Source organism: Cenococcum geophilum (genome assembly GCF_001692895.1).
Source record: "Cenococcum geophilum 1.58 unplaced genomic scaffold K441scaffold_2, whole genome shotgun sequence".
NCBI classification, from domain to species: Eukaryota; Fungi; Ascomycota; class Dothideomycetes; order Gloniales; family Gloniaceae; genus Cenococcum; species Cenococcum geophilum.
This window is the reverse complement of record NW_027137560.1, coordinates 1,005,079-1,066,672: the sequence shown is the minus strand read 5'-3', so window position 1 is coordinate 1,066,672 and position 61,594 is coordinate 1,005,079. Positions and strand designations below refer to the sequence as shown.

General features: G+C 33.6%; 1 protein-coding gene across 1 annotated transcript; it reads right to left on the bottom strand.

The window, feature by feature from the left end:
* Positions 1-19,816: 19,816 nt before the first annotated feature.
* K441DRAFT_692071 (P-loop containing nucleoside triphosphate hydrolase protein) lies at positions 19,817-22,843 on the bottom strand. Its single transcript, XM_067652532.1, has 7 exons — positions 21,671-22,843; positions 21,218-21,602; positions 21,077-21,166; positions 20,871-21,026; positions 20,756-20,821; positions 20,481-20,705; positions 19,817-20,421 (listed from the first exon to the last, which is right to left on the bottom strand). The coding sequence occupies exons 1-7, from the start codon at positions 22,685-22,687 to the stop codon at positions 20,072-20,074; spliced, it is 2,289 nt and encodes a 762-aa protein (XP_067509656.1). The 5' UTR covers positions 22,688-22,843; the 3' UTR covers positions 19,817-20,071.
* Between the last annotated feature and the right edge of the window lie 38,751 nt (positions 22,844-61,594).

The following is a 61,594-nucleotide window of genomic DNA, read 5'->3' as shown; positions in this document are numbered from 1 at the left end:
ATGAGTAAGCTGCTGAAATCGAACGACTCCCATATACTTTTTAATGATATGCTTAGTACCATATGTATTTAAATCCTTCTAGTAGTCCTTAATGCACGATTCTATAGTAATACCTATATATATCTGCACTGTAAAGTACGCGTAGAGTTTCTGCTTATATGTTGGCTGCTATATGCGTGCTTAATCTATATCTAACGGATAGAGCTCCGCGTACTTATTTATCCACTCTGCAAGCTTATCCATAATCTTATCTATAAAGAAGAGACTAAATAGCTTAAAGGGATCGTGTGTATTAACGTTAGAAGGTAGATTTAATAAGCTATGGTCGTCCCAATTATTAATATAGATAGGTTCGAATTTGGGGAGTGGCTAAGGCTTTAGGGGGGGTGTTTTCGCCATCTTATTTGGAGGAACATTATACTAAGTCTTCTGAATAAGATCTTCATCAATTCTGGCATAATTAGAAGGCATAGTGGTGGTGTATTTGATGGTTAAATTCTATATAGACATACGCGTAGTTCTAATTCTGGTGTTCGCGCACGGGCCTTCTCCTCTACTCGCCCTAACGGGTTAAGGGATACCCTAGATCTAGGCGCTATATAGCATTACTAGCCTTACTACTACTATATATAGTAGTTGTATGCGTTTAAATAAGAGTCTCTAGGTTAAGGCTATAATTTATAATACCGCTATAAAGGCCGCTACTCCTCTATAAGTTGCTTATATAATATACGCGTTCTAGTTTAGTTTAGCGTCTACTTAGACCCCTAGGACCTTAAGGGTAGTTTCTAGTTTTACTTTACGGCTCTAGATACTCACTATTAATACTAGGTTATTATTTACCCTTCTTTTTCTTATAAAGTAGATAAGCTAGTATTTATCTATTATAAATTTAATGCTATATTATTTTACTAATATAATACACCTATTATATACCTAGTTTAGCCTAGCGTAGCTTTCTACTGCTATATCCCCCTATATAATTAGGGATATATTATCTATAAATCTTAAGGCTACTATTTCTTAGTTACTATTAAATATCTCTAAAGATGATAATTAACTAAAGCCGCTACAGTAGTAGAATACGCCCACCACTTACTTAATAAAGAAATAACCACTCCTAATTAAATCTACGGTATAGTATGCCCTAGAACTAATGTATATAGTATAGCCGGAAAGCCTATATAATATAGGAGGGTTATAGTAAACTTAAAGGTAAGTCAATATATAGAAAAACGCGATACTATAATTAACCCAATAGGGGGCGACCTAACTACAATAACTAAAGGATAACGGCTAGAAATGGCAGAAACTTATAAACATTTTAAAAGATATTAAGGAAAATTTAGGGAAGGAAGAGAATAAATATTTATGTATAGAGGTAGCGCGTACGGCCTAATAGGCGGGGCAAATCGCTTAGGAACTTTAGATAAGGTATAATAGGAACTAAAACGCCGTAGAGAATAGGCTTAGGCGTATTAAAGATACTATAAAATTATAGGGAATACTAATAACATATATAGTAAAGCCCTTATATATAACGGAACCTTATAGCAAGAACTACAATAGGCTTATTATTAGGCTAGGTGTATAGGTAATATAAATTAAAGTTAATAATGTAATAATAACTAGTAGAGTAGTTGGCTAACAGATTAACTCTAATTATATTCTAAGAATTACTATAAAGAAGGAACTATCTAAGTAGGGACTAAGGGTCCTTAAATATATAACCGTACTTCTATAAAATCCTTCTTATATATAATATACGTCTTATACATAAGGTACGTAAGTTCCTCTTATTCCTCTTATTTAATATATAGCATATTATATAACCTCGCTTACTATTCCTCGTTATATAGTTCTACCGGCTTTATTTTAAACCGTACCTAAATTAATTAACTAGCTTCCTTCGACTTTTCTCCTAGTAGTTATAACATTATACTTAAAGCATCCGTAACACTATCTCCCTCCTTTTTATCTTTGTCCTTAAAGATTTTAAATATCTCTAAGTTGTTTACTAGAGGTATAATATCCGTCTAATTAATTTAGTTAATACTATTGCTTATTATACCTAAAGCAATTTCTTCTTTATACGCCCAACGTCGTGCTCGCACTATTACTGTAATATTATCTTTAGATAAGATTATACCGTCTCCGTATTCTTATTATTTAAAAGAGGGGTTAGTCTGTATTACGTTGGCGAACCCATCTTTATAATAACCGTCCTTTTACTTAAAGTATACTAAAGCGAATATTTATTTATCCTATGACGTTCGCTCTACTTCTAATGCTAAATATACGCGACTTATTACTTTTAATAATCATCTAGTTCCCTAATTAATTTATCTTAGGGTTTTATATTTAATCTACTGCTATACGGCTAGATAGTAAACTATTTTAAGCCCTTATTAAGTTAAAACGTTCTTAAAATGCGGAATAGAAGGCCCTAAATGCTTATATTACAGCGTCTACTTATTTACTCTGTCTTAAAAAGGTTTATAAGAAGGTTTATTTTAAGGAGTAAAAACTTATAAAATAGGGTTTATAAAAACTTAGTAATAAAAGAATGGATTCTCTTCTAATAGAGAAGGAAATAGATTTAAGTAGTTCGGTAACTACTCTTCCTAGGTCCCCCTTAGGTAACTTATTCTTTTATAATTCTTTTTTTTTAATACTACCTAACCTAATCTCTTCCGATACTCCTATACCTTTTTTATAGTGTTCTTTAAATTTTCTAGTAGCTTCTAGGTAGTCTTAGTATAGCCTATTTACTTAACCTTATACTATATTTTATTATTAATATCCTTATAACTAATAATCTTTAAAACTTACTATTTATCTTCTTCTTATCCTCTATATATATCTACTTCGTAAACTAGTAGCTTAATATTTCCATATACTAGCTCTAGTATTATAATATACTATATAAGGTAGATCTTTATCTTAGCTAGTAGGTTTAACTTAAATATAACCAGTAAAATCCTTTATATAATTTTAAAAGGTTCTAGTCTAACGTAATCTAACTTCTTACTTAATTATTAACTCTTAAAATTTTTATATAGTAGCTATACTTTATCTCCCTCCTTAAGATCTAGTCCCTTAGATCTCTTAGCATTATANTACNTTTTTATTCTCTCTTATACNTTNTTTNCTAATTCTATAANGTCTATATAAAGATTTATTAACATCTTTATTCTTTCTTTAGCTATACTACTTATTTTCTTTACTTACTATAGTAATAATAATGTTTTTGGCTTATATCTGTAATTTACCTTAAATAGTAATATACCTATTCCTTCTTAAGGTATTATATTGTATATAAACTATATAACTAATAGTAAAGATACCTAATTATTCTGTGTGTGATTAATATAGTATCTTAGATACTATTCTAGTGTCTAATTTAATCTTTCCATTTAACCGTCTGTCTGTAGATAATATATAGTAAAAGTTACTGCTCTAACTCCTTACTCCACTAAGAATACTTCCTAAAATACTGCTACAAATCTTAGATCTTTGTCCGATATAATTTTACTTAATACTCTATATCTTATAAACACTTCTTTAATATAGATTCTAGCAATATCTTCTACTAATATTTCTTCCGTATATGCTATAAAGTATCCCCACTTTATAAGCTTATCTACTATTACTAAAATCGCGTTATAATCTTATCTAGTAATAGGGTCTCTTAACTTTAATAACTTAATAATAAAGTCCTATAATATAACCTCCTATAGTCTCTCTGGTGTTTTAATAGGTTATAGCCCTCTATACAGCTTATGCCTTATTAGTTTATTTCTTTAGCAATCTAAATATTCCTTTATAACTTTTTACGCTAAGCCCTAGATTCCATTAATAATATACTCCTCTTAGAGTCTTAATACTAGGCCTATAGCTCTATTATACCCTTAAGTTAATCCCTTATAAAACTCTTCCATAAATTACTTCGCTATACTTTTTAGGATATACTTTACCTTATAATTTTTATATATATCCGTTTATAGATCTTTTAGTTATACTTCTAGGATTCTCTATACCTAAAAGCTCCCTAGTAACTTATAAACTTTATCTTATTCCTCTTAAGTTATTATAATTTTTAGATAATTATACCTAATTAATCTATCTATATCCTTTTGCAGTAAAGCCCCTAATGGCTTTTTATTATTCTATAGTTTAGCCTTATAACTTAGAGTATCTGCTCGCATATTATTTATACCCTTAGTATACTAAATCTTAAAATAGTATTTTATAAGCATCTCTACCCATCTAACCTATCTTTAGTTAAGTTCCTTTATTATTAGGAATCCTATTAGGTTTTTATAATCTATCTTAACTATAAATAGTTTCTCTATACCTTATAAGAATACTCTTTATTTCTTTAGTGCTGTAACTATACCTAATAACTCCTTATTATAGATATTATAGTTTAACTCTAGTAGTATTATCTTCCGACTATAGTATGCCACTAGGTGCTATCTATTTTAATATTTCTATATAAAGTATACCCCTAGTATATAGTCTAATATATTTATTTCTATAACCGTTTCTAGTCCTAGTTAATAGATCTTAAAAACTAGCTCCTAGGTAAATAACTCTTTAACTTTTTTAAAGAGTTTTTATTACTCCTTTCCTTATACCTATAGTTCTTCTTTCTTTATTAATTTTATAAATAGTTTAGTATCCTTTAACTATTACGCTATAAACCTTTTATAGTAATTATAAAACCCTAAAAACAATCTTAACTATATAACGTTCTCTAGTTTTTACTAATTCGCTATAGCCTTAATCTTCTTTAAATCTATACTAAGTTGGCCTAGTTTAATAATAAATCTAATAAAATAAGTCTTCCTAGTAAAGAACTTATATTTCTTAATTGCTACTAGTATTTATTCTTCTTATAGTCTCTTTAAAACCTATTTAACGTATTCCCTATATTCTTCCTTAGTTATTAAGTAGATAATAATATTGTTAAGGTATACTATAACAAACTTATCTAAGTATTTTCCTAATATGTTATTAATACGCTTCTAGAACGTCGCTAGTGCGTTTATAAGCCTAAATTATATAACTAATAGTTTATATAGTCCTTCCTTTAACCTAAAGGCTGCCTTCTATTTGTTACCTTCCTTAATTTTAATCTAATAGTACGCCTATCTTAAATCTATCTTTATAAAGATTTGCGCGTTACCTATCCTATTTTAAATTTCGCTAATTAAGGGTAAAGAATACCTATCCTTTCTAGTAATGCTATTTAACTGTCTATAGTTAATATATAGCCTTAGTTTACTATTCTTCTTTAGTATAAATAGTACTAAATAACCCGCTAATAACTATAATAGTCTAATATACCCCTTCCGTAGGTTTTCCTAGACAAACTCTTTTAGAGCTCTACTTTCCTCTTTAGTAAGCTTATAGATTAAAAAGAATTTTAGACTTATTCCTAGCTCTAATTCTATCTTATAGTCCTATGCTATATACTTTAATAGCTTTTTACTTTCTAGTAACTATAGTTTCTTACCGTACTTATGGTATCTTTTTAGTATATAACTTAGTCCTTTTTCTGTTTCTTTATAGGTCGCCCCTACTTAGTACTATACTAACTTAGCTTATTATCGCAACTTACGGCATTAAGTATCCCTAATATCGACCTAACCCGTAATCTAATTAATCTTTAGATTATATTCCTATAACTAAGGCATTCTTAGTACTACCTTATTCCTTCCTAATAGTAGGATATTAAAAGACATCTTAATCCGCCTTCCTTTAATAGTTATTTAAATTAGTCCTGTTTTAAGATTAATAATCCCTCCTCTATAGGCTATTAGATCTCCTAAAATTATAACTAATAGGTAAGGTTGCTCCTTCTGTCTATATAGTAGCCCTATTCTCTTAACTGCTATTAGTAAAATATAGTTCCTTATTACTCTACTATCTATTAATACTTTAAACTGTTAATCTTACTATTTAACTTGTAAATTTAGGTATTATCCTTAAATTCCTTTAAGGGTCTAAGGCTCTACTACTAGCTCCCTTTAGTCCTATAGGCCTCTACTTTTCCTAACTATTAGCTGCTTAATCCTATTTGCACTTAGTCTATCTTTAGCTAATACTTTATTCGCTTTTTATCTTTAATATACTATAGACACATATTCTTTAGGCATTCCTACTACTATTATCTATCTAGGCATTCTTCCGTAAGGAATCTTTTTAGTTAAAGTATTAAGTTACCTAACTAAACTTCTACTGGATGCCAGCCATGCATATACTTAGCGTTTTAATACTTTTATTCTTCTGCTAACTAATATATTCTTATAGGATATTTCTAATACTTATTCTTTAATACTCTATGCATATTATATGTATTATCCACGTATATAATCCACGTTAATATATAATATGCTAAGTGCTTTAGGTTAACTCTTAGCTCGTCTTTATTCTTAAGTTTAAACCTCTCCTATATTAATCTAAACGTCGCGACTTTATTTATAGGTATTAAGATACACTTCTTACTTTTCTAGTCCTCTAAACGCTCCTCTAAATCCTTTAATATTATAATTAAGGCTCCCTTAATATAACTTATCGCTTTTTCTATAATTAGGTAGTCCTAGATAACTTTCTTATCTAACTATATATAGAAATCTTCCTACTTATTATTATGCCTTTACCTATACCACTTTTAGTATAGCTACTAGAGTATATACGGCTTATCCGTAAAGAAGTATCTTCTTATTACTACATTATAATAGCCTTTAGTATGTCGTTCCTTAAACCTAGTTAGAATCCCTAAATCCTTTTCTTATTCCAGTTTAGTAAGCTACTTAGCTCTTAGTATACCTACCCTAGGCCTATTAGTAATTCTTTATACCGGTACTTTATCCCTTATACGTCCTAATATACTAAATCTCTTATCTAGTTTTTGTTCTTGCTATAAGGTAATTCTTACCTTAAATTCCTCTATAGTTTCTTTTTTTTCACGTCTTACGAGTAGATCCTTAAAGTCTTCTTACTTCTTAATCTTAGTATTAACTTTTTAATCTTTAGGCCGAATACTATATTCCCCTAGTAAGTCTTCTAAGTCTATATACCTATCTCCTAGTTTAGTTATTATTTACATTACAGATTCTCTAATCTATAAAGAAGCCTCTTACCTCTTATTTATAGGTGTCCTTATTTATACTCCGAATTCTTAACCCCTTTAAATTTATAATCCTAAGCTTACTTCTATCTTAAGCTTAGCTCCAGCCTTAGTTTAACTAGGCTTATTTAGTATTCTTATCTCGTCTTAAAAGTCTTATATTTATAGAAAACTCTATATAACGGAACCTTATAGCAGGAACTACGATAAGCTCGTTAATAGGCTAGGTGTGTAGGTGATGCAAATTAAAGTTAATAACGTAATAATAACTGGTGGAGTGGTTGCCTAATAGATTAACTCTAATTGTATTTTAAGAATTACTATAAGGAAGGAACTATCTAGGTAGGGATTAAGGGTCCTTAAATATATAACCGTACTTCTTTAAAATCCTTCTTATACGTAATATACGTTTTATATATAAGGTACGTAAATTTCTCTCGTTTCTCTTATTTAATATATAGCATATTATATAACCTTAGTTACTATTCCTTATTATATAGTTCTATTAGTTCTATCCTAGACTATACTTAAATTAACTAACTAGCTTCTTCCGACTCTTCTCTAAGTAGTTATAATATTGTATTTAAAGCGTCCGTAACACTATCTCCCTCCTCTCTATCTTTATCCTTAAAGATTCTAAATATCTCGAAGTTATTTACTAGAGGTGTAATATCTGTCTAATTAATTTGGTTAATATTATTGCTTATTATACCTAAAGCAATTTCTTCTTTATACGCCCAACGTTATGCTCGCACTATTGCTATAATATTATCTCTTAGTGAGATTATGCCGTCTCTATATTCTTACTGTTTAAAAGAGGAGTTAGTTTATATTATATTAGCAAATCCATTTTCGCGATAACCGTTCTCTTACTTAGAGTATACTAAAGCAAATATTTATTTATCCTATAACGTTCGCTTTACTTTTAATACTAAATATATATAACCTATTACTCTTAATAGTCGTCTAGTTCCCTAATTAATTTATCTTAGGGTTTTATATTTAATCTACTGCTATACGGCTAGATAGTAAACTATCTTAAGCCCTTACTAAATTAAAACGTTCTTAGGATGCGGAATAAAAGGCCCTAGATGCTCGCATCGCGGCATCTACTTATCTACTCCGTCTTAAGAAGGTTTATAAGAAGGTCCGTTCTAAGGAGTAAAAATTTATAAAATAGGGTCTATAGGAACTTAGTAATAAAAGAATAGATTCTCTTCTAATAGAGAAGGAAATAAATCTAAGTAGTTTAGCAACTGCTCTTTCTAGGTCCCCCTTAGGTAACTTATTCTTTAGTAATTCTTTTTTTTAATACTACCTAACCTAATTTCTTTTAATACTCCTATACCTTTCCTATAGTATTNTTTAAATTTTCTAGTAGCTCCTAGGTAGTCTTAGTATAGCCTATCTACTTAACCTTATACTATATTTTATTGTTAATGTCCTTATAACTAACAATCTTTAAAACTTACTATTTGTCTTCTTTCTATCCTCTATATATATCTGCTTTATAAACTAGTAGCTTAATATTCTTATATACTAGTTCTAGTATTATAATATACTATATAGGGTAAATCTTTATTTTAGCTAGTAGGTTTAACTTAAATATAACTAGTAAAATCCTCTATATAATTTTAAAAGGTCCTAGTCTAATATAGTCTAACTTCTTACTTAGTCGTTAACTCTTAAAAATTTTGTATAGTAGCCATACTTTATCTCCCTTCTTAAGATCTAGTCCCTTAGATCTCTTAGCATTATAGTACTTTTTTATTCTCTTTTATACTTTCTTTACTAATTCTATAAGGTCTTTATAAAGATTTATTAACATCTTTATCCTTTCTTTAGCTGTGCTACTTATTTTCTTTACTTATTATAGTAATAACGATATTCTTAGCTTATATCCGTAATTTGCCTTAAATAGTAATATGCCTATTCCTTTTTAAGGTGTTATATTATATATAAACTATATAACTAGTAATAGTAATACCTAATTATTTTATACGTAATTAATATAGTGCCTTAGATACTGCTCTAGTATCTAATTTAATCTTTCCATTTAACCGTTTGTCTGTAGATAATATACGGTAAAAGTTACTACTTTAACTCTTTACTCTGCTAAGAATACCTCCTAAAATATTACTATAAATCTTAAATCTCTATCTAATATAATCTTACTTAGTGCTCTATATCTTATAAATACTTCTTTAATATAGATTCTAGCGACATCTTCCGCTAATATTTCTTCCGTATATACTATAAAGTATCCCTACTTTATAAGCTTATCTACTATTACTAAAATTATATTATAATTTTATCCGGTAATAGGATCTTTTAATTTTAGTAACTTAATAATAAAGTCCTATAATATAACCTCCTATAGTCTCTCTAGTGTTTTAATAGGTTATAGCCCTCTATATAGCTTATACCCCATTAGTTTATTCCTTTAGCAATCTAGATATTCTTTTATAACTTTTTACGCTAAGCCCTAGATTCTATTAATAATATACTCCTCCTAGAGTCTTAACACTAAGCCTATAGCTCTATTGTGTCCTTAAGTTAATCCCTTATAAAAGTCTTTTATAAATTATTTTGCTATGCTTCTTAGGATATACTTTACTTCTTAATTTTTATATATATCCATCTATAGATCTTCTAGTTATGCTTTTAGAATTTTCTATACCTAAAAGCTTTTCGGTAACTTATAAGTTCTATTTAGTTTTTCTTAAGTTACTATAATTTTTAGATAATTATACCTAATTAATCCGTCTATATCTTTTTGTAATAAAGCCCCTAATAGCTTCTTATTATTTTATAGTTTAGCCTTATAACTTAGAGTATCTACTTACGTATTATCTGTACCCTTAGTATACTAAATTTTAAAATAGTATTTTATAAGCATCTCTACCTATCTAACTTATCTCTAGTTAAGTTCTTTTATTATTAGGAACTCTATTAAGTTCTTATAATCTGTCTTAACTATAAATAGTTTTTTCGTGCCTTATAAGAATGCTCTTTATTTCTTTAGTGCTATAACTATTCCTAATAACTCCTTATTATAAATATTATAGTTTAACTCTAATAGTATTATCTTTCAACTATAGTATACCACTAGGTGCTATTTATCTTAATATTTTTATATAAAGTATGCCCCTAGTATATAGTCTAATATATCCATTTTTATAACCGTTTCTAATCCTAATTAATAGATCTTAAGAACTGGCTCCTAGGTAAACAACTCCTTAACTTTTTTAAAGAGTTCTTACTATTCCTCTTCCTATACCTATAGTTTTTCTTTCTTTATTAATTACGTAAATAGCTTAATATCTTTTAACTATTATATTATAAACCTTCTACAGTAATTACAAAACCCTAAAAACGATCTTAACTATATAACGTTCTCTAGTTTTTACTAATTTACTATAGCCTTAATCTTTTTTAGATCTATACTAAGTTGGCCTAGTTTAATAATAAATTTAATAAAATTGGTCTTCCTAGTAAAGAACTTGTATTTTTTAATTACTACTAGTATCTGTTCTTTCTATAGTCTCTTTAAGACCCACTTAACGTGTTCCTTGTATTCTTCCTTAGTTATTAAGTAAATAATAATATCGTTAAGGTATACCATAACAAATTTATCTAAGTATTCTCCTAATATATTATTAATACGCTTTTAAAACGTTGCTAGTGCGTTTATAAGCCCAAATTATATAACTAATAGCTTATATAGTCCTTCCTTTAACCTAAAGGCTACCTTTTATTTGTTGCCTTCCTTAATTCTAATTTAATAGTACGCCTATCTTAGATTTATCTTTGTAAAGATTTACGTATTACCTATTCTATTTTAGATTTCGCTAATTAAGGGTAAAGGATATCTATCCTTTCTAGTAATACTGTTTAACTATCTATAGTTAATATATAGCCTTAGTTTGCTATTCTTCTTTAGTATAAATAGTACTAGATAACCTACTAATAACTATAATAGTCTAATATATCCCTTTTATAGGTTTTCCTAGATAAACTCTTTTAATACTCTACCTTCCTTTTTAGTAAGCTTATAGATTAAAAAGAACCTTAGACTTATTCCCGGTTTTAATTCTATTTTATAGTCCTATACTATATACTTTAATAGCTTTTCACTTTCTAGTAACTATAGTTTCTTACTATACTTATAGTATTTCTTTAGTACGTAACTTAATCCTTTTTCTATTTCTTTATAGGTCACTCCTACTTAGTACTATACTAACTTAGCTTATTATTATAACTTACGGCGTTAAGTATCTTTAATATTGACTTAACCTATAACCTAATTAATCTTTAAATTATATTTCTATAACTAAGGCATTCCTAGTACTACCTTATCCCGTCCTAATAGTAGGATATTAAAAGATATCTTAATTTAACTCCCTTTAATAGTTATTTAAATTAGTCCTATTTTAAGATTAATAATCCCTCCTCTATAGGCTATTAGATCTCTTAAAATTGTAACTAATAGGTAAGGGTGCTCCTTTTACCTATATAGTAAACCTATTCTTTTAACTACTACTAGTAAGATATAGTTCCTTATTGCTTTACTATCTATTAGTGCTTTAAACTATTAATCTTACTATTTAACTTATAAATTTAGGTGTTGTCCTTAAATTCCTTTAAGGGTCTAAGGCTCTACTACTAGCTCCCTCTGGTTCCGTAGGCCTCTACTTTTCCTAACTATTAGCTGCTTAATCCTATTTATACTTAGTCTAACTTTAGCTAATACTTAGTTTGCTTTTTGTCTTTAATATACTATAAACATATATTCTCTAGGCATTCCTACCACTATTATCTATCTAGGCATTCTTCCGTAAGGAATCTTTTTAGCTAAAGTATTAAGTTACCTAACTCCTAAACTTCTACTAGATGCCAACTATATATATACTTAGCGTTTTAATACTTTTACTTTTCTGCTAACTAATACATTCTTATAGGATATTTTTAATGCTTATCCTTTAGTGCTTTATATATATTATCTACATATACAATCCACGTTAATGTATAATATACTAGGTGCTTTAGGTTAACTCTTAGCTTATCTTTATCCTTAAGTTTAAACCTCTTTTATATTAATCTAAACGTTATAACTTTATTTATAGGTACTAAGATACGTCTCTTACTTCTCTAGTCCTCTAAACGCTCCTTTAGATCTTTTAATATTATAATTAAGGCTCCCTTAATATAACTTATTACTTTTTCTATAATTAAGTGGTCCTAAATAACTTTTTTATCTAACTATATATAGAAATCTTCCCACTTATTATTATGCCTTTGCCTATACCACTTTTAGTATAGCTACTAAAGTATATACAGCTCGTCCGTAAGGAAGTATCTTTTTATTACTATATTGTAACAGCCTTTTATATATCGTTCTTTAAACCTAATTAGAATCCCTAGATCCTCTTCTTATTCCAGTTTAGTAAGCTACTTAGCTCTTAGTATACCTACCCTAGGCCTATTAGTAATTTTTCGTACTAGTGCTCTATCCCTTATACGTCCCAATATGCTAGATCTTTTATCTAGTTTCTGTTCTTGCTATAAGGTAATTCTTATCCTAAATTTCTCTATAGTTTTTTTCCTTTCGCGTCTTACAAGTAGATCCTTAAAGTCTTCTTACTTCTTAATCTTAGTATTAACTTTTTAATCTTTAGGCCGAACACTATATTCCCCTAGTAAGTCTTCTAGGTTTATATACCTGTCTCCTAGTCTAGTTACTATTTATATTATAGATTCTCTAATTTATAAAAAAGCCTCTTGCCTCTTACTTATAGGTGTCCTTATTTATACTCCAAATTCTTAACCTTTTTAGATTTGTAATCCTAAGCTCGCTTCTTTCTTAAGCTTGGCTTTAGCCTTAGTCCAACTAGGCTTACTTAGTATTCTTATCTCGTCTTAAGAGTCTTAAATCTTACTTATCTTGTCTTAAGAGTCTTATACCTATAGGAAACTCTATCCTAAGCTTATTCGTATATCTTTAAACTAAGCTACTACTCTACTTTATTAGTTATCGTCCGTTATAGGTCTTTAAGCTTACCTTATCTCGTCTTAAGAGTCTTAGTTATCTCTTATCTTGTTTTAAAAGTCTTAAGCCTTTAGCCTTTTGCCTTTATTAAGTGCCAAAGTAGCTCGCTATCCTACTTCTCTTACGTTTTATAAAGCAATAGACATCGTATCTAGTGGGGTCTTAATCCCTACTAATATTCCCTATTCTGTAGTGGAATTATCCTCTACCTCTAGTATAATATTTCTAAGGTTTACGCGCTCCTAGTAAGCCACTTTTATTACCTTATTATTATAAAATATTTCGCCTATATCGAAATTATTATCCTTAATATCCGATCTACGAACTAGTTTATTAGTTCCTTTATATTCCGCTAAATATAGCTCTTATAGCTAATAGCTTGCGCCATACTTAGCGCCTTTATAAATTTGGTATATATTATTATAATAAAACGTAAAACTTTTAATTAAACACTCTTTGGTTCCTTACAGTATATTATTATTCCTCTATATATATATATCGTCTACTAGTAGTTAGGTTCCCTTTATTATATAATAACTCTAACTATCTTTATAATTCTTTATAAAATAACCCTGTTTTCCGCAATTTATATAAGCTCTATTTTTAAACTATTAACTTTATTATAGAGTCCGCCTAAACGTCTTCTGCTATTAAGATCCCTAGTTTAGCCTTTACTCCTTAATCCTATAATTACTAGATCCTTAACCTCTAGGTTTTTATAGTTTTTTACTCTATCTCTTATAGGCTTCTTTAGTACTACTTAGGTCTATTAGCTCTGCGCTATACTATAGTTTCTAACTTAGCTTTAGTCGTTGCGTACTTTACACCTTATATAACTATAAAACTCTATCCTAACCTCTCTTAGTCTATTCCCTTTAGTAGATCCAATTATTAATCTTAATTACTTAATCTATTAGTTCCCTTAGGGTATCCGTATCTTTTATTAGGATAATCACGTCCTAGACTTTAGCCTTAAGTCCTTATTTATACTATACTATAAGCGCCTTATTATTCCACTCTACTTATATTGCTAGCGTTTGGAACTATATTATATACTTAATTGCTAAGGTTTATTATATAATATCTTAGAGTTTCCTTTCCGCTATAGTTATTAATTCTAGGTCTCTAAATATTTATATAAGTTATTCCGTAAACCCTTTTTAGCTTAAGAATATAAACCGCACCTCTTAATTAGTAGTCGTTATTCCGTTTACCTATATTTCCGTAAAGTAAGGCTTAAACTACTTAAGTGCTCTTTCTAATAGAAATAGTCCTGCGTAGGCTATTCGGTCCATAGGTATTAGTAGCTTTACCCCTTCTTATATAACCTTAAAGTATATCTATATAAGGAATCCTTTAAGCTTTAATCTTTCCCCTAAGAATCTCTTAATTAATAGTAGCTTAACCCTTACCGCTCCTATCCCATTAACCCTTTCTTCTAGTGCCGCATTATTAGTTATTAATTAGTTAATTACTTCTTATAACTATCCGACCGTTATAGGTTGCTATAAGTTAGTATCTGCTATACTAGTGTTGTTACCTAACCTTAAAGTAGTTACCGCCGTTAATAGCGTTATAGCTAGTGCTTTTAGTGGCATATTATTTAACTTTCTGTATTTAATACTATAACTAGGTAGTAATTATATAATAAAACCTTATAGCAAGAACTATAATAGGCTTATTAATAGGCTAGGTATATAGGTAATACAAATTAAAGTTAACAACGTAATAATAACTGGTGGAGTAGTTGCCTAATAGATTAACTCTAATTATATTCTAAAAATCACTATAAGGAAGAAACTATCTAGGTAGGGATTAAGGGTCCTTAAATACATAACCGTACTCCTATAAAATCCTTCTTATATATAATATACGTTTTGTATATAAGGTATATAAGTTCCTCTTATTCCTCTTATTTAATATATAGCATGTTATATAACCTTAGTTACTATTCCTTATTATATAGTTCTACTGGTTCTATCCTAAACCGTGCTTAAATTAACCAACTAGCTTCTTCCGACTCTTTTCCAAGTAGTTGTAATATTGTACTTAAAGCGTCCGTAACACTCTATCCTAAGCTTATTTATATATCTTTAAACTAAGCCGCTACTCTACTCTATCGATTATTATCTGTTATAGGTCCTTAAGCTTACCTTATCCCGTCTTAGGAATCTTAGTCGTCTCTTATCTTATCTTAAAAATCTTAAGCCTTTAGCCTTTTGCCTTTACTAAGTACTAAAGTAGTTCGCTATCCTACTTCTCTTACGTCTTACGAAGCAATAGATATTATATCTAGTAGGGTCTTAATCCCTACTAATATTCCCTATTCTATAGTAGAATTATCCTCTACCTCTATTATAATATCTTTAAGGTCTGCGTACTCCTAGTAAGCCGCCTTTATTACCTTATCGTTATATAATATTTCGCCTATATTAAAGTTATTGTCCTTAATATCCGTTCTATAAACTAGTTTATTAGTTTCTTTATATTCCGCTAAATATAGCTCCTATAGCTAATAGCTTACGCTATACTTAGCGTCTTTATAAATTTGGTATACGTTATTATAACAAAACGCAAAACTTTTAATTAAACACTCTTTTATTCCTTGTAGTATATTATCGTCCCTCTATACATATATATTGTCTACTAGTCTTATACCTTTTACTATATAGTAACTCTAACTACTTCTATAGTCTCTAATATAATAACCCTATTTTCCGTAATTTATATAAGCTCCTTCTTTAAACTATTTTTCTTACTATAGAGTCCGCCTAAATGTCTTCTGCTGTTAAGATCCCTAATTCAGCCTCTACTCCTTAGACCTTTAATTACTTAATTCTTATCCTTTAGGTTTTTACGGTTTTTTACTCTATCCCTTATAGGCTTCTCTAGTACTACTTAGGTCTATTAGCTCTACGCCATACTATAGTTTTTAACTTAGCTTTAATTATTACGTACTTTGCGCCTTATATAATTATAAAACTCTATCCTAGCCTCTTTTAGCCTATTCCCTTTAGTAGATCTAATTATTAATCTTAATCGCTTAATTTATTAGTTCCCTTAGGGTATCCGCATCTTCTATTAGGATAATCACGTCCTAGACTTTAGCCTTAAGTCCTTATTTATACTATGCTATAAGCGCCCTATTATTTTACTTAACTTACATTATTAACGTTTGGAACTGCGTTATATACTTAATTACTAAGGTTTATTATATAATGTTTTAGAGTTTCCTTTTTACTATAGTTACTATCTCTAGGTCTCTAAATATCTATATTAGTTATTCCGTAAATTTTTCCTAGCTTATAAATATATACCGTATATTTTAATTAGTAGTTGTTATACTATTCGCTTATATCTCTATAAAGTAAGGCTTAAACTACTTAAGTACCCTTCCTAATAGGAATAGTCCTATATACGCTATTTAATCTATAGGTATTAGTAGCTTAGCTCCTTCTTACGTAACCTTAAAATGCATTTACGTAAGGAATCCTTTAAGCTTTAATCTTTCTCCTAAGTACCTCTTAATTAATAGTAGCTTAATCTTTACTACTTCTATCCTGTTAATCCTATTTTCTAATATTATATTATTTTCTATTAGCTAGTTAACTATTTCTTATAGCTGTCTAACCGTTACAGGTTGCTATAAGTTAGTGTTTATTATACTAGTGTCATTACCTAACCTTAAAGTAGTTACCGCCGTTAATAGCGGTATAGCTAGTGCTTTTAATAGCATATAATTTAACTTTCTATATTTAATACCGTAACTAGGTAGTAATTATATAACGGAACCTTATAGCAAGAACTATAATAGGCTTATTATTGGGCTAGGTATATAGGTAATATAAATTAAAGTTAATAACGTAATAATAACTAGTGGAGTGGTTGCCTAATAGATTAACTCTAATTATATTCTAAGAATCACTATAAGGAAGAAACTATCTAGGTAGAGATTAAGGGTCCTTAAATACATAACCGTACTTCTATAAAATCCTTCTTATACATAATATACGTCTTATATATAAGGTACATAAGTTTCTCTTATTCCTCTTATTTAATACGTAGCATATTATATAACCTCGCTTACCATTTCTCGTTACATAGTTCTACCGGCTCTATTCTAAACTGTGCCTAAATTAACTAACTAGCTTCCTCCAACTCTTCTCCTAGTAGTTATAACATTGTACTTAAAGCGTCTATAACATTATAGGCCAATATCGCCGCTAGCGCTTAACTAGCGCCTCCCTAGCACTTACTTAGCGTAGTACCTATAAGGTTTATAGTTAGGGTTTAAATACTAAAGATAGTAGGAGTAGAGCTAAAATAGATCCTTATATTAATTAGAGTATATATACTAAAAGTAGTAGTAGTAAAGGTCCTATATAGTAGTAATATAGAGGTTATACTCCCTAACTTATAGGTAAAGGACTAGGCTATTACCTATAGAAATACCCTTAAGTATAAGATCCTCTGCTAGAACTACCTAGTAAGAGTAATTAGAGTACCCCTTAATATATAAATAAAAAGTAGGTAAGGCGCTATAAACTTATAACTTATTAAAAAGATTATAAAGGCCACTAAAAAACTAGTCTTAGAAATTATAATATCTAAAGTTATATAGCTTTATAAAGTATGTATAATATATATAGAGGTATTACTAGGGTTCTAAAGGGTTAAAATATATAGTACCCTAATAATTAATCTACTAACTTAGAAGATATAAGCGGTAGTAGCTTATAAAGAAATAGTTATAAATAGCCTCTGGTATAAAGCCTGGCTATACTATTACGTAGTATAAATCTGCTAATACTTTAGATATTAATAATAGGGCTATATCTAGAGCGTATATAGGAGATAGGAAAAGTGTAAATAGTATGCTAATATATATACGATAAAGGACCGCTATAAATATAAAGGAGCTAAATATATAAACTATAGTAAAGAGTATAAAGTATAGTAAAAGATAGTATATAAGGCCTTCTAGGTATACTTAGAATCTACTAGAATCAGATAAGCCTAATTATACTAGCTTATAGCTACGCTATAAGAAAACGTATATAAGGAGAAGGAGTTAAGTATAATAAGTAATAGCGGCTGGATAGTAGTATAGAGAAAGAGATTTAGGGTACTTACCCTATGTAAGGCAGTATTGCCAGAGTGTACGGTAGGGAGCAGGCAAGCCAAGCATAAGTCACATAGGGAGTCGATAGAAGAGGACGATATGGTAATGAGGGTAGGCAATAGCCTAGTACAGAGAGACGAACCGATAGGGGAGGAAGGAGGCTGTAAGCCCGAGGTGCTTATAAGGAGGTGCCAAGGGCTAGCCAAAGGCTAGCCTTGGCGACCCCTAAGTGCCCCTAGGCGATGCAGCCGAGTAAGGGCTAAAATAACCCTTACACCCTAATGGGGGTACTTTTTACCTAATTAGTAGTAAAGTAGAGTGTAGAACGTTTATTAGGCGGTACTAACGCCGCTAGAGACTTATCTAGTAAAGAATCCTAATTATAATAGTACTAGACAAGACGCCTTAGAGGTAAATGGATAATATTTATAAGTTACTAAACCAACTAATACTATAAAAAGACTGATAATAGTATAATATAACTTGCGGTCGCAAAATCAACTACTAAACTTACTATATTGCCAAATCACTGCCAAACCTTATTACTTTCCCCACGTCTAATTACTTTAGCCAAACGCACGTGCTTGGTTATGGGGCAGGATACACTTATATCTGCTCCCTATATTTCAAATTCTTTCACGGAGCGTCTGAGAGCTTATAGGTGTTGCTTTGGTGAGACTTGATTGTTTTAAGAATTGATTTTTGTCTTTTTTTACGAGCTACGTCCCAACCACAATGGTTATAATATATATGTTTAATGTAATGGGTTTTATAGGTCATTATATCTTTATAAATATATGCTATAATCCTATATTTAAAATATTAAGGTGTGATATACATTGTTGTAAAACATAAGCTAAAAGGGATTTATCTATTTTACTGTTTTAATACCAAAAGGTGAAAGTGAGATGTGTATATGTGTGCTTTGGGTATCTTTTGTGCCTAAGCCCAAGTTGCTAGGCCCTTTTTAAAGTGGTTGATTGTAGGGAGGAGACAAGGAAAACCGTGGGGGGTTGTCATCCAGGCTGCCAGGCAGTATTACAGCAGTAAAATGGCAAGTGACCGCATGCTCCGCGGGCGATCGCCCTGGGGGTTGGGAGGGGGGGTATATTTGTTCGCTCGCTCGTTTGTTCGTTGTTGATGTGAGAAGTCGTTGATGCTTTTAACTGGGGGTCGGGGGACGTTGGAATCCGTGTCATATCCAAAGAGGATTACGTAGGCTCGAAATAAGAGTACATAACAGTTGTCTATTGTGAAGGGGTCCAACAATGGTAGTCTTTGGGGTCTCACCACCGCGTGTGAAAACTTTTCACTGCCCAAAACATTTCAACAACCACCAGGTCCTACCCGCGCACTGTGCGATGTCTCTGCGTTGGCTCTGCTGAGTCTGAACTTCGAAGACCAGCAGGTTCGTAGCCGTCATCTCGTACAGGTGCAAAGTCCGATTTTCGACGGCCAGACATAGATATATAGATGCCAAAAGGATCTTAAGCCGAAAGGAAAGGCTGCCGGATATAAGCAATTAAAATTAAAAAGACTGCGCCCACTGGGACTAAAAGTCATAGCTGTTCACTATGCGGTATTATAAGTACAGCAAAAACTAATGTCCCAATAGAGATTATATTCTCGATTCATACCTGTAGCATATATTTTCGGCACTATTACCTTTCACTATATAAGAGGACCGTTACGGCATTACCATCACAGCCAATTTACCCACTACTCTCTCTGGTGCACCATTCGGCAAGACTGCGCCACCCAATTACTCAACCTTTAACCCCTCAGTAATCTTCATAACCTTCTTCACGTCTCCTACATCTATTCCCCTTCCCTCCCTCTTCGCCATAATCCCCGCCGTTTTAATCACATTCTTAATCCTACGTCCGTCCAACTCAATACTCGCCAATGTCCTGACTTCCTCCTCGGTGATATGCGGTGCCGGCCGCATACGAGCGAGGAAATTGCGCCAGATGATAAGGCGCGATTTTAGATCCAGGGCGGGGTAGTTGATCGTGAGGTGGATGCGGGACGCGAGGGCTGGATCGAGTGTGCCTGGGCGATTGGTGGTAAGGAAGAGAAGAGAAGGATAGTATTCTAGTTTCTGGAGGAAGGCTTTAGGTTGTTAGCGTAATTGTGCCCACGGGTGTATCAATAGCTGGTGGAGAGCATACTTTGCACGATCCTGTTGCGTCTAGCGTCGTTGTCGCTGCGTGTCTGCAAATACGTGTCACACTCATCAATGAGAAGGACAGCATCCCACTTCGCGGCTAGCTTGAAGTCGTTTTCAATATTGTGCGTCGCCTCGTCTTCGCTGCTTGTGCAGGGCTCAGGATTTCTAGGCTTTCGAGCCTCTCGGAGTTCCATTTTGTATAGAGGCGCCTGGATCCTTTCGGCCACTACACCTATGTGAGTGCGATTGCAAAAATAAGGGTTCTGGATGTTTTACCTGATTCGGCGGTGAGGGTCTTACCAACTCCCGGCGCCCCAGAAAGAAGAATGACGATACCGCCTCCTATAAATGAGTTAGAAAAGCTTATAAGGTGCTTGTGGAGATTTTCAACCTTTTCCATTAATTACATCGTCAAATGTCTCGCCATCTTTGAGCTGACTCTCGACAAATGCAAGGATCAAATCTTTATAGCCATCAGGAAGCACAAGACTGTCAAACGGCTCTGTATTGAACTCGATTTCCTCGATATGATCGACTTTAAACTCAGCTAGGTAATCTTGTGAGCGCTGGTCTCCAGACTGTTTCAGCTAAACTTACACCATTCTTTTTCTCTCAGGCAAAAGCCACGCACTTCTGGACTGCAAAGAAGCATGTGAAAGTCGGACAACTTGTTCCTCTCTTTCACCACTATACTCTATTAGCATAGGCTCGTATCCTCCATCTAGTTCTATGACTTACAGGAGTTGATGTCGGCGACGGCCTCGTCCTCGTTAACGAATATACCTGGCGGTGGGAGTGGAGGTGGGGGTGGAGGTGGGGGTGGGGCGAGGTTGTAACGTCCCCTGATCTTTTTCTTGCCGCGTACACCAGTAAATCCTACTAGATTCGGGATACCCATAGACATATCTGCGGGAAGTGGTGGTGGGTGGTGATACGGCCGGCGTGGTTGTTCTCCGGGTAGTGGTAGCGGAATGTGACCGCCTGGTGGCTCTTTGGAGGATAACGGCTCCTGCTTGATAAGACCTGAGACGAGAAACATAGGCATATTGTCGTATATTTCGGTTAGATTAAGTTTGTCGGCCTCCGGGTGTAATCCCGCATCGATGATAATACGGCGACCAACCTAGATTGTGGTCAACCTATCATCCAGGTGGGTGGGGTAGAAGTAGATAAACTGAACAGAACACATACCTCACGTGTTCGAGCCTTCTTAGGACTCTGGTTTGTAATCTCCTGGTAAGACTTGTAATGGATGCCGGTGAGGTCTCGAAACTTCTGGCCTCTAAGCACAAGCCTCTCACGGAGACCTTTCGAGTCGCTGTGGAAGTGTATCGGAAATGCGACCAAGTCAGTGATCTTCTTAGTTCCTATAAAACTGCAAATCTCTATGGAGATTTCTGATAATCCAAAGCGGCGGCCATCCCAGTCAACGAACTGGCAATACAAGTGGCAGCTCCAAGCTGAGTGTGAGATCGTCCGGAGGTGGTAGAGTCGCTCAACACCATCCTCGTTAGAGTAGACCAAGTCTCCAGGCTTGAACAAGGTCCACAGATACTGCTGCGTAATGACTCCGTGGTCCACGAGATCTTTACTGACGGAGAATGCGCTTCCCAACTCGCTCTTGACAAGGCGACGAAGCACCCCCAGGGACTTAATAAGTGACTCATCAGTTTGGACTCTGATGGCTTGTTCGAAACGCTCCCAGCGGTAGTAGAATTGCCTGAACGGAGCGATGAATGTGAGGTACTTGAGACCAGGTAGAAGTCCATCAAACCCGTTAAAAACGTCTACTAGAATAGATCGAAGAGCAACGCTACGGATTTCAATTGAATGTATCTCGAAAGGTTTGGAGCCACCTCCAGTTCTCTTGCGTCGGACAACAACCGGGCATCCTTCGTCGTCATTGTCGTCAGAATCCTCGGATTCTTCGTCCTTGTGTCCGTCTGGAATGCCATCGATCCAATTGATGCAACATTGGCAGGTCTTTGGGCCTTCGTAGAAGTCCTGGATAATCTTTGCACGCTCATCATCATCCATTCCATCGATTACCGAGAATGCATCATCAGATATTGGACTCTGAGTTCCATCCAAGGAGGGCTTGTTGAATAGAGGCCAATCCGATCCGGCGGGCAAAGGTGGCGGCAGAGGAAGGCCAGCAGCTTCGCAGGCTCGATAGGGAAGAACCGGCGGTAGGGGTTCACCATTCATTTTCGGGTGAGAAGGCTCAATGTTTGATATAGTAAATAAGTAATAGAAGAATACCTAAGAAAATCGTTAAGGTCAAGTATTAATTATACAGGTCCATTTACTGTTACCCCGCGCTGCTGCCTGGACGTTTTCAGGCAGCATACACATTGACACAGCTCAGGCGAATAATTTGGAGGTAAAAGGTTGCGGCGAGGCTTGGATGTTGACCGGAACTCTTGGCAGTTGTCGGAATTTGCCGATGAAGATAATTGCTAAGAATAATTGAGTAACGTGTGTGACTCCCCCGGCCACACGAGTCCTCGGGCCACCCTTAAAGTGTATGTAAAATTAGCATTTCCGACCCCAAGCAACTTCAACAACCACTTAATAAAATCGCTCGAGATTTAAAATTTTTGGAATCTATGCCTATAAGAGACCGTTATATAGAAGTCTATCCTACCTCGTGCACGGTCCTACCTCGTATATACCCTTTTTCTTTCCTTAATAATAATTCAACGCCTTGATAGAAATTTTTAAATTTTAAATATATTATACTTATAAGTATAGAAAATAAGTAGATAAACTTTTTTAAACAAAATTCAATAGTTATTAAGTTATTAAATTATTTTATAGTAACGTTAAAAGGTTATAAAAACGGATTTCTTTTAGTAGGGGCTTTAGTATAGCTGTATATAAGGTAGGACCGTATATAAGGTGGGATAGACTTTTAATTTATATACTATACTAGTTTATCGTTATATATAGACTATTATAGCACTAGTAGAAAATGGTAGAACTTGGTTAGCAGAACTTAGTAAGACTTTGCGGTCACGTGGCTAGAGGACCGCATAAAGGAACCCTACTTCGGCCGGCGCTACTCTTCTGACTCATTTTCTTTCTCTAGCTTTGGATCCTTATTTATAAACAATCTAATTATATAGGCCTGCGCGTCCCTCTTGCTATACTTATGCCTTAATTAACTAAGTCACTAATATTATCTAAAGCTTAACTGCTCTTTCTTCTTAAGAAGGAACTTAAATATATTTATAAGACTATAAATAGGACAAGGATATAGAATAGGACCCTAAGGATACTACTAGGACTATAAAGATAGGATAAAACCCTAAGAATATAAAAGGAATATAAAAGGAATATAAAAAGAACCTTAAAAACTAGACACGTATAGACTAGAACCCCTAAAGAAATTACCTAGAATTACCTAATACCTTTACTATACTAAGAAATATAGTAGCTAGCAATGTGACGGCTCGAACTATTAAACAAATGCCTTGGTAGAGACTTAAATAAATACTTACAAAGATGAAGCGAACGAATGCTGTATTACGAAGATATTAAGCTAAGGAGAAGAGGGAGAGGTATATATAGGAGGGAGAGATGTGCTATGTACTTGTTGAGGCGCCAAGCCCTTAGACGAACCCCTGACTAAGTAATAAGCCCTAGCGCCGTCATAGGCAAAGCAGCTATAGGACCCTTAAATACCTCTAATAGTAAAATAACTACTATCTTAACCCCCTAGGCGGAGCTTATAGCAGCTAATACTAAAATTAAATAACTATAAAAGCTATTTAAAGTTAGAGATACCCCTATATCTAATAATAAGTTATTACTAGATACCTAAAGATTTATAATAGTCTTATAGTCCCTATCCTAGCGCCTTAATAGATCCGCTAAGTCCTATATAGCACTATTACAATCTATAAAGGTTATTGACCTTATATTTAATAACTAAAAGCTCTAATTATAGGATAAGCTTAAAGTTAATATTAACTACTTTCCTATTCCCTAAGCTAGAATAGCCTATATCTTTAGCCGTATTAGTAAAAACGCCTAGATATACCTACGCCCGTAATATGCTAAGGACTTAGCAGACCCCTTTATCTCTAAAGAAGAAATAATTAACTACTTATCTTCTATTTATAAGGATCCCTTTAAGGTATAAAATGTCTACCTTAACTATAAAGGCCTAAATATAAAAATAATAGAGACCTTTTAGCCTTTTAAACCTGCTTTTTATACCTAGCTAGCTAGGCCTAAATCCCCTAAAAAGATCTACTACTAAACCTATTTAATAAGCTTACTTTAAATCTACAACGAGCTATATTACTAGTTTTTACTACTATATAGACGCTAAAGGAACATATAAACTAGTGCTTAGCTATTAACTAAGGCCTCTATTAAATTAAGGTATATACTAAGTAGTATAAAGCTAGAAACCCTTTAAATTAGATTATAAATAATATAAAAGTAGCTAATAGTACCCTTATATAGGCCGTAACTCTTATAGCTCTAACTATTTAGTCCGCTGTTAATCTAGTAGCTAGTTATATAGCTAGACCTACTATAGGTCTAATATATACTTAGCCTATTACGGACGCTTTAAGTACAATATTACGACTACTAGGAGAGGAGTCGGAAGAAGCTAGTTAGTTAATTTGGGCACGGTCTAAAATAGAACCGGTAGAACTATATAACAAGGAATAGTAACTAAGGTTATATAATGTGATCTGTATAATCTATATAATCTATATAATCCGTTATAAAGTAGATAGAGTATACGTATATTACGTATAAGAAGGATTTTATAGGAGTATAGTTGTGTATTTAAGGACCCTTAGTCCCTACCTAGATAGTTTCTTCTTTATAGTAATTCTTAGAATACAATTAGAGTTAATCTATTAGGCAACCACTCTACTAGTTATTATTACGTTGTCGACTTTTATACTTGCATTACCTATATACCTAGCCTAATAATAAGCCCACCGTAGTTCCTGCTATAAGGTTCCGTTATATAATTACTACCTAGCCAACGACAAGCAAGAAGAAAATACATAAGCAGCTACAATCCTAAAGACAAGAGACATTACAAAGACACAAGAAACCAGCTAAAGAATACCCTGAAAAAAGAAGTAAGGAATAGCTGGAGACGGTTTATAAATAAGCATACTACTAACCTAAGCCTCCCCCATAATAAAGGTCTTTAGAGGATAGCAAAATAGGTAAAGAGAAAGGCAGGACGTCCAGTAGAAGACTTATACCTTCCGCCCCTGTAAAGACCAGGTGAATTACTAGCCACAAGCGACAATAATAAGAAGGCAAAAATCCTTATAGAAAGATTTTTCCCCTAACCAGCTTTAGTAGACCTCAGCGATATTACGGGCGAAGCACCGGTAACTCACCTAAGGGTTGACAGTAACATAATAACCGAAGAAATGGCCAGAACTATTAGCCGCCTTTTAAATAATATAGCACTAGGACCAGATGGGATCTTAAATAAAGCCCTAAAGACCTACGGACCACTAATAGCACCTTAGCTTGCGGATGTAGCTAGAGTATACTTTATAATAGGCTACTACCCAAGACTCGGAAGAGCTATAATAACGTTTATCCTATGTAAAGAAGGTAAAGCAGACTACTTATTTCCAGGGAGCTACCGCCCTATTGCCTTAGAGAATACCCTTAGCAAGATCTTAGAAAGGGTAATAGCGGACCGCATAGCAGACACGGTAAAGGAACACGCCCTACTACCACAAAGCTAAATGGGGGCAAGAAAGAACCGCTTAACACTATTAGTACTTACGCTACTCGCTACTACTATTAAATTAGTATAGGCGATGCGAAGGGACTTTGTAGTATTAATGCTTAGCCTAGATATTAGTGGCGCCTACAATAATATACCCTATAAGCGTCTCCTATATATCCTTAGAGTAAAAGGCTTCTTAGAATAGATTATATAATTTATTTAAGGGTTTATAGGCTAAAAGAAATATTGCTAGTCTTTAGCGGATACTAAAGCCCCCCTATCGCAGTTGCAACAGGAATACCATAAGGATTACCCCTCTCGCCTATACTTTTCCTTTTCTTTATAAGCAACTTACTTAACTCCTTTAAAGAAGGGGCAACCTAGGGGATAGGCTTTATTAATAATACAAACCTAATTATATACGGGCTAATAGCCGCAGAGAATTGCAGAACGCTAGAGAAAGCTTATAATACCTATATAAAATAGGCAAGACGACATAAAGTCCAATTCTTACTAGAGAAGTACTAGCTAATCCATTTTATAAGAAAACGTAACTAATCTACAGATCTCTAGCATATAATTCGCATTTAAGGCTTTAGAGGTTAGCTAGTTTAGGGCCTAAGAGTATTAAGAGTATGGGTAGATAGTAAGCTTTAGTAGAGCGTATATGCGGCCTAAGCGGCCTATAAGGGCTAAGTACAGTACATCGCATTATCTAGGATTGTTAATTCTATATAGGGCCTATGCTTCTAGAGGTCACGCCTACTATATATAGTAGTTGTCCGGCTAACTATAACGTATAGGTCTAATATTTGGGCCATTAAAGAATCTAAGAAAGGCCCCCCTAAATCGCTCCTTAAACTACTCTAAAAGGTCCAAACAGCCTACCTCTAAAGTATAATAGGCGGATATAAGCGAACGGCTATAGCACTGCTTAAGAAGGAAGCTAATATTCCCCCCCTATAACTATATATTAAAGCCGCTATAATATAAAGGGCGTAAAAGGAACGTAACTTTAATATTATAAAGTATATTAAGACACGCCTAAATAAATTATGGAGGGACCTTAGGGCGCCTTATAGGAGAACAAACTAACAACCCTAAAGTAGGGAAGATATATTGGAGAAATAGGTAAAGAAAGTAGAAGAAGAATAGTGCTGCTTTAGGGCCCAGGCCTATATAGAGGAGGAAGGGAAACGCGTAAAAGGCTAGCAAGGATAACAGTAAGAGAAAGAAAAGAGCTAAAGTAAAGTATAAAAGAACGCCGGGAAACCAACTACCGTAATATAATACTGGCTAAACTAACGCTGGAGAGGCGTATAGGAGTTAAAGGTATAGAGGTTAACTGAGGCAAGAAGAACCTAAGCCGTAGTATAGTTAACGCTATAGGGGGTAAATACTCTAGGGCTCTAAGAAGGCCTAACAAAGGTAGAAAATATAATGGTAATACTCTTAAGAATAGGAGTAATAGGACTAAAAGACTGGCTCTACTAGGTGGGTATTTTAGTAGGTAGCCTAAGATATAAATATGGCTGGCTAAGACAGACACCAAAGTACGTAATACTGCTATGCCCCTTACGTACTAACTAAGAAGTAATGCTCTTAGTAGCTGGCACAGAGAACTATAAGACACTACTCTTAATATAAAAAGGCCTTAAGGCGGTTACCTAGTGGCTTATTAGCCAAAATGTACTAAACCAGTTCTAGGTTGTAAAGGAAATAGTAATAAAAGGTAGGGGGGTAAGCAACGGGTGCCCCCTAATAACTCTATAGTAGTAGAGTAAAGTTTGCGATACTAGCGCGTCCGTAGGCTTATTACGGCAGCAGTGGTTCCTAAGGAGGTTAAAAAGTAAGGTAGTAGGAGCACTATAGGTGACTCGCAGGCGCCTCGTAGGCGCCCTATAGGCGAGTCCTAAAAGGCGGGGAGATGGATTACGGGGTTTTCTCAAATAGAGTTTTCTCCCTATATGTATATAAGGAGTAGTCCGCGTAGGCCTAATAGGGATCCAAATCGGACGTTAAGCAATGAATTATTATTATATAATTACTACCTAGTTATGGTATTAAATATAAAGAGTTAAATAATATGCCACTAAAAGCAGCCACTATAACGCTATTAACGGCGGTAACTACTTTAAGGTTAAGTAATAACACTAGTATAGTAGACACTAACTTATAGCAACCTATAATGGTCGGACAACTATAAGAGATAGTTAACCAGTTAATAGAAAATAATACGATATTAAAAAATAGGATTAACGGGATAGGCGTAGTAAAGGTTAAGTTACTATTAATTAAAAGGTACTTAGGAGAGAGATTAAAGCTTAAAGGATTTCTTATATAAATGCATTTTAAGGTTATATAGGAGGGAGCAAAGCTAGTAATACCTATAGATTAAATAGTATATGCAGGACTGTTCTTAATAGGAAGGGCACTTAAGTAGTTTAAGTCTTACCTTATAAAGATATAAGCGAATGGTATAACAACTACTAACTAAGAGGTATAGTTTATGTTCTTAAGCTGGAATAGATTTATAGAGTAACTTACCTAGATATTTAAAGACCTAGAAGTAATAACTATAGTAAAAAGGAAACTCTAAGATATTACGTAATAAACTTTAGCAATTAAGTATATAACGTAGTTCTAGATATTAGCGACGTAAGTAAAGTGGAATAATAGGGCGCTTATGGCATAGTATAAATAAGGACTTAAGGCTAAAGTCTAGGACGCGATTATCTTAATAAAAGATGCGGACACCCTAAGAGAATTAATAGATTAAGTGATTAAGATTAACAATCAGATCTACTAAAGGGAGTAGGCTAAGAGAGGCTAAGATAGAGTTTTATAGTTATATAAGGCGTAGAGTACGCAATAACTAAAGCTAAGTTAAAAACTATAGTATAGCGTAGAGCTAATTGTAAGGGGATCTTGTAGATAGGGGGCTATAAGGACACGATTGGAATAAGATAGATTGGTGAGAGAGACGAATCCTTAAAGAGGTAAGGCCTTTAGGATTATGGAGACTATATACTACGGGCACATGCCTCTGGTATATAACTAGTAACCATCTAAGGGGCGTCCGGGGGTTGTCCTAAGGGCAACCCAAGGTGTCTGTAATAATATCCCTTACATTGCCCTCCCCCTTCTTGCGGTTAGCCCTTAATCGCTATTACCTTATAATAGGGAGATTATAAGGGCTCGTCCCGGAAAAGGTTCGGAGAGATGTTAGAAAGGTGTCGGTATGCCGCTGTATATTATCTATCTATCTAACCCCTGCTTTAAACTCCTNAAAAACCTTAATAAGGNAAAAANNTNACTNGAGAAAANACGCGAGGATTNCTANNAGACCTATTAGAAGNCTACTNGAAGNATNCTAGTAACTACCTAGGCTAATATAGGGATTTTTATGCAACTCTGCTTTTAAGCCTTTATGCTAGTCTACAATCAATTATAAGTATTATAGGCAATTTAATGTTCTAATATAGTTCTGTAGAACCTTTTAGTATAGGATTTAATATATAGAGCCTTGGCTTGCCGTTGTCTTTAACTGCTAAGATATGGTCTATAATTCTTTCTTATAATCCTTTTCTTATAATCCTCTGCGTCACTAACACATTGCTCCCGCATTTGCCCTTAGGCTATTAGATACGGTTAAGGTATTAATTAGTCAGTTAAAGAGACTTATCTCTTAAGATTTAGTGTATATAGTTTCAAATCTAGTGGTCCTATGCTGTATATTTGGCGTAGCTCTACTACCTAGCAAATAGGGACATTTCGCGATGGCAATTATAGCTATTATGCGATTGTTAAGAACGTCTATAACGTTGTTCTTTAATACTATAGTATCGTTTTAGGTCTAATTTAACCCATATACGTCTTTAATTTAACGTCTTAATTGCCTTCCCCTAGCCGCGTAGTCAGTTTTTATAAGGAAGTAATGGTTAAATAACTTATACGCGTGTTTCCTTCCTTTTAAATAGCGCTATTGTAACGGAGTTATATCGGCAAGGTTGCGGCTATTTACTAAAAGGGTATTAGATGGTAAAGTATAAGGATACCTTTGCTTATTAAGCAGCTCCTTTTCCTTAATACCTTACTTTCCTATCATTAACCTTCGTCTAATTTTGGACGTATCTTTAATATATTATTAAGATTTTCTTCTTTTCCATTAATAATTTAATATGCCTCTTTATTCTCCTATTAACTGCTCTTCTAAGCAGATTCCATAGTGTATCCTGGCCCTGCCTTTACATATAGAACCCCAACCTCCGCTGACTCGCAACTAGTACTGGTTCTGCCTAAATGATTTTGCCTATATATCTTTAAAAGACTAGAAATCTAATAATAGGATTTTAGAGGCTTATAATAAGACGTACTGCGTTAGATCTAATACCTTCAGTCCTTATAATTAATGCATGCGTACTAAGAGCGGCAGTTACATTAAGATAAGCTTTTCTATTCTTAATAGATTTCCATTGCTAACTTTAAGCTTTAATAACCTGGGCCTAAGTAGCGATGTTCCTTTAATGTCCTTAACTACTACATTGCCCGGGCTCTCTCTTATTCTAGCGCAAATGCTAAATAACTTAGCCGAATTCGAGACTATGCCACAGCCATCTATACTGCCTATAATTCCTAGTAAGCTAGCTAGTAACGCCTAATATAAGAGTAAGGTTGGTATACTAAGGATAGGGTAAGGGATAGGGGTAATAAGAAGAAGGTTGCTGTCTACTATAGGAAGGAGTTTGCGCATACACATTAAGTTTCAAAAAAGCATAATATAATACGTTATTAGGTAGGTTACCCTTTGGATACCTACCGGATAGGTAACTAACAGTTGCCATAGTAAGGTCTCGGTGGTTCTGGACTGTACTAGCCAGTTAATGTCTCTGTTCATTCTAGGCTTAAGCGTATCTTTATTAACTATAAGCTTACGCCGTAAGAGCTTTATTGGTATTAGTTTGGACCTAATATTAGTGTTAAGCGTTTAAGAGTCTCTACTCTAGCTACACCTTATTATCCTACCCCTATTTTCATGCCTACTTATACGCCTACCAAGGCATCTAGATCCCATTCTCGTTAGCTATCACTTAGTGGCCTAATGGATACTAATCCTACTCCTAATAATGAGGCGTAGTAGCTTTTCAAATTGGGCATTTGTGGTTTGGACTTTTAGGATTCGTTCTTATATATAGTAGCAATTGAGGACCTTGATTAGGTGCTTAGGAAGGCCTTATAAGGCTTTTAGAAAGGGCTTAGAAGCCCTAAAAATAATGTTTTTGGTATAGATTAATAAATGGGAATGCAATTCTAGCAAAATGCCCTATTAACTCTATGCTATGTACGTGAAAAGGCTAAGGACCTATTCTGCCTTAGGCCGTAGCCCTATCCCTATAGTTTCTAGAGCCTATCCGTTCTATATCCAATTTAACCTATTTACTCTTTTTATAAGCTTTCTTTATAGGTCGTAATGATACTATAGTATTAGAGCGCTTTCTACGACTTATAGATTATGGACCTTAGTCCTAATATTCTTTTAGAATATCTTCGCAATAATTAAGGTGATCCTCTGGTTCCCATATAGAGTCCTTAGTGGGCTAGCCTAGCCATTTAACTTTAAATTAAAGCTTGTTCTTAATAGACTTATAGCGTAGTATAGCCTTAACCTTATACCACTCGCCTACTACTTTAGGGTGTTTAATTGGACCTAGACGGAAGTTCTTTTCCGGCGGTAGTCTATGCCATAGCTCTAGTAGGTTTATATAAAACACTAGATATATATAGGCCATAGATGGGGGTAGCTGGAGACGATAGGCTAGCTTGCTAATTCGTTTCTTAACTTAAAAGGGACCTAGGTATCTTATATTAAGCTTCTTTAATGGTTAACAGGTCTTAATATTCGTTAAACGTAATAGAACCTTATTGCCTACTCTAAAATGCTTATCCTAATGCTTGCGGTTGTACTAAAGTCTCTGCTACTCTTAGGCATCTTATAGGCTCTACTTTACATACTTTTATTGCTTCTCCCATTCCTAGAGGTATCCTTATACTCTCTAGTGGATATCCTTAGACTTCCCGGTAGGATCCTATAACTAATTATACGGCCTTAGCTAGTGATCGTTGGGTATACCATTAAACCCAAATAGTCGAACGCCATAGGCAATCTGGATTGGTGCATACTTATATAATATATATTACTTTGAATTATAAGCGTACTCCGCGTATGGAAGTAGCTCGTACTAGTTGTCTTGCTAGTAGTTTAAATACATCTATAGGTAAGACTCTAGTTCCTGGTTCTGGCGTTCCGTTTACCCATCTATCTGTAGGTAGAAAGCCGTACTATACTAGTAGTCTATCTTTAAATGGAAGTATAGATCTGACTAGTACTAACTTATAAAGACGCTGCCCCTATTAGTAATAATAGAGTGCGGCTGATCTACTTTAAGAAAGCATTTCTCCTTAATTAGGTTAGTAAGCTTTTATACGTTAATCGTCTTATTAACGGGAAGGTATTAAATGTACTTTGAAAACCTATTAATAAGTATAAAGACCGAATTGTATGTTCGTCCTTAGCCATCTTTAGATGGCGGGAGATCTGTAATAAAGTCTATAGTATAATATCGCCATAGCTTACTGGTAGGGGGAACTAATTCAAGTAGACCCTATAGCTTGTGCCTACGGATCTTGTATACTTAACACTTCTCGCAATAGCTAATGTACTCCTTTGCTTCCTAATTAAGCCTTAGCTAATAGTATTTGCGCTAAAGTAATTCTACTGTTTTTGCTTGACTATAGTGGCCGCCCAGAGGATTATCGTAATTCTTTATAAGAATCTTCTGTTGTAGATTTGCTTCTTATAGCACCTAAACCTTACTACCTTTATATAGTAGGCCTATTGGGTCTAGTTCCTAATAGTAGCGCCTAGTAGCTTCCTTTCCGTCATGTTTCCAGTCTACTTCCGTATTAAGAATGGCATAGGAAGCGTCCCTTCGTTGCACCTCACGGATAAGATCCGTTAACCCTTTAGATGGTTCCCGGGTGAAAGCTATTTTGTCCTATACTGCTCTAAGTATAAGACTAGATGGTACCATAGATCTTGTAACTCTTTAATGCGCGTATATTAGAAAGGCCGCTATGAGGTTAAAGTCCTTTAGTTGTTATAGGGCTCCGAATTCCGATTACTCTATAGCTTCGCTATTTATTTAAGGGGATAGCTTAGTAATTAGAGATAGTGTATTACCAGGTTCTAAGAATGTATCGGGGACGTCCTATTTAGGTATATTCGGACCCTTATCGGCAACAGACCGGGTACTAGCCGGAATATTAGTAGAAACTAATAGGGCTTACACTGCCTAAGACTCGGTGCATAAAGCTATAGGTATTTGAGTATCCCACACCTAGAGCTTGTTCTATAATATAGGGAGTAAGATGTTTATTATCTGTTTTCCTTCTCCCGTTTTAAAGCCTTTAGCATAGTCTGGCCGTCGTAACGGTCTATTAGCAGGGTTGTTTTCCCCTAGCTTATATTTAATCTCAAAATCAAATCGCGTAAGCTCCTCTGCCTATCTAGCTTATTAAGGTATAAGCTCCTTTATAGTTATAAAGTAGCGTAGATTATAGTAATCTGAGAGTATATAAGTAGTATAGCTCGCGTGCTTAAGGTAGTGTCGCTACTATTTAAAGCAGTTAACTATAGCTAGCAGTTCCTTATTGTGGGTATAATACCTAACTTTAGGTCCCTAGAATTTTCTGCTATAAAATGTTACTGGTCTTTAATAGAGCTAGGTAGCGTCCGGATACCTATTGGGTTATAATAGGATACCAATAAGGGCAAAATTTAATGTATTAGTGATTATTATTAATGGCTAATCTGGGTTGAAATACCGCAGCAATAAAGCTTCTATAAACTTTGTGCGAAGTTCCCGGAAGGCCTCCTAAACCTTTCCGGGCCATAACTATGGCTTATACTATTTAGTTAGTCCCTTTTTAGTTTTTTTCCTTGCCGCCTTTAAGCTTTTTACTTCTTAGGTTGGGTCTTGGGAAGCTTCTATAATATAGTTAAATAGGTATTAGGCGACGTCCGAGTAGTTATAGATAAAGCGCCTATAGAAATTGGTAAAGCCTAGGAATACTTAAATATCCTAGTAGCTCTCTAGCTCCGGCCACTCCTGGATCGTCTACACCCGTACTAGGTCTATAACTATACCTATAGGCGTTATAATATAACCTAGGAACTCGACCTGCTTGGTATTAAAGATATACTTTGACGCCTTAATGTAGAGGCCTTAATTATCTAAACGTTCTAGCACTTTGCGAACGTGTTATTTGTGTTAATTCTTATCTTCTAAGTAGATCAAGATGTTATCTAAATAGACGACGTATATACGGTCGACTAGTCCCCCTAAGGCTCTATAAATGTATAATTAGAATATCGCAGGCGTATTGGCTAGCCTAAAAGGCATTACTAGATACTTAAAGTGGCTATATCGGGTCTTAAAAGCGGTCTTCTACTTATCCTCTTCTTTAATACGGAGCTTATAGTAGGCGTCTTGTAGATCTAGCTTTATAAAGATCTTCGCCCTAGATAGTTGATCCAGCATTTCACTAACTAGTGGTAGTGGGTAACGGTTCTTAATTGTAATCTTGTTAAGACTGCGATAGTTTATATATAGCCTTATAGTTCCATCTGGTTTTAGGATAAAGAGGATTAGTGCGCCTAACGGCGACTTACTAGGCTGGATCTACCCCTTTTCTAGTGACCTATTGAGGTACTCCCGTAGGATCTTAAGCTCTTTACGCGAGAGGTTGTAGATAGGAAGGTTTGGTAGTTATTTGCCTTCTTTTAGATTAATTGCATAATCGTACTCTAAGTTCTGCAGTAGGACTTTTACTCTCCTGCCTAAAAATACCCTTAGTAAGTCCCTTAGGCCTGCTAGGATATTTAATAAATTGGAGTCGCGTTTATCCTCTATATTATTATTAGGTAGGTCCCGGAGCTCCCTTAGGATACTTGCGGGTAGTGTTATATGCTGTAGTGGTTGCTTATATATGGTTGCTACCGTACGTTAAACCGTTTTATACGGTAGCTAGTAGAGGGTAGGGAACTCCTTAACGTAGCGTTTAAGGTGCCGTAGTATGCTCTTCGTATATTGCTTGAGCCAGAGTAATCCGTGGCGGTTAAAGTATCTCGTAAGATCCTTAAGATCGCCGCCTCCCTATAATATCTCCGCAACCTATCTAGCAGTTCCCTATAAGGTCTCTATTATAGAGGGGTTATTACCTATACTAGGCTCTATACCCATCTTATTATTAAACAGGGGTTAAATTTAATACTTCTTTGGGTATAGAGCGTATACTGTTTTACCTAGGGCTATATTCTCTAGGATGTCCTTTAGGCTTGTTAGTAATATACGCCCTTCCAAATCTTTATTATTCTACTATTTAAAAGCTCTAGTCTTGAAGTGTATTTTAGGATCTACTTTTACTAGCTAAGGGTATCTAAGGATAAGGTCGTAACCTACAAAGTTAATTACCTAGAAGGGTTGCGGGCCAACTACCTTGGTATAGTTGTATATATTAGCTACTGACACTATAAGCTTATAGGCACTATATAGTTTAATCTAATGCTTATCTAGAAAGCCTACGATAGGTTTCCGCTACCTTTACGATGGGATAAGTTTATACTCTTTTACCAAATTATATTGTATAAGATTAATTTCGGCGCCGCTATTATATAGTGCTTAGAACTGTTATATTTTACCTATAGGGAGTATTATTTTTAGCTTAATAGCAATACGGAGAGTCTCTCCTTTTATATCTTACCCTAGTTATAGCCAGAAAAGGTCCGCAACTAAGGCTTTTCTTTTTTTAGATTATTAGTGCGGTTGTTACCCTACTTGTTTTTCTAATAGGATCTGCCTTTAGAGTTTTTTCTTAACTTCTTAAAGTGTTCCTGTAAAGGTGCTAGATAGGTATTAGGTTGGCCCTAGGAGTCTTTTCCGTTATTTAAGGTTCCTAATTTTAACCCTTCTAAAGTTCTCTTTAAAAACGGCTTCTTTAAAGGTTAGGTCTGCCCTATATTACTACTAAAGTGCCCGCACTTTTAGTAACCCCCTAGCTTCCTACTAGAAGAGGTCTAGTTCCTTACCGCATTCTTAGTATTTAGAACCGCTTATTTAAAATCCGTATATATAGTAATCCGCAATAGGGCTCCTACGCGCTTTATTTCATTATAAATTACTAGCTTAATTTTAGCTTAGATAAATCTAATTTTCTCCTTTTTATAAACGCTGCCGTCCTTATTTTTAAAGGGCTCTAGATCTATCTATTAAGTATGAGTTTCTATAAAGTTTATAAACTGGCGGAAGTTTTAACGGTCCAGCTGCGTACTATTTTAGAATTATTCTGTATTGTCGTATTATATAATATATAGATCTTAGGTCTAACCCTTTAGGAAGGTCTATAGCTATAGCCATATTATAATTTGCTCTTTATTAAGTTAATTAAGCGCGATCTAGTTTAGCGATCGGTCTTTAATCTTGCTAATAATCTAGTATATACGCTCTTTAGTATTATTTTATATTATTAGCATCTTAAAGAAGTTATCTACCTCGCGAACCCAATCGTCTAGCTGTTAGGCGTTAGGTCTATAATAAAGTTCTAGACTATTAGAGGCCTTAGCTAGTCAGTTTATATCCTTTTTCCGTTCATTGCGTAGGTGCCTCTTTAAGTCTTCTATACCTCCTTAGGTAGGTACTAAGTAGCCCCTAGAAAGCCCTTAGCCTTAACTAGGTTATAAAAGAATTTATCTAGCTTAGATTAGACCCTACTAGATTTGGATTTGCCCTTAGAGGGTTCTAATATGTTCATTAATGGCTTCCTCCTATATGGCTTTTAAGAGCCTTATAACAGCTTCCTAATATCCATCTTAAAGGAGATTAGTATAGGGCTCTTAACCTTCCAAACTCGGGCCTAGGAAGGCTCCTGCTATAGAGGTAGTATTAATACTAGTAGCTAGTATAGGCTTCCTAACGGGGCTTAGGTCTTAAGTTAGTAATTAGCTTAGATTACCTAAAGGGGTAGGCCCACTTAGCTTGTAAGCAGTCTATATACCGCCACTATGCTAATTATAGGCTAGTGGTCTTCCGGGAGGGTTCCGGTTGGTTTCCTAGTTAGATATATTAGTGTATTCCTTTGGCATTTTTGGCTTAGGGGAAGATCTTAGAGTTACCTCTGGCGCTTAATCTTCTAATTGGCCTAGGTGGGGCCGGAGAGGTTCTGGCTGCTTTCTAGTAGTGTTGTGACCGTTATAGAGGGTGTTTATATTTTCCTTAGCGTTGCTAGTAACTGTAGGTATATAAGAGTCTTTAAGCTCCTAGAGTATCTAGGTATTGGGGCTTGTTTAGCCGTCTTGCCTAGAGGGTTATATTATTGTAATCTCTTACTGTTAGAGGGATTTTCCTACCTTTACGCGACGGCTTTCCATAAGGTATCTGTAGAGTTTCCATTTAGGTTATCGCGAGATTTTAAGGGAGGATAGTAGTTGTAAATAAATAATGTAAATAAATAATCTGGTCCTTAAAGCCGACTACTCTTCTAAAAAGAGTAGGAAGGATTTAAATGTAAGGGGATCTTATAGACAGGGGGCTATAAGGACACGATTGGAATAAGATAGATTAATGAGAGAGACGAATCCTTAAGGAGGTAAGGCCTCTGGGATTGTGGAGACTATATACTACGGGCACGTGCCTCCGGCACGTGACCGGCGACTATCTAAGGGGCGTTTAGGGGTTGTCCTAAGGGCAACCCAAGGTGTCTGCAATAATATCCCTTACACTAATAGACCTTAGTAGTACTAAAGAAGCCTATAAGAAATAGAGTAAGAAACCGTAGAAACCTAAAGAATAAAGATTAAGTAATTAAAGGTCTAAGAAGTAAAGGCCGAATTAGGGATTTTAGTAATAGAAGACGTTTAGGCAAACTCTATAGTAAGAAAAATAGTTTAAAAAAGGAGCTTATATAAATTGCGGAAAATAGGGTTATTATATTAAAGACTGTAGAAGTGGGTAGAGTTACTATATAGTAAAAGGCATAAGACTAGTAGATAATATATACGTATAGAGGGACAATAATATACTACAAGAAACAAAAGAATATTTAATTAAAAGTTTTGCATTTTATTATAATAATATATGCCAAATTTATAAGGACGCTAAGTATAGTATAAGCTACTAGCTATAAGAGCTAGTACCTATAGGATATAGAGGAACTAATAAACCAGCTCGCAGATTGGATATTAAGGATAATGATTTTAATATAGGTAAAGTATTTTGTAATAATAAGGCAATAAAGGTAGCTTACTAGGAGTATATAGACCTAAGAGATATTATACTAGAAGTAGAGGATAATTCTACTATAAAATAGGGAATATTAGTAGGGATTAAGACCCCACTAAATACAATATCTATTACTTTGCAAAATATAAGAGAAGTAGGATAGTAAGCCACTTTAGTACTTAATAAAGGCAAAAAGCTAAAAGCTTAAGATTCTTAAGATAAGATAAAAGATAACTAAGACTCTTAAGATAAGATAAGGTAAGCTTAAGAACTTATAATAGATAATAACTAATAAAGTAGAGTAATGGCTTAGTTTAGTAATATACAAATAAGCTTAGGATAAAGTTTCCTTAAAGCATAAGACTCTTAAGACGAGATAAGTAAGATTTAAGACTCTTAAGATAAGATGAGAATATTAAGTAAGCCTAGTTAGATTAAGGCTAGAGTAAGGCTTAAGATAAAAGTAAGCTTAGGATTAAGGATTTAAAGGGGTTAGGAATTTGGAGTATAAATAAGGACACTTATAAATAAGAGGTAAGAGGCTTCTTTATAGATTAAAGAATCTATAGTATAAATAGTAACTAGACTAAAAGATAAATATATAGACTTAGAAGACCTATTAGGGGAATATAGTATTCGGCCTAAAGATTAAAATGTTAATACTAAGATTAAAAAGTAAGAAGACTTTAAGGATCTAAGCATAAGATGAAAACTAAAAGAAACCATAGAAGAATTTAGATAGAGAATTATTATATAGTAAGAACAGAAACTAAATAAGAGATCTAGTATATTAGGATGTATAAGGGACAGGGCACTAATATAAAGAATTATTAATAGGCCTAGAGCAGGTATACTAAGAGCTAAGTAGCTTACTAAACTAGAAGACGAAAAGGATCTAGGGATCCTTACTAGGTTTAAGAAACAATATATAAAGGGCTATTATAATATAGTAATAAGAAGATACTTTCTTACGGATAAGCCGTATATACTCTAGTAGCTATACTAAAAGTAGTATAGATAAAGGCATAATAATAAGTAGGAGGATTTCTATATATAGTTAGATAAAAGAGTTATCTAAGACTACCTAATTATAGAAAAGGCCATAACGTATATTAAAGGAGCCTTAATTATAACGTTAAAAGATCTAGAGGAATAATTAGAGGACTAAAGAAGTAAGAGGTGTATCTTAGTACCTGCAAATAAAGTTATAACGTTTAGATTAGCATAATAAAGGTTTAAACTTAAAGATAAAGATAAGTTAAGAGTTAACCTAAAGCACCTAGTATACTATACGCTATTATNGATTNTATATGTNGANNATATATANAAGATNNATAAGAATCTAAAGGAAAAGAATTGGAAATACCCTATAAGGATATACTAGATAATAGACGAGTAATAGTATAGGAATGCTAAATATATATATAGATGGCATCCAGCAGAAGTTTAAGAGGAAGGAAATTTAATACTTTAACCAGGAAGATTCCTTATAGAAAAATGCTTAAATAAATGATAGTAGTGGGAATGCCTAGAGAATATATGTCTATAGTATATTAAAGATAAAAAATAAACTAGGTATTGGCTAAAGAGTAAGCTAAGTGTATAAGGATTAAGTAGCTAATAGTTAGGAAAAGTAGAGGCCTATAAAACTAGAGGGAGCTAATAATAAAGCCTTAGACCCTTAAAGGAATTTAAGGATAACACCTAAATTTATAAGTTAAATAGTAAGATTAGCAGTTTAAAGCGCTAATAAATAGTAGAGTAATACGGAACTATATCTTACTAGCAGTAGTTAAGAGAATAGGACTACCTTATAGATAGAAGGAACAACCTTATTTATTAGTTACGATTTTAGGAGATCTAATAGCCTATAGAGAAGGGATTATTAATCTTAAAATAGGACCGATTTAAATAACTATTAAAGGAAGACAGATTAAGATATCTTTTAATATCCTACTATTAGGATAGGATAAGGTAGTATTAGGGATGCCTTAGTTATAGAAATATAATCTAAAGATTAATTAGATTATAGGTTAGGTTAATATTAAGGATACTTAACGCCGTAAAATGCGATAATAAGCTAAGTTAGTATAGTACTAAGTTGGAGCGATATATAAGGAAATAGAGCGAGGCTTAAGTTATATACTAAAGAGATACTATAAGTATAGTAAGAAACTATAGTTACTAAAAAGTAAAAAGCTATTAGAGTATATAGTATAGGACTATAAAATAGAGTTAGAACTAGAAATAAGTCTAAGGTTCTTTCTAATCTATAAGCTTACTAAAGAGGAAGGTAGAGCACTTAAAGAGTTTGTCTAGGAAAACCTATAAAAAGGATATATTAGACCATCGCAGTTATTAGTAGGATATCCAGTATTATTTATACTAAAGAAAAATGGCAAATTAAGACTATGCATTAACTATAGGCAGTTAAATAGCATTACTTAAAAGGATAGGTATCCTTTACCCTTAATTAGCGAAATNTANNANANAATAGGTAATNCGTAAATCTTTANNAAGATAGATCTAAGATNGGCNTACTATTAGATTAGAATTAAGGAAGGTAATAAATAGAAGGCAGCCTTTAGGTTAAAGAAAGGACTATATAAACTATTAGTTATATAACTTAGGCTTATAAACGCACTAGCAATATTCTAGAAGCGTATTAATAATATATTAGGAGAATACTTAGATAAATTTGTTATAGTATACCTTAACGATATTATTATCTACTTAATAACTAAGAAAGAACACGGAGAACACGTTAAATGGGTCTTAAAGAGACTATAAGAAGAATAGATGCTAGTAGTAATTGAGAAATATAAGTTCTTTATAAGGAAGACCGATTTTATTAGATTTATTATTAAACTAGGCCGACTTAGTATAGATCTAAAAAAGATTAAGGCTATAGTAAATTAGTAAGAACTAGAGAACGTTACGCAGTTAAGATTATTTTTAGGGTTTTACAATTACTGTAGAAGGTTTATAGCGTAATGGTTAAAGGATATTAAACTATTTACGCGGTTAATAAAGAAAGAAGAACTATAGGTATAGGGAGAGGAACAGTAAAAACTCTTTAAGAAAGTTAAGGAGTTATTTACCTAGGAGCTAGTTCTTAAGATTTATTAACTAGGATTAGAAATAGTTATAAAAATAGATAAATTAGACTATATACTAGGGGTATACTTTATATAAAAATATTAAGATAGATAGCACCTAGTAGTATACTATAGTTAAAAGATAATACTACTAAAGTTAAACTATAACATCTATAACAAGGAGTTATTAGGTATAGTTATAGTATTAAAGGAATAAAGAGTATTCTTATAAGGTATAGAGAAACTATTTATAGTTAAAATGGATTATAAGAACCTAATAGGATTCCTAATAATAAAGGAACTTAACTAAAGATAGGTTAGATAGGCGGAGATGCTTATAGAATACTATTTTAAGATTTAGTATACTAAGGGTATAGAAAACACGCGAGTAGACGCTCTAAGTTAAAAGGCTAAACTACAAAATAACGAAAAGCCATTAGGGGCTTTACTGCGAAAAAACATAGACGGATTAATTAGGTATAATTATCCGAGAATTATAGCAACTTAAAAAAGTAACGAACTGGAAAGAGTTTATAAGATACCGGAAAGCTTTTAGGTATAAAGAATTCTAAAAGTATAGCTAGAAGATCCATAAACGGATATATACGAAAATTAAGAAGTAAAGTATATCCTAAGAAGCATAGTAAAGTAGTTTGTAGAGGACTTCTATAAGGGACTAACTTAGGGATATAATAGAGCTACGGGCTTAATATTAAGACTTTAGGAAGAGTATATTATTAATAGAATCTAAAATATTGTAAGAAAAGTAATAAAGGAGTATTTAGATTACTAAAAAAATAAACTAATAAGGTATAAGCTATACGGAGGGCTATAACCTATTAAAATACTAGAGAGACTATAGGAGGTTATATTATAGGACTTTATTATTAAGTTATTAAGGTTAAGAGACCCTATTACTGGATAAGATTATAATATAATTTTAGTAATAGTAGACAAGCTTATAAAGTGGGGATACTTTATAGTATATATAGAAGAAATATTAGTAGAAGATATTACTAGAATCTATATTAAGGAAGTGTTTATAAGGCACGGAGTATTAGGTAAGATTATATTGGATAGAGATCTAAGATTTATAGCAGTATTTTAGGAGGTATTCTTAGCGGAGTAAGGAGTTTAAGCAGTAACTTTTACCGTATATTATCCGCAGACAGACGGTTAAACGGAAAGATTAAATTAGACGCTAGAGCAGTATCTAAGATATTATATTAATTATATACAGAATAATTGGGTATCGCTATTACTAGTTATATAGTTTGTATATAATATAATACCCTAAGAAGGGATAGGCATATTACTATTTAAGGCAAATTACGGGTATAAGCCAAGAATATCGCTGTTACTATAGTAAGTAAAGAAAACAAGTAGTATAGCTAAAGAAAGGATAAAGACGTTAATAAATCTTTATATAGACCTTATAGAATTAGTAAAAAAGGTATAAAAAAGAATAAAAAGGTACTACGATGCTAAGAGATCTAAGGGACTAAATCTTAAGGAGGGAGATAGAGTGTAGCTACTATACAAAAATTTTAAGAGTTAATAACTAAGTAAGAAGTTGGACTATGTTAGACTAGGACCTTTTAAAATTATATAAAGGATTTCACTAGTTATATTTAAGTTAAACTTATTAGCTAAAATAAAGATCTACCCTATATAGCATATTATAATGCTAGAGCTAGCATATAGGAATATTAAGCCACTAGTTTATAAAGTAGATACGTATAGAGGATAGGAAGAAGACAAATAGTAAGTTTTAAAGATTGTTAGTTATAAGGACGTTAATAATAAGATATAGTATAAGGTTAAGTGGATAGGCTATATAGAGACTACCTAGGAACTACTAGAAAATTTAAAGAATGCTATAAGAAAGGTATAGGAGTATTAGAAGAGATTAGGTTAGGTAGTATTAATAAAAAAGGATTACTAAAGAATAAGTTACCTAAGGGGAACCTAAGAAGAGCAGTTGCTAAACCATTTAGATCTATTTTCTTCCCTATTAAAAGAGAACCCGTTCTTTTATCGCTAAGTTTCTGTAAACCTTATTTTATAAGTTTCTACTCCTTAGAATATACCTTCTTATAAACCTTTTTAAGACGGATTAACTAAGCGGATGCCGCAAGGCGAGAGTTAAGGGCTCTTTGTTAAGCTTTAGCAGCCTCTTATTTAGCATTATAGGAATAGTGTAATTCCGCCAGAGTAATAGATAGTTTATTATCTAGCCGCGTAGTAGTAGATTAAATATAAGACCTTAAGATAAATTAATTAGGGAACTAGATAACTATTAAGAGTAATAGGTTGTATATACTTAGTATTAGAGATAGAGCGAATGTCGTAGGATAAACGAATATTCGCTTTAGTGCACTTTAAGTAAGAGGACGGTTGTTGCGAAGATGGACTTGCCAATATAATATAGGCTAACCCCTCTTTTAAACAATAAGAATATAGAAACGGTATAATCTCACTAAGAGATAATATTACCGTAATAGTGCGAATACAACGAGCGGTTAAAGAAGAAGAAATTGCTTTAGGTATAATAAGTAAAGATATTAACCAAATTAATTAGACGGATATTATACCTCTAGTAAACGACTTAGAGATATTAGGAATCTTTAAGGATAAAAATAGAGAGGAGGGAGATAGTATTACGGACGCTTTAAGTACAATATTACGACTACTAGGAAAGGAGTTAGAAGAAGCTAGTTAGTTAATTCAGGCACAGTCTAGAATGGAATTAGTAGAACTATGTAACAAGGAATGGTAACTAAGGTTATATAATATAATCTATATAATCTATATAATCTATATAATCCATTATAGAGTAAATAGAGTAAATATATATTATGTATAAGAAGGATTTTATAGGAGTACGGTTATATATTTAAGGACCCTTAATCCCTACCTAGATAGTTCCTTCTTTATAGTAATTCTTAGAATATAATTAGAGTTAATCTGTTAGGCAACCACTCCACCAGTTGTTATTACGTTGTCGACTTTTATACTTATATTACCTATATACCTAGCCCAATAACGAGCCTACTGTAGTCCCTGCTATAAGGTTCCGTTACATAGCCTATATATAATAACCCCTATAAATATACCCTTAGTAATTAAGGAGCTTACTTTTTAAATTGTTAAAAAGACTATTTTATAAAAGATTACCTAATAGCGGTAAAGATAAATAAGGTCCTATTAATTTAAAAGAATAGTATAAAGATAGAAAAAGAGGAACCCTAAAGAAAGGCTCCCCTTTAGGGTTAAAAGGGATTAATATATTATATATTAATCTAGGTTAGCCAATTAGTAAAAGAAGCTGCACTATCTCTTATACTTTATTCCGTAATAGATATTAAGTTTTAACCTCTGCTTTAGCTAACTCTAAAGTAAATGCCCTTATCTTAATAGATACCTAATACGCTATAAAGCTGGCTAACTTTTTAAATACGCCCCTTAAAGAACGGCCTAAATTAATATCTATTTATAGGTATAACAGACAGATAAGGCTACCTATTATAACTATCTTATAGATCTACCTCTGTATTAATAAATAAAAATAATATAATATCCCCTTCCTTATTATAGACCTTAAAAGCTATAATATAATCTTAAGAAAAAAATAGCTGGCTAATTTAGGCTTATAACTAGACATACGGAATAGATATCTTATTTAGCCTAAAATCCTACCCTTAACCCCTTCTATTATAAAAAAATTAGTATTATAATAGAGAACCTTATATAGCCCTAGATAAATACCATTTATTAATATAATAAAGCCTTATAAGAAATACTACGGTAAACTTATTAATGGGCTAGGTATATAGGTATAGAATAATCAATAATATAAATATAATTAGTAGAGTAGGTTGCCTAATAGATTAACTCTAATTATATTCTAAGATTTACTATAAAGAAGAGAACTATCTAGATAGGGACTGTAGTCCTTTAAATATATAATACTGCGCCTAAGAAATATACTAAATATGTTAGTATATTAGTACGTAATATATCCTATATTCCTATATTTCTATATTTCTATATTTTAAACTTATAACGTAACTAACCATATAACTAATTTAACCCTTATTCTATAGCTTAATCAGTTTTAGCGCCTCCTATACTATTTTAACTAATCTATTTATATCTCTTTTTAGTAGCTGTACTACTACTAATATAAAATCCGTAATACTACCCCCCTCCTCTTTATCTTTATCCTTAAAAATATCTTCTATCTCTAAGTTATCTATTAAAGGTATAACATTTCTGTTTTTAATTTAATAACCTTTATTATACCTAATACCTCCTATTAGATCTTCTATATCTAATTATTATAACTGGCTAGTAACTACTATACTATTACTTAGTAAAGTTATACAATCCTATTCTTATTATAAGGAGAAGAAGTTAGTATATATTATAATCGCGGCTCTATTTAGTTACTAACCTTTTTCCTATACTAAGTGTACGTATAATATTTAATTTATCTTTAACGTTAAGTATATACGTGTTATTATTCTTTATAATTATTTAGTACCCTATTTAATTTATTATAGGGTCTTATATTTAATCTACTATATTCTATTTTAAGGATAAGTTAGCTATAGCCCTTACTAAGGTAAAAAAGCTCTAAGATAATAGGGAGCGGATTCGCGCTAAAGAGCGAAAAGTATTTAAGGCTTAACTAGCTGCTTATACTTAGTTACTCTATCTTAAAAAGGGTTATAAAAAGGTATACATTAAGGAGTTACGTCTTACTAAGTAAGGTCTCTATAAGCTTAAGGCTAAAAAGGCTAAAAAGATTTCCAATTAAAAAGAGGCGGAAATAGCTTATATACTAGTAGTAGATCCCTTAAATAATCTAGCTTATCTATTACCTTTAACTAATCCCTTTATTTTTAGCTCCTTTTTAATACTACCTAACCCGTTTTCTTTTAATACTTCTATATCTTTCCCCTAGTATTCTTTAGGTTCTATAGTAGTCATTATAAAAGGACTGGCAAAAGAGCATATTAAGAAGGAGTGCAATACCATACGGGCCACAATAGCCCACTAATTCCGGCCTAGAATAAAGCTACTAATGCGGCCTACTAGACGGGATAAGCTTAAGAGGATNGCGGCCGCTATNTTAGGGACAGANACACGGCNAATNNACTTATCTAAAGCGCAGTATAAGAGAAGTAGAAGAGCTGGGGTATAAGAGGCGTTTGAGGAGCGGTGGAAAAGGGAATAGGAAAAGTACTAGAGCACGCTTACCTACTATATAATGGCCTAGGCCAAGCTATAAAACAAGGAAGTCTTTAAACGCCATATAAGGCTTATAAAGGTAAAGAATATAATTAATACACTGCTTAGAACTAAGTATATAGGGCTTAACAGATACCTCTACTGCTAAAAAGTACTAGGGTACCTAACTCCAGCCTACCTATACGGCTATAGCCAACAATTAACAATGCACGTAGTGGTGTTCTGCCTTAGGTACGCTGCTAGCTAGGCGGAAATATATTACTATACTAGAATATCCTTATATAAAGAGCTCCTAACTAAGCTAAAGGCTGCTAAGGTAGTTGCGGACTGGTTTATATAGATAAACCTTTTACTACACCTTTTATTTACTAGAGAGCTAGTTAGGGTAAAAAGAGGAGGCTAAGAAGTGCTTTAAGAGGCGGAGGATAAATACTATAGGGATAGTAGAATATAGTAGAATATTGTAGGTAATAACCTAGTAGAAGTTAATAGAACTCTAGCAACCTAGTAGAATTTAGCAGAACTTATTAACCTAGTAAAATTTAGCAGAATTTAATAACTTAATAGAAGTTAGTAGAACTTTAGCAACCTAATAAAATTTAGTAGAGTCTTAGCAACCTAATAGAATTTAGCAGAATTTTAGTAACCTAGTAGAATTTAATAACCTAATAGAATTTGGCAAAACTTTAGCAACCTAGTAGAATTTAACAGAAGTTAGTAACCTAGTAAAATTTAGTAGAAGTTAATATTCTAACAGAACTTAGTAAAACTTAGTAAGGTATAAAGCTATATATATTAATATAGATATAAATAACAGAACCTTCTACTTCTATACCACTACTAGCCTTATAGGCTACCGGCCTACGCCCTACTTAGATAACTAAAGCAGCCAGGAATAGAACCTAGGCCCTAGCTATATACCCCACCGGATAGACCTAGGAGTACGCATTAAGATGGCTTTTCTATAGCGCCTTAAAGAGATATCTACTTATACTTAGTAGTTATTAATTAGAAGAGAGGCTATATAGGCCATATAATAAAAGAAGGAGAGGTTTTATCTAGCCCTAGTTATATAGTTCCCCTCTTATATATATATATATACCCATATAAACCCGCTATATAGACCCTAATAAAAGCCACATATAATGGCGCTATTGCACATTACCTACCAAATTCTGCTATATTCTACTAACCTATAATTAGCTAGCTTAAAGCTAGCGCCTTAGCGGCTCACTCTATATATTTGTTTACATCGGTCCTAGTAAACCCTTTTTCCCTTCTCTTTAGCTTAGTATCTTTATAATATAGTATTCGTTTAAGCTTTAGTTTAAAGGCATTTATTTAAGCCGTGATATTATACTAAGCTTACCCTACCCTACCTGGGAAGGCCTTAATAATATCTTACCCTAAAAGAAACTCTGTGTGCAACGACGCATTAATACGCTATACTTAGATACTAAAATAACTCTATATTTCCTGGGAAGGCCTAGATAATATTCTACCTTATAAGCTAGATAGGACTAGACCTATACCCCCAGAATTAAAACTAAAGCATATAATACTAATAAACCTTAGAAAGCTAATAATGGTACCTAAAGTAAGCTTATCTAAGAGAGCTGCCTTTACTTAAGAGGAGCCTAAGATCTAATTGGGATTAGAAATTAAAGATAATAATAATATTATAGACGTACACGAGTAGATTTGCGCCTTTACAGCTAGCTAAAAAGCCAATTATTTTAAAGCGAGAAATATATAAGAGACCCTAGAAGAGATCCTAGAAAGCCTCGCGGCCCTATAAAATAGCCTAGCTTCCCCTTCTTAAAGCCCTAGCTAACCTATTTACTTTACTAAATATAATATACTAGGGAGTACGGATATAATAATAAAGTAATTAAAGTTTATTAAGCTCCCTAACCCCCTACTACTATCTAATAGGATAGACCCTACCTTTAAGAATTAGAGAATTTAAGTATAAGGAAAGCTCCGCGTTAACTATAACTATTTTCTTTTTAAAAAAGCTAAAATGCTCTACCTCTTTAGTTAAACTACTAGGGATGCCTAACGGTACCTTTAAGCTAAGTTTAAGGACGAGTTCCCTATCTAATTTATATCTATTAATAAGATAATACGGTACCTAGTAGCTATTTATATTAACCCAAATAAAGTATAGGATACCTAGTATAACTATAATTACCTAATAATAAAACCGAACTAATCCTTTGCTAAATTTTAAACTTAATTCCTATACCTTACGGAAGAAGGCTAGGTTCCCCTTAAGAACTACTAATTAGACCTATATAATAAGCTAATAATTTAGCTATAAGAGAAGATTGCTATAACCTTAGATAACTTACCGACTTATAATAGACTTACAGCTTATTACTTATTATTAGACTTAAAACTAAAGCGGATTAACGCCCGCCCTAATTGGTAGAAGTAACTCTATAGCAATTAAAACTCGCCAGCTATATCTATAGGAGCTAAAGTAGGAAGATAAGCTATAACTGCTCTTATACTAAAAGCGGTTATAACTATATACTAGTAAGCCTTACCTAACTAGCTACGTACTACGCTATTAACTAGTATTTGCCGTAATACTCCAATTAACCCTACCTTAGCTACGTACTATAACTATAATAAGGTTTACTTTACCTTATCTTACCTAGAGCTAAAGGATATAGGCGATATTAAGGTAATAGAGGAAGGAGAAATATCCAATAAGTTAGGAAAAGAAGAACCCTAGGGAAAGACCCCCCCCTTAGGGTACCCTATCGATCTTAAAGAGATTAATCTTAGTTAGTTAATAGGTGGAAAGTATTTTATAGTTTTATATATAGTATTTTAAAATAGATATAGAGTTAATATAGCCGCCCTTATTAACACTAGAGTAAATAGCTTTACCTTTATAAATACTGCCTATATAAATAATATTGCTAAGTTTCTAAATATAGAAGCTATCCTATTAGAGAAGCCTATCTAGGTAAAAGGCTATAACGGCTAAGCTAGTTAGCCTATTATCTATATTTTAAAGTTATATATTACTTTTAACGGATAACGCTAATATAGTATCTTCTTTTGCATTCTAGACCTAGGGTCCTATAATATAATCCTTAGACAAAAATAGATATCCTATTTTAATATTTGGTTAAATATATAATAAAGACAGTTTGTCTAGCCAGAGGATAAACTAAGGTTGCCCTCCTTTATTAGGGAGATCCGAACTAACCGTAAAATACTAGCTATAAGGGCTAACTCTACCTACTAGTAGGATATTCTGGCCTATAATCTAGCCTTTACCTAAGAAAACGCCCGCTAGAAAGCTAGAAAGAACTCTATATTAATAAAGATACTCTCCTAAAGCGCTATATTTAAAAAGGACTACGTATAAAAGCGGGATAGATAGTAATATAAACAACGTCTAAATCGCGTAGATTTAATTGGTATAGAAAAGAACGCATTAATAGAATACAAGTAATAACCTTTAAAAGATATAATAGGAGCTAAAAGGAGTAATAATAACGCTAGTACCCTAGAAGTCCCTAAAGTTATATACGCCCCTATTATTATATAACCCCCCTACTATAAATATTGCTATAATTAGCGCTATAGCGTTTTACTTTAATATATACCAGAAGGATAATAAGGTCTTTATAATAAGCCTATATAAGATTAACTAAATTATTAAGGATAGGGAGGAAGAGCTAGCTAAGGAAACTAATAAGGAACTAGTTAAATGCTTTCTTTTTACTATTTATATAGATTATAAGGATATATTCTTAAAAGCGGCCTTTAATAAGTTACCCCCTTACTAGATATACGATTATAAGATTTAATTAGAAGCCAATAACTTACTAGGCTATAATTTCCTCTACTAACAATTAATAGATAAGCTAAAAGTAACAAAGTAGTACTTAATTAATAACTTAGATAAAGGGTTTATTAAGCTAAGTTAAGCCCCTTTTACTTTCCCTATTCTATTTATAAAAAAACCTAATAGAGGCCTTTATTAGGAAAACGGAAGAGTGGTAGAGGCTAGCTAGGAGCTAGCCTGGGGCTGGCCCGGGGTCATTTTAGCTGGATCTGCTAATCTGCTTATATACACTTCTTTACGCTAGCCCGGGGCCACTTTAGCCACTTTAGCTACTTTAGCCACTTTGTATCTAATAGTTATAATAGTTATAATATTTCCTATAACTGCAATCTATTATTTACACGCTTGTGGAGAAGAGGATTAATTAATCTAATTGGTGGGTACGGGCTTAAAGGCATTAATTAAAAATGGGTATATTCGCAAGGCCATTTGTAGGGGATTGCCCTACCTTAACTAAACGTGATGCCTATAGACCCGTGCGCAAGCATATCGCTACAGTATCTATTTATAAAGCCCAAAATATGCAACTAAAGAAAAAGGTATAGATAGGAGGGAAAGCAAGCAAGCAAGGCTTAATTTTGTAAATGTTAATAATGTTAGTGTTACTAAGATATAGGGGTGCTGCTATAGTGCTCGCTTAGCCATATAGATATATCTATTTATTATTTACACGCTTACGGAGAAGAGAATTAATTAATTTAATTAGTGGGTATAGGCTTAAAGGCATTAATTAAGAATGGGTATATTTATAAGGCTATTTATAGGGGATTACCCTGCCTTAACTAAATGTAATACCTATAGACCTAGAAGCGTAGCGCCCATACTATACAAGGTAGAGTAAGGGGAAGAAAAAGTAAAAAATAAAAAAGGGGGGGAAAGGAGAGATTTAAGTTAATATATTAGAGTGCTAAAATAGGCACTCCTATACGCCGTTATACCTAAATACCTTTGCCTATTATATCTAGGGCGAGTAACAATAAGAACGGTATTGGCGTTCTATATTAGAAGTTTATACTTAGCCGGAATAGGTTTTTTAGGGATAATAAATAGTAAAGCTGGAACGCTTATAAGGACCACTGGCCTAGTTACTGTATTTAGCCGTCTATAAAACCGTTATCTTAAGCGTGTTAAGTAGCACCTTTTTAAAATAAGTGTCTGTTATAGAGCTTAGAGTAGAGGCCGAGAGCGGCGACTTTGTACTTTAGCTTATTCCTAATCGTGTAGCTTATAAAGGCCGATCTTTTAAAGTAAAAAAAAGGGGCGTTTCCGGGTTAGGGGTTATTTTTAAATAGGTGTTTTATAGCTCGAACTGCGTATTTAGGTTGCCCTAAAGCGGCAATTATAATTAAGACTCCTTAGTAATTAACATCCGTTTTACTACGCTTTAGATGTAATATTATATAGTTCTCTGCTAGCGTTATATTATTTCTGGTACATTTTATAGTAGAGAAGGCGTGGCTATCTTTCTAAGCCTTAGTGTAGGTAATCTCGCCTAGATAAAGGAATCTTATAAAGGCCGTAGTAACAGCGGCGTTAAAGTTAAGATCTTTAACGGATTAGGCATTCGGGGTAACTAATTAGGTAAGAATGTCTTTGGTAATTAGCAATCTTTTAGCCGTAGTAGAGGGATTTATAGATGTTACACCGTCTAGGATCCTCTTAATAATAGGATTATTAAAGACGGAGGTGTTATAATTAGCGTTAATATAGTGGGATTAAATTGTGGAGATATAGGCTCTAACTATAGTAGGCTTAATACGGCTTATTCCTAAACTAGCATTGCCGAAGATCTATTAGGTAATCCATTCTCTTAGGTAGTAGAGGGGCGCTAGGTACTTTACCACTCTATAAAGGTTGCAGTAGCCCTCCTAACTCTTAATTACGGGATAGTATAAATCTCTTATTCTATTAGAGAGGCTAGACTATAATAGTTAGCCGAAGCATTTTAAGGGGGCTTTTACCTTAATCTAGAAATTAGGTGGGGGGTCTTTAAAAGGGACTAGGTCTCCTATTTTAGCGTTAAATTAAATATAATAAAGAAGCGTATAGTAATAATAAATTAGAAGTATCCTAATGCGGGTATAGTAATAATAGCCTATCGTAATTAAAACGAGATAGAGTATTAGCTAGCCTGTTTTCTGTAGAGGAAACCTACTTTATATAGAGCGTAATATTATAGGCTGTAGCTAGTTAGAGAATCTTATAAAGCGGGTAATTACCTAGTTCTTTTACTACCGTATTTTAGAATCCTAAGAGTGCTACTATATTATCTATATGGATATAGACTAAGCTATGCTCCTACTGCGTTGCCCAGAGCTAGAACGAGGTTATAATTACTTGGACCTCCCACTTATTAATTAGGGCAAGGCGGTATTCTATATTAGGGTAGTAGCTTAAAGAATTGTCTTAGGGTAGAGATACTAAATAGGGCGGCTATATTGTCCTTTAAGAATTTTTAAGGAAGAAGAAGGCCCTATAACTAAGAATCCTAGATACGTCTAAGAAGAGATAGAATTGTTTTTAATCCGTATTATTAAAGAAGAGGATACTATTTAAAAGGGTAAGAGTATCCCTCTACCATAACAAGTCTTGGCGAAGTTTAGCTGTTAGCTGTTAGTAAGAATAACTACCTACCTTTATAAAAGTGGAGATAAACTTCTAGATAGAGCGGTTGTATAAACACCTAAGCCTAATTACCCAGGCGCTCTAAGCAAGTCTACTAGCTAGTTTTTAACTCTAAACTAGCGTTAGGGATCTACTACTTAACGCTTTATTAATCTTCTTAATTATAGTGGCCTGTTTTAAAGGAGAAAGATATAGCTTAGACTTTAGAGTATCTATAATATAACCTAGGACTTTAGCCATAGTGCCTTTAATATTCTTTAATTTGTTTTATAGGATGCCTAATTTATCGCTTAATTGGTTATATATACTAAGTAATTAAGGGAGGATAGAAGCGTTAGAGAGTATAAAGATAAAGTTATCTAGATAGTGCTTTAAGGCGGTATTTAGGATATATTAGATAAGTATCTAGTAGAATTCCTCCGTAAAAAGATTAAATAAAAAGGGTGCAGTTTAAAGGCCGAATAAGAGGCAACGTTTAAAATATACTATACCCTTCTAGGAGAACCCTATAAGGCGTTAAGCTTTAATAGAAAGTGGGATATTCTAAAAGGCGTCCTTAATGTCCCTCTTAATAATTATATAACTACGGCCTATATATATAACGTGTTAGAGAACCTGATTGACTATTAAATATTATAGTATAGCAAATACTATAGGGATTAAGTCGTTAATAGATTGGCTAGATGGTAAGGATAAGTTATAAATATAGCGCTATCTTTTATCCGCTTTAGGTACTAAACCTAGCGGCAAGGATATAATAGGAGACGTTGCTATTATAATCCTACCTATATCTAGATTAGCGCTAATCTTCTCTAAAATTAGGACCATATTTGTGGCTGTTAAGGCTTAATTCTTTTAGGAAAGGAGCTTAATTTTTAGGTCTGCCCTAATCTAGCATCCGAACTTTAAGATACTAATAATATTATATTAAAGGTTGCCGGGGTATAGGGATAGATAACGCCCCCACGCTTAAATAATTAAGGGGGAAGGAGAGTTCTGTAGAGGAGAGGAGGGTAGGAAGACTGGAAATAATAGTATAGTATTTAGCCTACCCGTACTATAAGGGTAGAGTATAGTTTTAGCGGAGTGTAGGTATAGCTTAATAAAATCCTCTTTTTTCTCTTCCTTTTCCTTATTAACACTTTTCTTTAGTAATTACTACTTATAATTTTTTGTAGCATGCGGGCTACCGCACTTACTATAGGTATGCGGGAACTTGTAATCCTTGCCTAGGTTATACTTCCCTCTATTAAAGCTGTAATAGGTCCTTAAGATATTAGTGCTTATTTACACGCGTTTTAAGATAGATGCGGATTTATAAGTACTAGGATTATAATAGATATTTAGGAAGTTACTAGAGATCTTCTAGTTAGCTAGCTCTAACTAGTTCTTTTAAATAACTATAGAGTAGTGCTCTAAGGCTATAGTTATTAAGGGAGTAATTTAGTAGGTGGTAGATAGCTAGATAACTTAATTATAAAAGGTAAGTATTTAGGGAATAAGATTTACTAAAAGATTCTTATATATAATAATTAAAATTATTATATAGTTAAGGAAGCCCTCTACCCACACTTTAACGGATAGGTAGTTCTTTATTATCCCTTCTTTTAGTCTTATAAAAAGGACGCTATTAATAATAAGGATATTATTCTAAGGCTTAGATTAGAGCTAGTGTATCTAGAGGCAAGAGAGGTTATTAGGCAAGAAAGTACCCTAAAATACCTTAAGTATCTCTTTATTTGGGACGCCAGGGAGGAAGGTATTTAGGATATTGGCTATAGATAGGAGTAACTCACCTAGTTTATTAATTAGGGTTAAGGATAACACTGCCATAGCTAATCTCGCTATTACTATAGCGAGGCTTAATATATAGAGTTTAGTCGCCTAATCTTTCTATTTTTTTTAGACGTATAGTATTTCGGTACAGTCCTCCTATTCCTAAAGGAGTCTTATTTTCTAGTTAGTTGCCTAGTCCTTAACCTTCTTTACCTAAGCTCTTCTAATCCTTAGGTCCTCCTTATGTAGTTACTAGAGCTATTTTTTGGCTTTTTTAGCGGCTAAAGTCTCGCGTTAAGCCACGGAGAGAGGCGCCATTATAGAGGATGGAGACTGTGATGCCGGCGTATCGCCTAAAGGTGTAGGGGAAGGTAAGGGAGACTAGTAGGTAACCTCTGAGGAGTTTAGCTCGTTAAGTATATCGTTATTAGTTAAGTTTTTAAGGTTTTTATAGACGATTTGCGAAGGTTTAGACGAGCGTATAGGTTATTAAGTCATTAACAGCAATAATTAATTATTAGAAATTGAGTAAATAAGGCATTAGCTCTTAAATGAGACTAATATGGAAAGTAAGCAAGCAAGGCTTAATTTTGTGAATGTTAATAATGTTAGTGTTGCTGAGATGCAGGGGTGCTGCTGCAGTGCTCGCTTAGCCACATAAACATGTCCATATTTATAATATTTCCTATAACTACAATATTTATAATATTTCTTATAGCCATAATATTTATAAAATTAAAATTTTTAAAATTAAATTAATAGCAGTTAAAGGGGGGAGCCTTTTACAGAGGCTCTAAATCGTTAATTAGCTAGTCTAGATAATCCGCTACCCGTATACTAATTTCCTAACTAGGTCCAATGCCTATCTACCTGCCTGTCTACCTGCCTGCGTATCTGCGTACCTGTCTACCTGCCTGCGTACCTGCCTGCGTACCTACCTACGTACCTGCCTGTCTACCTGCCTACGTACCTGCCTGCGTACCTACGTACCTACCTGCGTACCTACCTGCGTACCTGCGTACCTGCGTACCTACCTACCTACCTACCTACCTGCCTGCCTGTGTCTGTTATAGGAGCTCTACGTCTTTTTAGGGAGACTACTGCTCAGGCTTTAAGCGATTGATTAAGGAGCAGGGGGAAACCTCACGTAGAGGCTCCAAATCGTCGACTGGCGGTGTTCCCGATAATCTGCCGGTCGTGTACCGATTTCCTAACTAGGCCTAGGGCCTGCCTGTGTCAGTGTCTAATTCAATTTAGGGGAGGAGTTGGTTCAAACAGTGGTTATCTAGGGTGCCTCCCTAGGAGGCCTTGATCCGATTTAATTCGGTAACAGGCTGTATCAAGGCTCTGGTTCGATTCGATCGATCGATCGATTGAATTATTCGTGGTGTTCGCTGGCTGGTCATTGTCGTCTGGTTCTGGCGAAGGTCGTCTGGTTCTGGCGACGGTCGTCTGGTTCTGGCGACGGTCGTCTGGTTCTGGCGACGGTCGTCTGGTTCTGGCGACGGTCGTCTGGTTCTGGTCACAGTCTGCTAGCTATCGTTCTGGTGCCTCCCTAGGTAGGGAGGATGTAAGGAAGGGTAAAAAATAAGGTGGCATTTAGGTGTACAAGGGGTATGCAAAGACACGTGTAGAGGCTATCGGGAATATAGCGGGGACCCGATGGTACTTAGGATAATTTAGATAATTAGGAAAATTAAAGTCCTACCAGAGCCTGCTTAGAGCCTGCTTAGAGCCTACTAGGAGGCCTTTAGGATTTTAATACCCTAATAGCAATAAATACAATAATAGTAACAATATTTATTTTATAGCTATAAGCTAGCGTATAGCTCTAGGGGGTCAGCTAATATGGCTAAAAGCTAGCGTATAGCTCTGGGGGGTTAGCTAATATGGCAGAAAGCTGGCGTATAGCTCTGGGGGGTCAGCTAATATAGCGGAAAGCTGGCCCCGGGCCCCAAAATCACTTTTAGCGAAACCAAATTTTGTGCGCCGCCTCCCGTTTTCCTAACGCTTTATTTTTATATTAACTATTAAAAGCTAAACGCTATTACTTAAAAGGACCGGTATTTTATTCCTTTAATTAATAAGACCCTTACACGTCTAAGCTAGGTAAAGATCTTTACTAAACTTAATATCCGCTAAGCTTCCTACTAAATTAGAATAAACCCTATATTTATTATAGTTCCTATAAATATAAAGTTCTTCCTTTTAGACTAATAAATAGACTGGCTATATATCAAAGGTATATAAATAACGTTCTTTTTAATTACCTTAATAAATTCTGCATAGTATACCTAGATAATATCCTTATATACTTAGACAATAAACTTAAGTATTAAGTTTATATTAAGAAGGTTCTAGAGAGACCATGGAACGCGGGCTTATAAGTTAATATTAAAAAATGCAAGTTTAGGGTAAAACGTATAAAATACCTTAGGTTTATTATAACTATAAAAGGAATTAAGGTTAACCCTAAGAAGGTAGAGGTAATCTATAACTAGAAGCCCCCTTATATAGTAAAAGGGATCTAATCCTTCCTTAGCTTTTATAACTTCTACTATTAGTTTATCCGTAACTACGGAATTATAATAAAACCTCTTATATAACTAACTAGGAAGAATACGCCTTTTATCTTTAATAATAACTATATAAAGGCCTTTAAAGAGATAAAGAATTAGCTAATCTCTTCCCTAATTCTTTATTATTATAGCCTAGGCCTTAAATTAATGCTAGAAATGGATGCTTCTAATAGGGTTATAGCGGGAATTCTATTATAGTTATATCTAGACGGTAAATAGTACCCTATTACCTTTTTCTTAAAAATAATAGACCCGGTTAAGTATAACTATAAAGTATATAATAAAGAAATGCTAGCTATTATTTAATTACTCTTCTAATAGCGTAAAGAGCTTAAAGGTATAAACTTTTAGATTAAGATATATACAGATTATAAAGCCTTAGAGTACTTTATAACTATAAAGTAGCTTATAAAATAATAAGCCTAGTAAGCCAAAATACTCTTCTAATTCTTCTTTATAATTATATATTATTCTAGTAAGTAAAACTTTAAGGCTAATGCCTTAACCTAAAGAGAATAAGATATAGGACCTTAGGATAAGCTAAAGACCTAATATTAGATGCGCGCCCTCCTCTATCTAGAATAGCTTAACCCACGGATCCTTAAGAAGCTAAACTTTTAGTAGAATAAGCTAGCATTAATAAAGGAGTCTTTAGACGAACTAATAGGTTAATTAACTACCTCCTAACTATAAACCGCATAGTTAACGCCCTAAGGGCCCTTTATAATTAAGCTATAAAAGAAGACCCCAATTTTAAAATAGAGGAAGGATTACTCCTATACTAGGAGCGGTTTATAGTCCCTAATATTAATAGTTTATAGATGGAACTAATCCGCGAAGCCTATTACTAAGTCTCTATAGTATTTCCCCGGTAAGAATAAGACCTATAAAATTATTAACCACCGCTATTACTAGCCGAGAATAGTTGCGGATATTAATTAATATATAAGGAACTACGAGGACTGCTAGAGAGCTATAACCCTATAAGATAAAACCCTAGGACTACTTAAGCTACTCCTAATACTAGAGCGCCCTTAGTAGTATATCTCTATAGACTTTTATAAACTACCTATAGACTGTAACGGATATAATATAGTTATGGTTATAGTTAACTACTTTAGTAAACGCCCGTTCTTAATTCCCTGATATATAAATATTAATACTAAAGAGGTAGCCTAGCTATATATCTACTACGTCTACTAAATTTATAGACTACTAGATACTATCGTATTTAATTATAGGCTATAGTTTATATTAGCTTTCTAGAATAAGTTTACCTAGATTTTAGGCATTAAGCTAAAGCTTTCTATAGCTTATTACCCCCAAATAGATGGTTAGACAAAGATTGTAAATTAGTACCTAGACTAGAGGCTTAGGCCCTTTATTAACTACTTTTAGGACAACTGGTCTAAACTGCTACCCTTAATAGACTACGCCTAAGTAACCTTACCCCATAACTCTACAGGGTTTGCCCTAATTTAGCTAGAAATGGGATACTTACCCTATATAAGCTTTAACTAGAAAAGGCTAGAGGGACCCTAAACTGTATAAGAAAAGCTATTATATAGCGAGGCCTAATAGTACGCCAAACGCTTGGAGGAAGTTTAGATGGTAGCCTATAAGAACCTAGAAAAAGCCTAGAGATTAATAAAATAGTAGGCGAATAAACACCGTTAAAAGCCTAACTTTGCCTCCGGTAATATAGTCTAGGTTATAATAAGGAATTAGAAAACTAAATGACCTAGCTATAAGCTAGACTACTAGATAGTAGGGCCGTATAAGGTCCTTAAGAAGATAGGCAACTTATATAAGGTAAGGCTCCTAGACTTAATTAGGGTGCACCCTATCTTCTTGCTAGATAAGCTATAGAAAGCTATAAATAACCTATTACCTAGATAAAAGAATAAGTATAAGCTTTGTAGTGTGTGGGAATTAAACAAGCGACTTAATTGTAAATCTATAGAAATCAAGTGGTATAAATATATGAAAGTAGACCCTAAACTCCAAAGCCTATGACTTATTTCTAACGTATCTAAGATATATAAGGGTAGTGCTAACGTAGGTAAAACAGGGTAATATACAAGGTCCAGTAGTCGGTTACACACCCCCCCAGATTTAATGGTGTAGTCAAAGCTATAGAAAGAAAAATAAAGGCAGAAACCATACTCCCTAGCTTTATATCTCTAAATATAGAGCTGTATTCAAAGAGATATCCTCCATAGCCTCTTAGGAGACTATATTCGAAAAGATATCCTCCCCAGCCTCTTAGGAGACTGTATTTAAAGAGGTGTAGTAATTTAATCTATATTTAAGGCAGTTAATTAATCTATACTCACGGTAGATCTTTTTAATCTATAGTCGAGGTAGATATTCGATCTATATTTAAGGTAGTTATTTAAGCTGTAACCATATAAGCTATAATCAAGGTAGATCTAGAAGTAGTCACTTAGTAACTCTAGTAACGTTAAGACATTAAATTTAGTGACGTTAAGACGTCAAATCTGGTGCCAATAAGGCTGGTGCCGATAAGGCTAGTGCTGGTAAGGCTGGTGCTAATATAGGCTGGCGTTTTAGAAGGGCGTCTACAGCGTAATGGCTGTGACTGGTTGTATCAGAAGGCGTCTACAGCGTAATAACTGCGACTGGTTGTAACGGAAGGCGTCTATAGCGTAATAGCTGCGACTAATTGTAGTGTTGGTGCCTCCCCAGGAGGCCTTGATTTGATTTGGTGACAGGCCTATATTAAGGCTTTAGTGTTCGCTAGCTGGTCGTTTAAACGATTATCTAGTTTTGACGACGGTTCTTTACTGGCTGCCGTTGGTCTAGTGCCTTTCTTGTCTTCCTAATATCCTTATCTCTTACCATTAGTATATCTAAGCTAGCTTCTACTCTGGCTCTATACTCTGGCATCTCGCTCTAGCTCTGTGCTCGGGCTATTACATTAGCTAGGCTCTCACTTGGACGCCATATAAGGTTATTACGCTATAGTAGATAGGTCGACTCTGTCGAATGGTTGTGTATCTGGGTTGAAGGAGGTTGGGCTTGTATGGTTGGGTTTGTACGGTCAGGTTCGGTTCGATCGATATTTAATATATTTAATGTTTAATGTTTAATCGTCCGTCTGTTTAGTAAATAAAGGTAATTATAAGTATAAGAGCGGTACCCGGAAGAAGCTTAAAATACTTATAAAGGTAGAAGAAGTAGTGACTTCTTAAATAAGGTAGCAGATTAATTGCTTAGTAAGCGCTAAATATACAGATTAGATGCAGTATGGTAGGCAGGCCGGGCTCATAACTGTAAGCTTTATAGTGTATAGGAATTAAATAAGCGACTTAATTATAAATCTATAGAAATCAAGTGGTATAAATATATGAAAGTAGACCCCAAACTTTAAAACCTATAACTTATTTCTAACGTATCTAAGACATACGAGGGTAGTGCTAACGTAGGTGAAATAGGGTAATATGCAAGGTCTGGTAGTCGGTTACAATAAGCCTCCCCTACTAATTTAAGTAAATAGCGATAATGAATAGGAAGTTAATAAAATACTATCCTATAATATAGTATAGGGAATGTTAAAATACCGTGTTTAATAGAAGGGCTATAACCTATGTTAGGAAAAAATTTACCAGCATCTAATTTTACTTTTTTGCTATTTTAGCATTTTCTAGCATTTCTAGCATTTTCTAGCATTTAGCAGCTAAATGCGGCATTTATTATTAAGTACTAGCATTTAGCGCCAAATGCCGCATTTATAATTAAGTATTAGCATTTAGCTGCTAAATGCTAGAAAATGCTAAAATAATAGAAAAGTAAAATTAGATGCTAGTAATTTTTTCTAAGTTCT

Bases quoted from the DNA above. Each gene is read 5' to 3' on its own strand.
- K441DRAFT_692071 (XM_067652532.1), bottom strand. From the start codon at position 22,687: ATGAATGGTGAACCCCTACCGCCGGTTCTTCCCTATCGAGCCTGCGAA. The intron at 21,603-21,670 runs GTATGTGTTCTG...ACCACAATCTAG, and splicing joins AGAAGGCTCGAACACGTGAG to GTTGGTCGCCGTATTATCAT. The intron at 20,706-20,755 runs GTAAAACATCCA...ACATAGGTGTAG, and splicing joins GACCCTCACCGCCGAATCAG to TGGCCGAAAGGATCCAGGCG.